The 50,725-nt window shown below is 41.4% G+C and overlaps 2 protein-coding genes across 3 annotated transcripts; both read right to left on the bottom strand.

Annotated features, from left to right (window-relative positions):
- Positions 1-18,992: 18,992 nt before the first annotated feature.
- On the bottom strand, positions 18,993-19,922 carry LOC131018459 (uncharacterized). The gene has a single exon (XM_057947179.1). The coding sequence runs from the start codon at positions 19,920-19,922 to the stop codon at positions 18,993-18,995; it is 930 nt and encodes a 309-aa protein (XP_057803162.1).
- Positions 19,923-23,553: 3,631 nt separating this feature from the next.
- LOC131017862 (uncharacterized) lies at positions 23,554-26,458 on the bottom strand. Of its 2 annotated transcripts, XR_009099883.1 has the most exons (9): positions 25,967-26,458; positions 25,783-25,893; positions 25,257-25,377; positions 25,091-25,162; positions 24,936-25,001; positions 24,764-24,835; positions 24,387-24,436; positions 23,860-23,914; positions 23,554-23,748 (listed from the first exon to the last, which is right to left on the bottom strand). XR_009099883.1 is itself a non-coding variant. In XM_057946609.1 (3 exons), the coding sequence occupies exons 1-3, from the start codon at positions 26,222-26,224 to the stop codon at positions 25,474-25,476; spliced, it is 429 nt and encodes a 142-aa protein (XP_057802592.1). In that variant the 5' UTR covers positions 26,225-26,458; the 3' UTR covers positions 25,458-25,473. The 2 variants fall into 2 exon arrangements, 1 of the variants encoding a protein (XP_057802592.1); XM_057946609.1 differs by lacking the exons at positions 23,554-23,748; positions 23,860-23,914; positions 24,387-24,436; ... (2 more) ...; positions 25,091-25,162; positions 25,257-25,377 and adding an exon at positions 25,458-25,533.
- Between the last annotated feature and the right edge of the window lie 24,267 nt (positions 26,459-50,725).

Genomic DNA, 50,725 nt, shown 5'->3' with positions numbered 1-50,725 from the left:
CAGCGACATCAAGTCTCCAGTGCAGCGGAATCAATCGCCAGAGAAATCACCATTTCTCTGGAGCCAGAGAAATCACCATTTCTCTGGAGTCAGCGAAATTAAGAAGCCAGTGTAGCGAAGTCATCACCAGAGGAGTCAATAGTCAAAGCAGCCAAGTGAGAGTCAGAGCAGATAAATAAGTCAGAGCAGAGGGGAGAAAGTCCATTACAGCGGAATCGAGAAGCCAGAGAAATCACCATTCCTCTGGCGATAGCAGAGAAATCATCCATTCCTCTGGCGTGACCCGTTTCTCTGACGACATCCGTTCCTCTGGCGAGAGCTGCGAATTTGGCATGAGTAGGAGTATTTTTCGGAGCGCGCATCCAGCTGGAGAGTTGCCTTATTTTATACGATTCTATTACCTTTAGAATTCTACTTTGCATGGCAACTTCCATGGTGATCCGAAGGAAATCTGAAAACTATAAATAGGTCCTCTTTTGACCTATTCAAGAACACCGAACCCGAACTTTCATATTTTCAGTTTTATAGCTTTAGAATTTTATTGCTTTTCTTGTTTTCAAGGCTTGGATCAAGATTGAAGATTCAAGCTGCTACAATCGTTTTTATTCGGTTTTTATACAATTTGTTTTTATAATTGCTTTCTTCTTAATTATGTTTAAGTTTTATTTCAACATGTCTGGCTAGTTTCCTTTAGCTGGTTCTAGGGTTTGTAAATAGTTGATTGAATTTATGTGATTTATTTGTTAATACCTTTGTGCCTTCCAGTTTATGATTCATAATTCTTGGTGCTTAATTTCTTGTGAATTATCTGATCAATAGTTTGCATGTTTAGCTATTCGGTTTGAGACCTAGCGGAGATAACTGTTTAGCGGATTCAGGAATGTATGATATGATTTTAACTTTGAGACCTAGCGGAGATAGGTGGATCATAGGGAGCTATTCTTAGGAACTATTGGGAGTTAGTAGATTTTCTTGAGACCTAACGGAGATAGAGAATTTACTAATCTACGATCGTTGCTGCTCTAGCGAGAGTAATTGATTAATTAAGTGATCTCTCATCATAACTGGATTAAATTGGTACATAGGATTAATAGATTAATTGCATAGATTTAGTTAATGAATTTACTACCCTAGGATCAGTTGTCTTTTATATTTGATATTTCCTACGTGATTTTAATTATTGTTATATTTACTTTTTAGTTTAAGTAAATCAATCTCTACTTTCGTTTGCCTGTCTACTGTTTTAGTCTGTTTAGGAGATAGCTAAAGTAGTTTCGTTGTGTCAGTCCCTGTGGATACGATACTTGGTTACCAATTTGTGCTACAATTGCACCGTGTTAGTTGCGGTAATTTATTGCTAATAATTTAGTGATCAACTTTTTGGCGCCGTTGCCGGGGAATGATTAGAAATTACTTTAATATTTCCGATAGGACTTTATAGTACTTCAGGCTTTTATTTGTTTTTATTTTTCTGTTCTAATTTTTTTAGTGTGGTTTTGTAGGGTGCGCATGAACACTAGATCTCACGGAAATCCTCTTTTTGAGTTGGACCCTGAAATCAACAAGACTTTGCGCAATCTTAAGAAGCAGCAGAATCAACTTGAGTCAGATACAATGGCTACTCCTGAACAAATTCAAATTCAAGCTCTGCAAGATCAATTGAAGAAGCTGATTGATGCCCAGGAGACGAGAGAGGCTCAGAAACAACCAGCCATCAATGAAGCGTTCATACCGCAGTATGTGTACCAGGAGCCTCCACGAGTGAACGTTAACAACTTTGAGCTAAAAACGGGTTTGATCACGATGGTCCAACAGAGTCAATATGGTGGACATGCGATCGAAGACCCTAATGCGCACCTGGTGCATTTCCTGGAGCTGTGTAGCACGGTGAAGATGAATGGTGTCCCCGATGACATTATCGGTCTTCGTCTTTTCCCTTTCTCACTGCGGGATAAGGCGAAGTCGTGGTATCATACGCTGCAGTTGGGAGATAATATCGTGTGGGAGGACTTAGCTCATGCGTTCCTACGCAAGTTTCATCCGCCTGGCCTTACATTTAAATTGAAGATGGACATCGTGCAATTTCAACAGCACGAGGGAGAAAAGCTAGTGGAAACTTGGGAGCGGTATCAGGAGAAGCTCAGAAAGTGCCCAGGCCATGGATTTGATGAGGACACGCTCGTGATAATGTTCTACAATGCCTGCGGGAAGCGTACAGGGATGCACATGGATACAGCTGCAGGTGGCCCCCTACTCCAGAAAAGCAGTTCTGACGCATGGAACATCATTGATAGTATGGCTTCTACGAGCTACCAATGGCCATATGAGCGAATACAATTTAAAAAGGTTGCAGCTGCGTCTAGTTCTGATCCTATTGCAGCAATGGTTACTCAACAAGCAGCGATGGCTACACAGCAGACAACAATGGCTACACAGCTGGCAGAGTTGACTACAAAACTTGGTGAGTTGAATGTTGGACGTCCTGAGCAAGCTGTAATAGATCCATCAGGCATGGAAGATGTCAATTATGTGAATGGCAGAAACTATGGGAATTTCCAGCGAGGACAGCCAGGAATGTATAACAGAGGTCAGCAATATCAGTAGGGCCAGCAGCAGTTCCAGCCAGGAGGACGCCCGCATCCGAATCTTTCTTATGGCAACCCAAATAATGTTGTGCAACCTCCACCAGGATTTTCTGTTTCTAGTGGGGGAGTCATCAATGAGCCAAAGAAAGATTCAATGAAGGACATGATGAAGCAGATGCTCATGAAGATGACTGGAATGGAGACAAATGTGGGAAATAAAATTTCTAACATAGAAAATAATTTCTCAGCACTTTCCAAGCATGTGCAGATGTTAGAAAATCAAGTTGGTCAGATTGCCAACCAAGCAGCTGCGCAGCACACACCAGGAAAGTTTCCTAGCAACACTGAGATCAATCCTAAAAATCAATGTAATGCGATTCATCTAAGGAGCGGGACTCAATACCAAAATCATACAGAGCAGCGAGATCAGCCAGAGCAGCGGGACGGCAAGAATGGAAAGGAAGAAAATGTAGAGATTATGGAGGAGGATGACCTGGAGACGATTGTGTGCGATTCACCGCCTACTTCTAAGGCATCGTCGAAAACCTCTGCTGTTAAGAAGCCTATTCCTACTCCTACGTTTCCCAAGCCAGAGTACAAGCCTGTAGCACCCTTCCCGAATAGCCTGGCAAAGCCGAAGATGGATCAGAAGTTAGCCAAGTTCATGGAGATGTTTTCAAAGCTTCACATCAACATTCCTTTACTCGATGCTTTGAGAGATATGCCAGGCTATGCCAAGTTCCTCAAGGATGCAGTCTCCAACAAGAGGAAGTTGGGGAAATATGAGACGATTAATCTTTCCGAGGAATGCAGTGCAGTGCTACAAAGGAAGCTACCATTGAAGCAAAAGGATCCTGGCAGCTTTACTATCGCTTGTGTGATTGGAGGGCAGAACTTCTCCCGCGTTCTTTGTGACTTAGGGGCAAGCATCAATTTGATGCCTCTCTCTATTTTCAACCGGTTGGAGATTGGAGATATCAAGCCTACCTCTATTGCATTGCAGATGGCAGATCGTTCCATCACATATCCCAAGGGAGTTGTGGAGGATGTTCTAGTGCAGGTGGAGCAGTTTATTTTTCATGCAGATTTCGTAGTCTTGGACATGCCGGAGGACAAGAATACTCCATTGATCTTAGGACGTCCGTTTCTAGCTACGGGACGTGCGTTGATAGATGTGCAAGAGGGAGATCTGACTTTCCGCGTCAATGATGAAAATATGACGTTATCCATTTATGATGCGATGAAGAAGCCAGCTGAGCCACAAATCGAGGATTGCAACTCAATTGAGTCTGTAGTAGATTCCCCTGCAGCCGTGAAGGATCCTTTGGAGGAGTGCATCACACAGTCATTATACCCTTATTCCAATCTAGACGAGGAGTGTGATGAGATCTTAGATTATATTGCAGAGCTGGAGGCCGTAGAGAGACATCCCATCGATCCTGTGCCTTACATGGATATTCACAAACCTGTTGATGGGGGAAGCAAGTCGGTGGAAAAAGAAAAAGAAAAAGAATTCCCTGGGCCAGCGGAATCAGCCAGGCCAGCAGAATCAGTCAGGCCAGCAGAATCAGCCAGGCCAGCGGAATCAGCCAGTCCAGCGGAATCATCCAGAGCTGCAGCCGCACCCAAAATTGAGCTGAAACCGCTTCCTGAGCATCTGAAGTACCAATTTTTGGGTGACAATGAAACTTTTCCTGTTATTGTTTCTGCCTATTTATCTCCGTTGGAGTTGGAAAAGTTGATGCGAGTTTTAAGGAAATACAAGTCTGCTATAGGATGGTCTATTTCTGACAAACATGGTTTTCGTACCTCAATTTCACATGATTTGTTGTCATTTTCCTTCATGTTTTGTTTGCCAATGCGTGTTTGTACCATAATGTTGAGTTTTATGAAGATTTGATGTCTTGGTGTAGTTTTGGAGTAATTTCAGGAAAAATCAAGGATTAATTGGAGGATTTTGAAGATATGAGATTGAAGTACGTCTCGAGAGGAATCCGTGAGCTCAAACGGCGACCAAATCTGAGTTCGGACGAGGGAAAACGGAGCAAAACGAGCGGACTGTGCAAAACGCCCAGTACCCCGCGGTCACCACCCGCGGCCGCGGGGTGGGACCGCGGGTCAGCTGTTCCCGACTCCAGGAGCCACCCGCGGTCACCACCCGCGGCCGCGGGGCGGGACCGCGGGTCCCCTGAGCATCCCCCACGTTTGAAGGCCGCGGACGCGGGCCGTGACCGCGGGAAAAGGGCGGGGCTTCCCCCAAGTGGGCCCCAGACGCGATTTTAGCCCCAAAACTCCATTTTTCCCTTCTTTTCTAACATCATTCACCACACACACCCACTTCATCTTCCCCAACACTCCATTTCCAAACCCTAGCCTCTATTCTCTACCATTTTTTCTCTCTTCCACACACAAGAACAACACCAAAATCAAAGAAAGAAGGGGAAGACTTGGAAAGGAGCTCATCAAGACTACATGATTGAAGATCAAGATTATAGGATTTGTCTATGAATCTCTATCTCTCTATATCTTTATTTATGTTTTCTTATGACTTGAGATTTGCTTTTATTATGAATATGCTTGGCTAAAATCTCTTATCTTAGGGATTAGATTAGATGGGTAATGGATTGATTTCTTTGTTCTATATATATCTTGATTGTGCTTATTGTTATCTTTTCAAGTCCTAGATTTATCTCTTGTATGATTGGTTGGCCACCTTTTGTGCATTTCTAATTTGTGATTTGAATCGGGAGAGGATAATTACAATAGATTAGGAGTTTGATACATATCATCTCAATAAACCGGGAGGTTGAGAGTTGGGTGAGGGCTTGTTGATCTTTTGTGCTCTTGGGAGTTATAGGTTAGAAATTGACCGGGGACGGCAATTATGGCCCGTAATATACTGTTTTATGTCATCCGGGAGGGGGCTAAAACTAGTGGGGAGATCGCCCTAGATAAGTAGGCCATATCAAGATTAATATTGCTTTAGATTGAAGTTCATTACGATCCATCGAAATCTAGTCCCTAGGATAACTTTCCTTCGAGTCATTCCCCAATTTATTAACTAAGTTTATCTTGTTGTTATTTTACTTTGCTTGCTTTAATTTAGCTTTGTTTAGTTATCAACACTTCTTGAAATTTGATTGTCTAAATAGATTGAAAACAACTTATTAATAATATTTAGAAGTTTAAATTCACCAATCCTTGTGGAATACGACCTTGCTTCCCTATGTTACAACTACCCGTATACTTGCGGCGTGGTGAAAATATTAGCGAACAAGTTTTTGGCGCTTATGAGAATTGAGCCTTTGATTGTCATACATTTACAATCTCATTTTGTTCTTGAGTGTAAATCATTTGAGCATGTGTGTTGATCTCTAGAACTTGCCATGAGTCCTCTCTTGAAAATAAAAGTAGATGTGTTGTTAATATTGAAGTGATTTAAGGCCATCCTTGTTAGCCACTTGACTTAAATTGTGTCCAAATTCTCATGCGATCCTAGTTTACCCTCTTTGTGCCTTATAGCCTTGCTTTGAATTAACCAATGATGGGTAGAACTTAGATTGTTAGTGGTTACTTTGATGAAAATGTATGGGAAATGATTGAAATTACTTGTCTAACTTTGATTGAGTGAAAATCACTAGTCCCCTATGAGCTCCAAAAGAAAAGAAAAGAAAAAGAAAAGCAAAAAGAAATGTTGAATAAAGGAAGTATAAAGGGGAGTGATTTGCCTTTTGAATCATGATCTTGATAAGTATTCATAGGGTGAAAAAGAAGAAATGTGGGGATATTGGTTATTGATTGATTTGAAAAGAACAATGGTGAGTATGACTTATTCAATTTGGGAATTATATATGAGTCACTTTGCCTATAAACACCTCACCTCACCAAAGAGCCCTCATTGCAACCTAAAGAAAAGCCCTTGTTGATCATTATTTATAACACATTGAAGTATAGAGAGTTAGGATAAATGGCAAGCTTATGGTATATTGCATACATTGTTTCAATTTGAGTGCAAACACGCTCAATCTAAACACTTGAGAGTTGAGTGCATCATTGAAACATCCACATTTGTGAGGATTCAAGCTTGGAGGCCATAATATTGAACTCTTCATCACTTGTGATTTCTTGGAATGCATTTCTACTTGTGATACACTTTTGAAAGATTTTTGAAATTGTTGAAGCCCTTGAAATGACACCAATTCATTCTCACATGTTTGTTATCTTTTATTTCTCTTCTCTTTGTTGTTTGGGGACAAACAACGTTTTAAGTTTGGGGGCTTGACAAACATGGTTTTCGTACCTCAATTTCACATGATTTGTTGTCATTTTCCTTCATGTTTTGTTTGCCAATGCGTGTTTGTACCATAATGTTGAGTTTTATGAAGATTTGATGTCTTGGTGTAGTTTTGGAGTAATTTCAGGAAAAATCAAGGATTAATTGGAGGATTTTGAAGATAAGAGATTGAAGTACGTCTCGAGAGGAATCCGTGAGCTCAAACGGCGACCAAATCCGAGTTCGGACGAGGGAAAACGGAGCAAAACGAGCGGACTGTGCAAAACGCCCAGTACCCCGCGGTCACCACCCGCGGCCGCGGGGTGGGACCGCGGGTCAGCTGTTCCCGACTCCAGGAGCCACCCGCGGTCACCACCCGCGGCCGCGGGGCGGGACCGCGGGTCCCCTGAGCATCCCCCACGTTTGAAGGCCGCGGACGCGGGCCGTGACCGCGGGAAAAGGGCGGGGCTTCCCCCAAGTGGGCCCCAGACGCGATTTTAGCCCCAAAACTCCATTTTCCCCTACTTTTCTAACATCATTCACCACACACACCCACTTCATCTTCCCCAACACTCCATTTCCAAACCCTAGCCTCTATTCTCTACCATTTTTTCTCTCTTCCACACACAAGAACAACACCAAAATGAAAGAAAGAAGGGGAAGACTTGGAAAGGAGCTCATCAAGACTACATGATTGAAGATCAAGATTATAGGATTTGTCTATGAATCTCTATCTCTCTATATCTTTATTTATGTTTTCTTATGACTTGAGATTTGCTTTTATTATGAATATGCTTGGCTAAAATCTCTTATCTTAGGGATTAGATTAGATGGATTTGTAATGGATTGATTTCTTTGTTCTATATATATCTTGATTGTGCTTATTGTTATCTTTTCAAGTCCTAGATTTATCTCTTGTATGATTGGTTGGCCACCTTTTGTGCATTTCTAATTTGTGATTTGAATCGGGAGAGGATAATTACAATAGATTAGGAGTTTGATACATATCATCTCAATAAACCGGGAGGTTGAGAGTTGGGTGAGGGCTTGTTGATCTTTTGTGCTCTTGGGAGTTATAGGTTAGAAATTGACCGGGGACGGCAATTATGGCCCGTAATCTACTGTTTTATGTCATCCGGGAGGGGGCTAAAACTAGTGGGGAGATCGCCCTAGATAAGTAGGCCATATTAAGATTAATATTGCTTTAGATTGAAGTTCATTACGATCCATCGAAATCTAGTCCCTAGGATAACTTTCCTTCGAGTCATTCCCCAATTTATTAACTAAGTTTATCTTGTTGTTATTTTACTTTGCTTGCTTTAATTTAGCTTTGTTTAGTTATCAACACTTCTTGAAATTTGATTGTCTAAATAGATTGAAAACAACTTATTAATAATATTTAGAAGTTTAAATTCACCAATCCTTGTGGAATACGACCTTGCTTCCCTATGTTACAACTACCCGTATACTTGCGGCGTGGTGAAAATATTAGCGAACAATTTCCGACATCAAAGGAATTAGTCATTCTATTTGTGTGCATCGTATTTTATTGGAGCAGGAATACAAGCCTAAGGTGCAGCCGCAGCGACGTTTGAATCCGGCGATGTAAGAAGTTGTGAGAAAGGAGGTGCTCAAGTGGTTGGATGCAGGAATCATTTATGCCATCTCTGATAGTGAGTGGGTGAGCCCGACGCAAGTTGTCTCTAAGAAGGGAGGCATGACTGTGGTTAAGGATGAGAGAGATGAGCTCATAGCTACGAGGCTGGTCACAGGATGGCGCGTGCGCATTGATTACCGAGCGTTGAATGCAGCCACACGTAAGGATCACTTTCCTTTGCCATTTATTGATCAGATGCTTGACCGTTTGGCAGGATATGAGTACTACTGTTTCTTGGATGGGTACTCGGGCTACAATCAAATCATGATAGCCCCGGAGGATCAGCATAAGACCGCATTTACTTGTCCCTATGGCATCTTTGCTTTTAGGAGGATTTCTTTTGGTCTTTGCAACGCTCCTGCCACTTTCCAGCGCTGCATGATGGCGATTTTCCATGGGTTGATTGAAAATATCATGGAGGTATTTATGGACGATTTCTCTGTCTTTGGCTCCTCCTTTGATAATTGTCTGGACAATCTTGCTCAAGTGTTGCAGCGTTGTGAGGAGACGGCACTCGTGCTCAATTGGGAAAAGTGCCACTTCATGGTTCGTGAGGGCATTGTTTTGGGGCATAGGGTCTCTGCCCAAGGTTTGGAGGTGGATCGTGCTAAGATCGTGGCCATTGAAAATCAGTGCGGAGCTTTCTTGGGCATGCAGGATTTTATAGGCACTTCATCAAAGACTTCTCCAAGCTGTCCAAGCCACTTTGTGCTTTACTAGAGAATGATGTGAAGTTTGCCTTCACCGATGAATGTCGCGTTTCCTTTGAGAAGTTGAAAGCCGCGCTGATCTCAACACCAATGTTGATCACGCCGGATTGGAGTGCTCCGTTTGAGTTGATGTGCGATGCTAGCGATTGGGCCGTGGGAGCTGTGTTGGGGCAAAAGAGAGATAAGTTATTCAAAGTAATTTACTACACTAGTAAAACGTTGGATTTTGCTCAGAGGAATTACACAACCACGGAGAAGGAGCTGCTAGCTGTGGTGTATGCTTTTGATAAGTTTCGTTCTTATTTGATTGGAACTCATTCAATTGTCTACACTGATCATGCCGCCATCCGCTACTTGTTCACGAAGAAGGACTCCGAACCCCGATTGATTCGTTGGATCTTATTGCTGCAAGAGTTTGATATGGAGATCCGTGATCGAAAGGGATGTGAGAATGTGGTAGCTGACCACTTGTCTCATTTGGAGAATCCGATCGAGGGGGATGATCCGAAGATGGCCATCAATGAGTCTTTTCCCGATGAGCATATTTGGGCAGTGCTATTTAAGGATCCTTGGTATGCAAAGTATAGCAATTACTTGGTTATTGGAACTCTTCCCGAGGGGTTGTCGCACTATCAAAAGAAGAAGTTCCTCCATGATGTCAAGTTTTATTATTGGGAGGATCCTTACTTATACCGGAGGTGCGCCGATAGCTTTATTCGGCGATGTGTTAGAGAGCATGAATGGCCAAAGATCATTGAAGAGTGCCATAGCTCACCTAGTGGAGGCCACTTTGCTGCCAACCGCACTTCCATGAAGGTAAATCATAGTGGATTCTATTGGCCTTCAATTTTCGCAGATTGCTGACGAAGCTGTCGTTTGAGCTTTGTGCAAATAAATAATCATGTGCCCACAACTAGACTAGCTAGCGGTAAGTCCAGAGTCGAATCCACAGGGAACTGAGCAGTAATTTCTCCTGTAAAGGGTGTCACTAAAAAGGTTTTGTTTTCCGCGGTGTTCTGACCAAAACGTGGTTATGGGCAGAACGGGTATCCAATCTAAACTGAAATAACAAAACAATTTTGACTTGGGTTCGAATCACTAAACATGAATTGACACTCGATCATTGGTGCAAAGATTAATTACTATATTCACATACCAGTGGTTATAGGCATAAGAATGGTTGTGCCCCTATTGTCACTCATCACGCACACAACAAACCCCCTGCCCAATCTATCCTTTCAGTTTATGATTCCTTAGAAGGGTCAGCTAATGGAAATCAACTACCCCGGACAACATCCACGCTCTCTGCGATGGCCTATCGCTAGTTGTGCTTTGCCCAGAATGCTTTAAGAACTAAATAGACCCACTTGACTCTTACGTCGATATTTCACAACAGTCACGGCTCCAACACCAGTTGTACTATTTTAGAGGTCGATGGCAACTCGCCTTTTACCCAAAGTATTACTTGTGGCCAGAACTCCCTAGTTAACTAGTGATCAGTTAATTAACCAAGTTGTTACAACCTTTTTGGAATCAAACCTAGTGTATCGGGAATATGATGATATAGTTGTTATGCCCAAATTGGACCTCTTGAGTTTATTCATTCATGCTTAAATCATCTTACCCCAAATCAGAATATAAACTTAGCCAACCATAACGTAAATAACACAAGCAAAAGACATAAAAGAAAACATAACTGGAATTGAAATGACTTAAATGAAAATGAAAGTACCTACGGCCGAAAGTGCCGTGTAAATCATAAAATGCAAAGTACTAGAATTTTGCCCACAGCCTGGGCTAGCTCTAACTCTCAAAATAATGCACGACAGGACGGAATTTCAGCCCCCTTGGCTTGTGAAGCTCTTCGGGTATTTATAGGAGTCATTAGGGTTTGAAGGCCCAGCCCATGACCTGCGGCCGGATCCATGCAAGCATGGAGATGCGTATCCTTTTTCAGACCTAATCTTCATGAAGATATATTTCCTTTTGGATAAGGCTGTGGTTTGGCCTTATCGGTCTCTTTTGGATAGCTACCGCCTTCCGCCTTTCTCGGACTCCCACTTGCACTTCTTCTTCACCCGTCTGTCGTGCCTCTGTCTTCTCTTTCCTTCCTTCCTTCTCTCGCCTGCCAGCTCTCGTGCGGTACTTCTGAGCATAAGGGAAAATCTTGCTTCCACAATCCCTTTGCTTCTGGCACATACCTCTTTCACGAGAGGTGACAGCGCTTTCGACCCCTGGAATGCTCGGAGGATTCCTCTGCTCGGCTGATTCCGCTGCTCGGAGGATTTCTCTGATCGGGTGACTTCTCTCCTCTGTCGCCAGAGGAATCACCTCCCTGCTGATGTCAGAGGAATCACCTCCCCACTGGGGTTTGATTTCTCTGGTAAAGCTGTCTCTGCTGCTCTGGTAATGTGAATCCTCTGGCAGCTTCACTCCACTGGCGGCTTTTATTCCTCTGACCTTTTCGAACCCTCTGGTACTCCGTTTCTCTGGCATTTTGGCCTCGTCCCCGCAAGTTGGTTCCTGCCATTGAACTATGCCCTCCCAGGCGACCAAACCACACAAACACACGGAAAAAGACTCGATCTAGACTTAAAACAAAAAAAAAAAAACAGAGCACAAACCTGGGCTCATCACACGCACACACTTTAAACACGATTGTCCTCAAGCGTGCATGCATGAATTTGCCCAGGAAACAGACACGAACGAAAAAAAAACACACAAAACATAAAAGAAAACGAAAACACACAGCATACTATACTCTCTCAGTCCAACAGTAAAATGAAGATCAAAAGAAACAAGTAGCTGGATTAAACAATCAAAATTGCCATCAGTTGAGTCAAGATCGGGTTGTGGGCATAAGGATGTTCCACCCATTTCACTCTTTCTCTCTAGTGTTTAGGCTCGTGTTTACACTCCGGACATCTTGATTGGGTTCTGACCATAAGCTTGCCTATCTTCTAGTATCTTCCCCTTTAGTCAAAGTCCTAGGTGCATCTCATTAGGTCTTTCATGGGTTGTAATGTGGCTTAAGGCATAAGGTGAGGATTTTTGGTACGAGGCTAAGGTCATACTGAACTTCATTCTGGGCAACTGACTTCCAAAATTCTTTTGATCCTTGCCTATTCTTACGGGCCTAAGCACATTCTTCCCTTTATTCTTCCTCTTTTTTTTTTCTTTTTCTCTTTCCTTTTCTTTTTATTTCTTTTTCTCTTTCTGGACTTTTCTCTGTTTTGGGATTTAGATTTCCCATTTTGCATTTTCTTTGCACTAGTCATGCCCATAGGATCCATTACACTATCTCCCTTTCCTTCTGCCCTTAAGTTCAGTTTTGACCGGGACGGCTCAAATCTAGGCAAATTTTATAAGTGAATTCAAAAGAATTATTAAGCTCAAAAGGGTTGCAAGTGATAAATGTAGGGTTGGTCAGTTTGGCTCAGTGGGCTAAAGAAAGAATTTGCCTAAATCATTCAACACTCCTAGACCATGTACACAGGGTTCGACCAAGAATTAAGGCAAGTTCTAACATCACCCTTAATCAAGATGTCAAAATTCACACAATGAAAGAAAGAATTGTTTTGGCATAAAGTAACAATTTAAAAGCTCAAATCCTCACAAGGTATGCCCAATTCCCTATCCATCATCCTCAACTACACCCGGGTCTCGATTATCCTATTCTCAATCCTATCCAGCCTATCTCCTTCCTCTTCCGACTCTGGCTCCTCCACCTTCTCTTTCCCCTTTTCCTCAACGGGTCCTTGGGCTTCAGCTGCTGAAGATTCCCTCTCATCTGGATTGATAAATCTGGGAATACCCCGATCCATTCTGACATCCTTCATGCGGATCAGGGCTTCAATGTTCAACTTCTCAGGCTCAATTCTGGTGTTCCTCTCCTCAATCTCAATCTCATTCATCTCGGCGAAAGCGGTGGTGAATTGAATGCAGGAAAGCCTCTGATTTGGCTTGCTGATTATGGAATCGATGTGCTCAATCAGAAAGGCCCCAAAGTTGAGCCTCACCCCGCTGTGCATTGCCCAAAGGATAAAGAGATCCTTCTTGGACATAGCATTTCCGCTGTCGATTTTGCCGAGAAGGGAGTAAGAGAGAATGCGATGACAAACTCTTAGGGATGAATCGTGAATCCTGTGCCCCTTAACCTTCTGAGTTCTGAACTGGCCTCCATCTCTTATCTCTGCCCACATTTCATCCCATTTCTGTGCAGTGAATGTGGGGATTCCTCTCTTCGCCTCTTTGTAGTCCTTCTTCTGCAGATCCTTAAGCTTAATCATCCCAAGATTTTGGTTGAGCTCATTTACGGACATGTCTCTGATCTCCCCATTCATGGAGAAACTCATGCCCAAGGGACCGCAAGTTTGATTGATGTCCACCTGTACTGATTCAAATACTTCTCTCACCACCTCCTCGTAAGCGTGCCCTGGCCAATCCAAGAATGCCTTCCATCCGATGTTGTTGAAATACTCCTTTACCTTGTCCACTATGCCCAGGGGTTTTAGTGCGTCCATATCCGGAACCTTGGGCACAACAATCCCTCTCTCCGCCATCTTCTTACTCCTCGGTGTAGATGCCGGTTCTCCCTTTATCATTCGGATTGGGTTTGGGTCTAGCACCTTCTTCCTCCTTTTTGCTGGAGTTTCTTCTTGCTCCTCGCCGGAATCTCCCTGTTCTTCGCTCTCCGCCACCGAACCAGATGGTTCGTTTCTTTCAGTGGATGATTCTTCGGCTGACGTGGCCGATTTCTCGACTGCCGGCTTCTTCCTCTTCTGGACAGCTGTGGTGCGCCTTTTCTTGGACGGCTCTCCCTTGCTTTCCTTCACTTTGTCCGGTGTCGCTTTGCTCTCTCCTTCAACTACATGCTGGTCTCCGTCGCCGAGAGTAGGGACGTCGATTTCCGCCGTGAGTTGCTCGATTGCATGTTCGTCTACCGGCGAGGGGCTCTCGGTTAGCGCTAGGGTTTTGGATGAGGGAGTAGGTGTGGTTTCCATCGGAAGTGGTTCTTTGTGTGGGGCTTTCTTCGGTACTTTTGGTTTTGACGGTGAGGGGTTTTCTCCGGTAAGATCGATTTTTGTTCCGTCGGGTATTCCTCTCAGTTTGTTTTTGGGTCTGGTGGATACCATGGTGGCTGATGGTGGTTTTGGTATTCGAAAGGTCGGAAAGATGGTGGTGATTATGGGAAGTTGGCTAGTTAAGGAAATGACATCGAGGTAGGGGTTTTTAGGGTTTTTGGGGGATATAAGGGCTGACAACTGTCACTTGATGTGACGTGCGTCTGGTGGTTTCTGCCGCATTCTGCCCGAGAGCCCCCTTTTGCCCTTGGATCATTGCTTCTCCAATCGACTGTCCTTTTGCCCATAACTCCTTCCCTGTTCCTGCAAAACACATTCACACTTCCGCAAAGGCGGGAAACTAAAAACTCGCCCATAGCTGTGGGCATAACCGGGCTTTTGGGCAAACAAAAATGAAAAATGAAACAAACTAAAAGAAAAGAAAACTAAACGGAAATACCAGGTTACCTCCTGGCCAGTGCCCTATTTATCGTCCTGGGCATGACGTGATTCCTTCCTGTTACTCCAAGGTGCTTGTGGCTGGGTTAAGATCCAGTTCTTCCCCAGCTTCGGGTTTATGCCCATAATAGGCTTTCAACCTTTGTCCATTCACTTTGAACACTTTCCCAGACTTTGGGTTCCCAATCTCCACGGCTCCATTTGGGAATTGGGCCTTCACCACGAATGGGCCGGTCCACTTGGTACTAAGCTTCCCTTGTGCAAACTTGAACCGTGTCTGGTACAGCAGGACCTCTTGCCCATGGCTGAATTGCTTGCTGGTGATCAAGGCATCATGGCTCTTTTTCATTCTTTCTTTGTAGAGAACAGCATTGTCGTATGCCTCCCTCCTGATTTCTTCGAGTTCTTGGATCTCTAACTTCCTTGCCTGCCCTGCGTTTTCCCAGTCATAGTTTACTTTGTTCACTGCCCAGAATGCCTTGTGCTCCAATTCCACCGGTAAATGACACCTCTAGCCATACACCATTCGATATGGTGACATGCCGAATGGAGTTTTGTATGCAGTCCGATATGCCCATAAGGCATCTTCCAGCTTGAGACTCCAGTCCTTCCCTGTTGGGCCAACGGTCTTTCGCAAAATCGTTTTGATTATGCGATTTGAGAGCTCGGCCTGTCCATTGGCTTGTGGGTGATAGGCTGTCGAGACTCGATGTTGAACTCCATACTTTTTGCACAGGTTTTCGACCGAGAAATTGCAGAAGTGGGATCCTTGGTCGCTGATGATTGCTCTAGGCACACCAAACCTGCAAAAGATGTTAGTCTTCAAGAAATTCACCACTACCTTTGAATCATTCGTTGGGGATGCTTTCGCCTCCACCCATTTGGAGACATAATCCACCAACAGTAGGATGTACAAGTTTCCTCTCGAGCTGGGATGGGGCCCCATGAAATCCATTCCCCAAATGTCAAAGATTTCCACGGGCATAATGGGCATCATGGGCATTTCATTCCTCCTTGTGATGTTCCCTTCTCGCTGGCATTGTGGGCAACTCTTGCAAATGGTGTAGCTGTCCTTAAAGATAGTTGGCCAATAAAACCCACACTCCAGAACTTTTGCTGCTGTCCTCTTATGCCCAAAGTGTCCCCCACACTCCTTCGAATGACAGAATTCTAGGATGCTTCCTTGCTCCTCTTGTGGGACACATCTCCGAAGCACTTGATCCCCGCATTGCTTCCACATGTATGGTTCGTCCCAAATGTATTCTCTGCTATCTTTGGCCAATTTCTTCTTCTGGGCATAAGTGTACCCAGGGGGTACATACCCAGAGCAAAGATAATTGCTCAAATCAGCGTACCACGGATCTTCTCTTCTTTCTTGGGCATATAACAATTGTTCATCCGGGAACGTCTCCTTGATTGGTTCTCCTTCTTCCTTCCTCACGATCCTACTGAGATGATCGGCCACTTGGTTCTGTGCTCCAACTTTGTCCTTTATCTCCACGTCGAACTCTTGTAGTAGCAGAACCCATCGAATCAGCCTGGGCTTAGATTCCTTCTTGGCCAGAAGGTACTTCAGAGCCGCATGATCGGTGTAGACTGTGGTCTTTCCTCCAAGCAGGTAAGATCTGAATTTTTCAAAGGCGAACACCACTGCCAACATCTCCTTCTCTGTCGTGGAATAATTGACTTGAGCTCCATTCAGTGTCTTTGAGGCATAATAGATGACGTGACTCTCCTTTCCCCGCTTTTGCCCAAGAACTGCCCCTATGGCATATCCACTGGCGTCGCACATTACCTCAAAAGGCATTCCCCAGTCAGGGGGTTGTATTATGGGTGCGGAGATTAGATTGTTCTTCAAGATCTGGAATGCCTCCTTGCAATCCTCATCAAAATTCCACTCCACTTCATTTTGTAGCAGCCTTGTCATAGGTTGGGCAATTTTTGCAAAATCCTTCACGAATCTCCGGTAGAATCCAGCATGCCCAAGGAATCCTCGTAGCTGCTTAATGTTCGTTGGTTATGGTAGCTTGGCAATGATTTCAATTTTTGCTTTGTCCACCTCTATTCCTCTGCCTGATATCACATGTCCGAGCACAATTCCTTCTCTGACCATGAAGTGGCACTTCTCATAGTTCAACACCAAGCTCTTGTCCACGCATCTTTGCAGCACCTTCTCCAGATTGGCTAAGCATAAGTCGAAGGTTTGCCCATACACCGTGAAATCATCCATGAAGACTTCGATGTAATTCTCAAGGAGATCTGAGAATATGCTCATCATGCATCTTTGGAATGTGCCTGGGGCGTTCCAAAGCCCAAATGGCATCCTCCGGTAGGCAAACATCCCAAAGGGGCAAGTGAACGTCGTTTTTCCTTGGTCCTCCTCCGCGACCCAAATCTGCATGTAACCTGAGTATCCATCTAGAAATCAAAAATATTGATTCCCCGCAAGTCTTTCCAGCATCTCATCGATGAAAGGCAGAGGGAAGTGATCCTTCCTTGTGTTCTGGTTGAGCTTGCGGTAATCGATACACACCCTCCAGCCGGTCTGCAGTCTTGTAGCAATCAATTCTCAGAATTCATTCTCCACCACTTGTATGCCTGACTTCTTAGGAACAACGTGCACTGGGCTTACCCACCTGCTATCGGATACTGGGTATATTATGCCCAAATCCAATAGTTTGAGTATTTCTTTCATCACCACTTCCTTCATGGCTGGATTCAGTTTCCTTTGGGGGTCTCTGACTGGAACTGTATCTTCCTCTAGCAATATGCGGTGCTTGCATACGGTGGGGGTTATGCCCTTAATATCGGCTAGGGTCCATCCAATTGCTTCCTTGTACTTTCCCATAGTCATCTTAACTCTGTTCTCGTCTTCGAGTGTCAACTCTGAGTTGATGATCACAGGCAAAGTGTCATCCTCGCCCAAGAAGATATACTTGAGGTGTTTGAGCAGAGACTTCAGCTCGAGCTTGGGTGCTCTTTGGATCGAAGGCACCAGTCGGTCTTCTTCCTTTATGGTAGGGATTTTCAGAGCCTCCGTGTAGTTGACTTCTTTGCTCCACTCATTAAGTACTTTCACCGCCTCTTGCAATTGCTCCTGTTGCAAGTCCTCCTCTGTTATGGCATTCAGGATTATTACGTCATATGGCTCCTTGAATGCTGTTCTGGGCAAAACTTCCTCAACAACTTTCTCGATCATGTCAACACTTCTCACCATTTCTATATCGGCTGGATGTTTCATGGCATTGTATATGTCGAAGGTCACCGTTTCCCCTTCAAACTGACATGTTAACTTCCCCGTATCACAATCTATGCGAGTCCTGGCAGTCTTTAGAAATGGTCTGCCCAAAAGCATTACAGGATCTCGTGCTTTTGACTTTCCCATGTTGAGAATGTAAAAATCCGCTGGGAAGATGAGTTCCTCCACTTTGACCAGCACGTCTTCCAATATCCCCTCTGGGTAGACACTTGATCGATCTGCCAGTTGGATTACCACTCGGGTGGGCTTCAGCGGTCCTATCTCCAGGTCCTGGTACATGGATAAGGGCATAACGTTGATGGATGCCCCCAAATCAAGCATCGCCTTCTCCACTTTCATTGTTCCTATCACACAAGGAATGTAGAACATCCCAGGATCTCCACATTTTATCGGCATATCTCTTTGTAAGACCGCGGATACCGATTCTCCCACTTGAAATTTCGCATCATCAGTGTATTTGACTTTCCTAGTGCAGAGTTCTTTGAGAAATTTCGCACATCTAGGCATAGAGCGTAATGCAACCAGAAGGGGCATATTGACTTCCACCTTCTTGAAGATTTTGACCAGCTCGGTTAATTCTTCTTTTTCTTATTACTTGGCTGCTCTGTTTGGAAAAGAAAGTATGGGTTCGGTCTTGCTAGATTTCTCTTTTCCCTTCCCAATCGTCTTCAGCTTTGCCTCTTTCTCTCTGGCAAATTCTTCCTCATCTGCTGATCCCATTCCGACTTGCTCGTTAATCTCTGATTCTTGTCGTTTTTTCTCTGTCACCACTTCGGGTAGTTCCTTTTCTCCTCTGAGCGTCATGGCATTTACCTTCTTCACCTCCACTTGGGACGGGAGTGTCCCTTGTTTGCTTTCAAGTCTGGCAACTGCTTGGGCAAGATGTGATAGTTGGGAGTTCACATTCTGCATTCTTCCTCTTGTCTCCATTATGAATTTTTTGGTCTCACTCTGGAACTTTACTTGTTGCTGAGCCATTTGATGCACTAGCTCTGACAAGGAAGATCTTCTTGCTTGTTGAGGTTGTTGCGAGTATTGTGGTGGTTACTTGTTTGCCCTTGGTTTGGCCCCAAATAGTGGTTGTTGCCGTACCTAAGGTTCTCATGCTGCCTCCATCCTTGATTGTTATACTGCTGTCTATAGGGCTCAAAAGGTTTCTGGTCCTGTCCTCCATTGTTCCCTCCTGACTGTTGCCCAATGGCATTAAGCTCTTCATCTTCGAAAAGTTGTGGACATTCATCGGTTGCATGTGAAGTTGCCATGCAGAGTTGGCATGCCTTCACAGGCTTCCGAATGTTGTGGATTCCCTGATTGGATGCTCCTTGGTTCGTCATAAACTTCTCGAACATGTTGCACAGCTTATCCAACTTTTCGTCTTGGGCAGAGGTGGCTGGCGTCAGAGGGTTCCTGACTATAGTTCCTTCCTCATCTCTCGATTCCTCTGCCATGTCGGCTATGAGTTTGAAAGCCTCCGCTGCGGATTTGTTTAAGATCGATCCTCCACATGCAGCGTGTAACCATTGCCTATCTTGCCTCCGGAGTCCTCCCACAAAATACCGAATAAGATCATGATCCGGTATTTGGTGTTGTGGGCATTTGGCCAGCATCTGCTTGAACCTTCCCCAGTACTCGTATAAAACTTCTGCTGATCCCATCTTTATATTGCTTATTCGAGTCCTCAGATTCTGGATCCGGGCAGCTGGAAAGTATCGCTCCAAAAACTTGCTTTGTAGCTCCTGCCAGGTTCGAATGCTTCCTTCGGGTAAATCATACAACCACTCCCTCGCTCCCTCTAACAGAGAGAACGGAAAAGTAAGGAGTCGGATGTATTCACCAAGTGCTTGGCTAGCGGTGCGCACCGTTCCACATGTCATCTCAAAGTCTTGGAGATGTCTTTGAGGGTCCTCTCCGGGCATATCACTGTATTTGGGCAAAATCTGGATGAGAGTATGCTTCAGCTCCTAGTTTCCAGTGATCTCCGGTAGTACTATGGCTGAGGGTCGGAGGTTCAGGTTGCTTGGAAACATCATGTCTCGGAGAGTTTTGTTGGCGTTATCATTCTGCCCTTCTGGATTTTCTGCCATCTCTTTCTCCGCTGCTCTCTGTCTCTCTGTTTCTAATTGTCTCTCTCTGGTCTGTGCCTCTTGTTCTGCCCTGCGTCTAGCAGCGTTGTTCTCTCGAGCAATTCTTTCGATATCCTCGTGGAACAAAAGATCTTCGTTACCTGCACTCCTGGTACGACGCATACACAAACGTGATGGCAAAACTCACACAAAATTTACAAAAGAAATTACTAGCGCTCTCAGTTCCCCGGCAACGGCGCCAATTTGACGAAGCTGTCGTTTGAGCTTTGTGCAAATAAATAATCATGTGCCCACAACTAGACTAGCTAGCGGTAAGTCCAGAGTCGAATCCACAGGGAACTGAGCAGTAATTTCTCCTGTAAAGGGTGTCACTAAAAAGGTTTTGTTTTCCGCGGTGTTCTGACCAAAACGTGGTTATGGGCAGAACGGGTATCCAATCTAAACTGAAATAACAAAACAATTCTGACTTGGGTTCGAATCACTAAACATGAATTGACACTCGATCATTGGTGCAAAGATTAATTACTATATTCACATACCAGTGGTTATAGGCATAAGAATGGTTGTGCCCCTATTGTCACTCGTCACGCACACAACAAACCCCCTGCCCAATCTATCCTTTCAGTTTATGATTCCTTAGAAGGGTCAGCTAATGGAAATCAACTACCCCGGACAACATCCACGCTCTCTGCGATGGCCTATCGCTAGTTGTGCTTTGCCCAGAATGCTTTAAGAACTAAATAGACCCACTTGACTCTTACGTCGATATTTCACAACAGTCACGGCTCCAACACCAGTTGTACTATTTTAGAGGTCGATGGCAACTCGCCTTTTACCCAAAGTATTACTTGTGGCCAGAACTCCCTAGTTAACTAGTGATCAGTTAATTAACCAAGTTGTTACAACCTTTTTGGAATCAAACCTAGTGTATCGGGAATATGATGATATAGTTGTTATGCCCAAATTGGACCTCTTGAGTTTATTCATTCATGCTTAAATCATCTTACCCCAAATCAGAATATAAACTTAGCCAACCATAACGTAAATAACACAAGCAAAAGACATAAAAGAAAACATAACTGGAATTGAAATGACTTAAATGAAAATGAAAGTACCTACGGCCGAAAGTGCCGTGTAAATCATAAAATGCAAAGTACTAGAATTTTGCCCACAGCCTGGGCTAGCTCTAACTCTCAAAATAATGCACGACAGGACGGAATTTCAGCCCCCTTGGCTTGTGAAGCTCTTCGGGTATTTATAGGAGTCATTAGGGTTTGAAGGCCCAGCCCATGACCTGCGGCCGGATCCATGCAAGCATGGAGATGCGTATCCTTTTTCATACCTAATCTTCATGAAGATATGTTTCCTTTTGGATAAGGCTGTGGTTTGGCCTTATCGGTCTCTTTTGGATAGCTACCGCCTTCCGCCTTTCTCGGACTCCCACTTGCACTTCTTCTTCACCCGTCTGTCGTGCCTCTGTCTTTTCTTTCCTTCCTTCCTTCTCTCGCCTGCCAGCTCTCGTGCGGTACTTCTGAGCATAAGGGAAAATCTTGCTTCCACAATCCCTTTGCTTCTGGCACATACCTCTTTCACGAGAGGTGACAGCGCTTTCGACCCCTGGAATGCTCGGAGGATTCCTCTGCTCGGCTGACTCCGCTGCTCGGAGAATTTCTCTGATCGGGTGACTTCTCTCCTCTATCGCCAGAGGAATCACCTCCCTGCTGATGTCAGAGAAATCACCTCCCCACTGGGGTTTGATTTCTCTGGTAAAGCTGTCTCTGCTGCTCTGGTAATGTGAATCCTCTGGCAGCTTCACTCCGCTGGCGGCTTTTATTCCTCTGACCTTTTCGAACCCTCTGGCACTCTGTTTTTCTGGCATTTTGGCCTCTTCCCTGTGATAAACATGCATTTTTACCTCTTGGTATGTCATTTTTGATGGTTAGTTATGTGGTTTTTGTGTGTTTGATGGTTTATTTTGAGCTTATATTGGTTTTTGGTCAAGAACTTGTCACTTCACTACTAGAAAAACGCTCATAGATAACGGATTTTATCCGTTATCTATGAGCAAAAAAAGCGTTGTGTATAGTGGTGTTATCTATTATAGGTGTCATACACAACGGTTTAAAAACCGTTATCTATGAAGGGAAAAGATAACAGTACAACCACACATACATAACGGTTATGAAACCGTTATCTATGAAGGGAATAGATAACAGTACAACCACACATACATAACGGTTTTCGACTGTTATGTATTATAATTTATCCGTTATCTATTCCATAATATATATTTTTTCATATTATAGTTAACAGTTTTTTATACTTTTTATAACGGTTTTAACCGTTATCTTTGATAGAATACATAACGGTTTTTCACCGTTATGTATTAAGATTTTTCCGTTATGTATTAATTTTTTTTTTATTTTTTTTATCATAGTTAACAGTTTTTTGCACTTTTTATAACGGTTTTAACCGTTATCTTTGATAGAATACATAACGGTTTTTTGCACTCTTTATAACGGTTTTTTTGCACTTTTTATAACGATTTTTGCACTTTTTATAACGATTTTAACCGTTATCTTTGATTAGAATACATAACGCTTTTTTGCACTTTTTATAACAGTTTTTTGCACTTTTTATAATTGTAGTATATTTTTAAATTTTGCACTTTTTATAAAACGACAAAATGATAAAATCAACAATAACAATATTATATATCATTCAAAATATTCATACATTATTATACAAATGAACCAAATATCAAGTATACATCATCATTGCATATTCCTATTCAAAATTGAAAATACCAACTACCTTATAGCTAAAATAAAAATCTATCATACAATATTTCTAGCACCAAATCCTCAAGAACTAGTTAGTCAACCTGCTATGATTCTCTGGTTGTCTTTTGACCTCAAAATAATTGTAAAATGATACCCACAGCTTGACCAATTTCCGACATCAAGCATGAAAGTCCTCCTATCACTTTCTCATCTCCACTCTTAGGAGCTTTGCTGACTTTGTTGCCTGTGTTCATAAAATAAATGTCAAATGGAAGCATGTGAAATCAAAATAGGTTTAAAGTCACACAAGGATCATTGTATTTGTATACGAAATGAATGCAAATATCTCACCAGATTTGGTGGTGAATGTGCGACGGTATGTGTTGACATACTTCCTAACATCATCTTCCTTGTTAAGGTTGAAGAGCTTGCGGATCTTTGAAGCCCTCTTTGGACCTCTCATCCTTGGTTTCTCAGTATCAGTGAGACCAGGAAGATCAGACAAAAGAAGAAGCAAATTTAGGATCTATCTGTGAATTGGCATTTTAATTAACTACGAGAAGGAAAAGAAGAAGAGGAAAACAAAGCAAAGATAGGGAAAAAGAACAGACTGAAACAAGTAGAGTACTACTATAAACAAACCATCCGAACTGAGAAAAAGACAAGCTAATTATGGCTCACAAAATACACAAAATTTCATTGTCTGATACTCCACAAGAACAACTAAAGCAGCGCAGCAACACAAAGTTTTGTGCCATATTATAGAATGAAAAACCTCTTTGGAGACAATGCAGAGCTTCCCATCAGCCACTCCATGCTCAACAAAAGTCCGAGCAGCATAACCAACTGAATTTCCACCACCTACTATAACATATCTACAACCACAAATACAAACAGACATAAAAGAGTGATTAACGCAAATTCACCTCCAAAAACAAATATATAACATTAGTTAGATGTAATAACCAAAAGGCGGCAGTAATTACTCCCGATTCTCGTTCACTGAAGCTAACTGGGGGCACCAGAATTGGGAAGTTATTTCTTGGCCAACCATGAAAAAGTACCTTTCAGTATCTTTGCAATGATCTGTATTACCACTACCAGGAACCAAAAGAAACACAAAGAACAATAACAAAAGGCCAAGCCTAATAAATTTGGTGGAGAGAGGGATGATAAGAAACCAGAGTAATAGAGCATCATGAAACCAAACAAGTATGCTTCAGAAAAATATATTAGATAGTTTACCTGTTTGATAGAGTTCTAGTATGCTAAATAAGAACTAACACCAATTCCAACCTCACCCTTCTCAATATATTAAATTGTTCCAAATTATTCAATAAAAGAGATTGATAAGCAGATTACCAAATACCAACCTCTCAGCATGCAAGCGATAAAGTTGCAAAGAAAATGAGTGGAAAGTGCTAATAGTGAGTATTAGCACTAAAAGCAATGGTATAAAATGTAGGAAGAGGATATAAAACTAAAACTAAAAGCAAGAGGACATAAAACTCACCTTGAAGCTTATCTCTTTATCAATCTCTCTATCACCGTGTACTTTCAAACCTAAAACAACATAAATGTAAAGATTAGGGCACTTAAGCTCCAAAAATTAAAATGAAGGAATGAAACCTTAGATAAGAAGATGAAACAGAATGAGGAATGAGCCATACCCTAAAAGTTTGAGAAATATCCTACCTTAACATAGAATCGTATCTAATCAAATTTGAACCAGAATAACCTTAAATTTCTTATAATTTGAGATGACCAAGCAACATCGACTTACAATCTTAATTAAGATCTTAATAAAACACGGAGTAAAACACGGTCAGTAATCATACAGAAGACTTGGAATTCTCAGTACCACATCCTATTAAACATAGAGCTACTTACAGATGTTGGAGGTGTTTCATCTTCTCTATCGAGTATGGAAAGCTCTGACTAAATTTGTTCTCAGCGAAGTTTCTGATATGCATTGAAGAGAACCAAAACAGTTATTATTGTATAACTTTTGAAGCAAATGGTCTTAGTTCTTACACGAACAAGCCTATGTCGAGTATCTTACAGGTGCGTGAGGTTGGGAGGTAAACTGTAGGGGATTGATCCCTCAATGTCATTTGAACTAAGGTCCCTAAAAAATGATTTTCACACAATTAAAAAGAGGTCACAACAATGCACGATGATGAATGAAGAACACAGAAATTGACAGAATTTTCTTACAATTTCTTCAGACTCTTGAGATTTGAGAGCTCAAATCCAATGCTTCCTGTCAGCCCCAGCCCATGAAGTTTACTGAAAAAAAAGAACACAAATAAGAAGTCAGAGTCACTATAATAGTCAATCTGTAAGAAGAATCTATATCATCATATCGATAATGAAGAACTACAGGTCGATAATTGATGATCCGATGCATTGAACTCCAGTCCAGGGTGGTTCTGCACAAGGGTCTCCACTCTCTTCTTTCCAATGCTCCAGCTGCATCGGCTTGTTAAGTGACCTGTACAACACTGCATAACACGAGCTCGTTTATCAGTTTCCTTTTTTTTTTTTAAGAAGAAGCAAAACAAGCTAGAATATAGCTGTGAACCAGTGCTGCTCCTATTCTAAACCATCAGCAACAGCAGCAGATTTGTTATTCCAACACTTCTTCTGCTTCGAACAACCTAATTAGCATGCACAGTTTCAGCCCTAACTTTGGGGAAACAAACAGATGAGATGAATTTAAGCAACTTCTTTTCAGAAAGCAGTGTTCAATATTCTCAATTCAGAATAACCAAGAACAAAAAGATGAGATGAACTGAAACAAGAAAAAAAAACTAGCGAAAATTCAAGCCATAAATCCCTAAAATTCGAGTCCAAAATGCCCTAAAATTTGCTACCTAATGCACTCTTCAATTTCATTTAGTTGTTACCTGAAGAATGAGGGCGACTGTTGTCGGAGTCAGAGGCTGGAGGCAGGTGCCAGGGGTAGTGGTGGTGCGATTGGAGCGGTGGTGGGCGCTGAGCCGACGATGGAGGTTGCTCTGCCCAAATTCAAAAATTACGCAAAGATAGAAATACATATAGAAAATGGAGAGAGAGAGAGAGAGAGTATACCGTGGTGGTGGAAGCGAGAGAGGGGTGATGGGGATGGGGGGCGACGCCAGGCTGGAGAAGGTGGCGGCTAGCGGCTGCTCGCCGGAGACAAAGGCGGCGCAGAGAGGAGGTAGAGAGAGGGAGAAGGGGCAAAACTCTTGTTCGACGCCCAATTATCAACCTCATCTGCTCTCGATTGCAAATTAGAGAATTAGGGCTTTCCCCCTTTCCTGCCTCGATTATGTGGAGTTGAGAAGAGAACCGGCCGTAGAACACCATCGGCTCGCCGATCCTCGGACCACCAGCAACGATGGGCGGGCTCTAGGTCGCGTAGCTCGCCGGTCTTCCTGAGATGGCGACGGCTGGGTTGTTTCGAACAGAGAAGAACTAGGGCTCAACCAATCGAATAGAGAAGAACTAGGGCGCGGGGCAGCAGCGAGGGTGGGCGGCGACGGGCCGGTGCAGGGCAGCGGCGCCGGCGGCGGAGTTGAGAGGGGAGAGAGGGAGTCGAGAGACAGGGAGGAGACAGGATTGGATTCAGCGCGGGATTGGAGAAAATTTTTAAAGAGATTGGGGGAAATTTTGAAGAGAAATAAGGATTTGTCTTTTTCTTTTTTTCACTTTTAATATTCAATTTTTGGTATTTAGATTTCTAATTTAGATTTTTAATAAAAAATGTTATGATTTTTTTATTTTTCAAAGTCTATATCTAGGAATAAATTCAGATTTTAGGATAAACAATTTATATGTTATTTTTTAATATAATATAATATAATTTTAAAAAAATTAATAAAAAAAAATTAATAAAAAAAAATTATACACAACAGTTTTTAGATACGCTCAAAGATAACGGTTCCAAAACCGTTGTAAATGACTCTTATACATAACGGTTCTTTAACGTTATGAATAAACCGTTATAAAAGATGGTCATAGATAACGGTTACATAACGGTTTTGTAAACCGTTATGTATGCAACTAATAGATAACGCAAAAACATAACGGTTTTTCAAAAACCGTTATCTATGGATATAGACAACAGTACATAGATAACGGATTTTTTCAAAACCGTTATCTATTCCTAAAAGTGCGCTCATAGATAACGGTTTTTGAAAAAAACCGTTATCTATGTACTGTTATGTATGTAAACTTTTGTAGTAGTGCTTGCTTGTGTTTGAACGTATTTTTCAGACCTAAAGAAGCAGAATTTGGAAGTTTTAGCTGAAATACAAGTTGTAATTCATCTCGAGAGGAGTTCGTGAGCGCAAACGGTTCATAAATCGGAGTTCGGACTAGGGAGAATGAGCCAAAACAAAATCCCTACGCAAGGCCGCACGAGGTCGCGCGGTCCAGGCGCGCGGCCGCGCGACCGAGCCGCACGACGGAGCAGGAGTTGCTGGAACACCGCGCGGGCCAGGCGCGCGGCCGCGCGAGGAGACCGCGCGAGCTCGCATGGGCTGTCCATGCGGCCGCGCGAGCTGGCCGCGCGAGACGCCGAGTTCCGCCCAGTTTTTCCGATTTTTCACTAAAAGCGCGTTTTTGGAGTATTTTCGGGCTTAGACGACCTAGGGCATATAAATACCACCCAATAGCTTATTCCAAACATCTTTTATGATATTCTGACTTTTCCTGAGAGCTGTGAGACACGGAGCAAGAGCAAAACTGAAGAATCTCGACTTCTCTACGGTTTTTCATTGTTTAATGTTCATTAGTTTTGTTGAGATTGTGATTGTTAGTCATATGTCTATGTGTGGCTAAATCCCTTTTTCCCAGGGTTTAGGGAGTAAACATGATTCAAATTTCTGACTGTTGATTTAATTAATTGAGATTTATATTCCTTTCTATGTTCTTGTTATAATTGTTTGCTTTATTGTTTGATCACCAATTTAGCATAATCATATGTTTTAATTTGAGATCGGAAGATGATAATTATAACCTGAACTAAGAACATAGAACACAATTATTTTAATTCTAAAGGGAATTAATAATTGTGAAGGCTTTAATCCTAGGAACTTTTAGGAGTTACATGTTAGAAGTGTGATCCAGGGATGGTAACCTTGCATGTAATCAACGATTTGTATGCCACGGGAGTGGGTATGAATTAACTTTGAGATTGCCTTAGGAATTATCTCATTAATTGAATCAAACGCGTTAGTTAGGAGAATCTGTTGAAACCTTTGCCTTGGGAAACTTTCTTTCATCTGTTACTTCGCATTTTCACAGCTTGATTTCTTTTCAGTGTTTTTTTATTTTAATTTGAATTTGTTTTCCAAAAATCAAACCTTTAAGATTCGTTTTTCCAGATAGAGTAAAGTGATTAAGAATAGGCATTGATAACCATTAGTCCCTGTGGATTCGACCTTGTCACTGCTATACACAATTGCACCCGTACACTTGCGGCGTGTTAATAAAATAGCGAACAAGTTTTTGGCGCTGTTGCCGGGGACTGATTTTTATCAGTACTATTCTGTTAATTGTTTGATACTACTCTGGATTTTTTTTTTCTGTTATTTATTTTTTTTCCTGCGGTTCTGATTCTTGCGTTGGAGTTTTCTAGGTAGTGCATGAACACGCGATCTCAGAAGCTTCCTCTTGAAGATTTTGATCCTGAGATTGAAGCTACGCTCCGCCGCAAGAACAGCCAAGCAAAGCAAGATAATTTGGATTCTATGGCCACTGCGGAAGAAGTCCGTGCGTTGAGAGAGCAGTTGCAGGCGGTGTTGGATGCTCAGAAAAATGCTGCTGAGCAGAAACAGCCGCCTATTGATGAGGCATTTACTCCACTGTACCAGTACCAAGAGCCGCCCAGAGTCAACGCGAATAACTTCGAGCTAAGGACTGGGCTGATTACCATGGTGCAGAAAAACCAGTATGGAGGTAAAGCCGTGGAGGACCCAAATGCGCATCTGGCGCAATTCTTGGAGTTGTGCAGCACTGTCAAGATGAACGGAGTCCCAGATGACATCATACGACTCCGCCTTTTTCCATTCTCACTCCGGGATAAGGCAAAGTCATGGTATCAAACTTTGCAGCTGGGAGCTAATCCTGTATGGGGGGATTTGGCGGATCTTTTCCTGCGGAAGTTCCATCCTCCCGGGCTCACATTGCAGCTAAAGATGGAGATTCTCCAATTCCAACAGTTCGATGGAGAGACACTAGCAGAGATATGGGAGAGATACCAGGAGAAGTTGAGGAAGTGCCCGTCCCATGGCTTCGATGAGGGGACTCTGGTGGTCATGTTCTATAACGCTTGTGGGGAGCGCACCAGGATATTCATGGATACAGCTGCAGGGGGCTCATTGCTCAAAAAGGGGAGTTCTGAAGCTATGGAGATCATTGAAAGCATGGCCACCACGAGCTATCAATGGCCATCCGAGAGAGTTCACTTGAAGAAAGTTGCTGCTACCTCCAGTTCGGACCCTATGGCGTTGATCTTGACTCAGCTGACAGAGATGAACTCGAAGATCAATGCCATGACTGTTGGCAATCCTGAGCCGGCTGTGGAGATCCCAACAGGCGTAGAAGACGCCAACTACATCAATGGCAGAAACTATGGGAACTATCAGCATGGACAACAGGGTGGATACATTAGGGGACAACAGTTTCATCATGGAGGGCGTCCACATCCCAATTTGGCTTATGGGAATCCGAATAACGCGCTTCAGGCTCCACTGGGATTCTCTGTGACCAATGGAGTCATCAATGATGAAAAGAAGCCTAATTTGGAAGAGCTGATGATGAAGTTCATCTCCAAGGCAGATGAGAGGATGGAAAAGCTGGAGTCCAATGTCGTTGCTGTAGGGACTCAAATGAAGATGTTCGAGACCCAATTGGGTCAAATAGCCACAGCCGTCAACAAACTCCAACAGTCGGGCAACCTCATAAACAATGCCAAGGTGAATACAAAGGAGCAGTGCATGGCCATCGGATTAAAGAGTGAAGTCACCTCAGATTGCAGCCATGGATCTCGTGAGATGGAGAAACCAGAGCTATCGTGGAAAGTCTAGGAGGAAGGTCAACGACTTCCACCTCATCTGCGTCCTCCTGGGTGGATGCCGTTTCCCCAGCGTCATTTTAAGATGGTTGATCTACCGAGCGGGACTACACAGGAAGGGGCCATGACGGCAAAAGAGGAGAGCGCACGGCTAATTGAGGAAAAAGCTGAGGAGGTCACTGTTGAGGTTTCTGGCAGAAAGAAGGATGAAAAGCAAAAAGCTACTTCGCCAGCAACTGTGGCCATTCCTCTCCCTAAGCGCCATAAGAAAGAGAGGGTAAAGGAGCAGTTCTCCAAGTTCTTAGAGATCTTCAGGAAAGTGCACATTAATATTCCATTGGTGGAAGCACTGCAGGAGATGCCGCAGTATGTTAGATTCCTGAAGGACATTATCTCGAGGAAGAGGAGGCTGGGAGAGTTTGAGACGGTGAATCTCAATGAAGAATGCAGCGCAATCTTGCAGAGGAAGTTGCCGGCAAAGGTCAAAGATCCGGGCAGCTTCACACTTTCCTGCATTATTGGAGGCCAGCATTTCGGAAGGTCACTCTGCGACCTGGGGGCGAGCATAAATCTTATGCCTCTATCTGTTTTTCAGCAGCTGGAAATTGGAGAGTTAAAGCCGACATTAATGAGGCTGCAGATGGCGGACAGGTCGGTCACCTACCCTCGTGGAATTGTGGAGAACGTACTCGTGAAGGTGGGGGATTTTATTTTCCCTGCAAATTTTGTGGTTCTAGACATTGAGGATGAGAACAAAATTCCGCTGATTTTGGGGCGCCCGTTCCTTGCAACGGGAAGAGCTTTGATTGATGTGGAGAAAGGAGAGCTCACATTGCGAGTTCATGATGAGAGCCGAACTTTCCATGTCTATGAACCATGCCACATCCACAAAGATGAAGCGCCAAAGAAAGCCAAAGATCCGGGCAAGGTAAGTGTTGATGTTTTTAATACATTTGATGCGGATCCTTTTTCTTGGCAGGAGAAAGGTGATCGGAAGTTTAAAGGAGGAGTGTTGGCTGGCAAGAGTGGAGCAGGGAGCAGCTGCCTGCTGCACTGCTTGTACCAGCCTCCTTGATGAGTTTGCTGTTCTGTCGAGCTAACGACGTTAAAAATAGCGTTTATTGGGAGGCAACCCAATTTCTGGTTAGTTTGTTCATTTTCGTTTGTTTGTTTGTTTGTTTTCGTGCCCCACAAATCCTTTTCAAACTTATTCTCCTTGGTGGTGAATAAGTTTGGGGGGATGTGTCTTTGTGGGTGCACTGTTTGCTTTGGTTGTTCTTGTTTGTTTTGTCGTTGAGTTTGTTTCAGTCTTGCTTTGGTAGTTTCTCTATGATGTTACCTTGATGATGATATGAGTAGTGTATAGTTTGGTTGGATAAGTGGTTCATGATGATTTCTGTTTAAAACTTGTGAAATTGCATGCGTTTGTGTTGATATCGTTGTGATTGAGCATGAATGATGAATGATAAGCATGGTCTCTATGTGTTTGCAATCAATGAAATAAGCTGTGAGAATTTGAGCCTTGACTGTCACCATGTTTACAGTCTTATTTCTTATTCTTGAGTGATTGTTCGAGCATGCATGTTTCTCACTAGAACTTGTCTTGGTTTCTCCCTCGAGGTCACATAGTGTGCTTAATAATTTTGAGATGATAGAAGGCCGTCTTTGCTAACCTATATATCCCATCTTTGTCCTATTACTATATATGATCCTAGTTCGCCCCTTTGAGCCTTTTATTTTTCCATATTCTTTGATTTAGCTATGGGTGGGAGCTTGGAGACTTTTTGATAGGAGATAGTTGGTTTGTGGAGATGTGTGTTTATGGATTATGAACTTTGATCTTGATTGAAAATCCTAGTACCCTACAAGTCGTTGAAAAGAAAAAAAAAAAGAAAAAAAAAAGAGAAAAAGAAAAGAAAAGAAAATTGAGAAAATTGAAAACAAAATTGGTACATAGGATGCATTAGAAAGTCATAATGTCTTGAGAAATATTTGTTGTGTTGTGATGGATTATACATTGAAAAATTTGGTTTTGTGGAAGGTGGATGATAGAAATGAGTAAGAATGCTATAAGGTTGGTGAGTGTGCTACATTAAGCTGTATCTTTTAGTCACTTAGCCAAATGTATCCTACCATACCAAAGAGCCTACATTACAATCCTCAATAAAGACCTTTTTGATCTTGGTTATAGGAGCACACATGTAGTGGTGGAGAGGTGAGACGATTGACAAGCTTATGGTTGAGTACTTGTTTTGCTTGAACTGAGCGTATACACGTCCTTGTTAATTGATACACTTGAGAGTTAAGAGTTCTTATATTCTTTATCTTTTTGGTGAGGATTGCAATTCAGTGAGACCATAATTTGAGTTTGTCATGAGTGTGATATCTTGATGATAAGAGATACAAATGCATGTCGTTATTTTTGTTGACAAATCTGAAGCCACAATGTTATCCACTTTTCCCTACGCTCTTGTTGATTCATTCTTGGTTCATCTTTGTTTTGTCCGAGGATGGACAATAGTTCAAGTTTGGGGGGTTGATAAACATGCATTTTTACCTCTTGGTATGTCATTTTTTATGGTTAGTTATGAGGTTTTTGTGTGTTTGATGGTTTATTTTGAGCTTATATTGGTTTTTGGTCAAGAACTTGTCACTTGCTTGTGTTTCAACGTATTTTTCAGAAATAAAGAAGCAGAATTTGGAAGTTTTGGCTGAAATACAAGTTGTAGTTCATCTTGAGAGGAGTTCGTGAGCGCAAACGGTTCATAAATCCGAATTCGTACGAGGGAGAACGAGCCAAAACAAAATCACTGCGCAAGGCCGCACGAGGTCGCGCGGTCCAGGCGCGCGGCCGCGCGACCGAGCCGCACGACGGAGCAGGAGTTGCTGGAACACCGCGCGGGCCAGGCGCGCGGCTGCGCGAGGAGACCGCGCGAGCTCGCGCGGGCTGGCCATGCGGCCGCGCGAGATGGCCGCGCGAGACGCAGAGTTCCGCCCAGTTTTTCCGATTTTTCACTAAAAGCGCATTTTTGGAGTATTTTCAGGCTTAGACGACCTAGGGCATATAAATACAACCCAATAGCTTATTCCAAACATCTTTTATGATATTCTGACTTTTCCTGAGAGCTGTGAGACACGGAGCAAGAGCAAGACTGAAGAATCTCGACTTCTCTACGGTTTTTCATTGTTTAATGTTCATTAGTTTTGTTGAGATTGTGATTGTTAGTCATATGCCTATGTGTGGCTAAATCCCTTTTTCCCAGGGTTTAGGGAGTAAACATTATTCAAATTTCTGACTGTTGATTTAATTAATTGAGATTTATATTCCTTTCTATGTTCTTGTTATAATTGTTTGCTTTATTGTTTGATCACCAATTTAGCATAATCATAGGTTTTAATTTGAGACCGGGAGATGATAATTATAACCTGAACTAAGAACATAGAACACATTTATTTTAATTCTAAAGGGAATTAATAATTGTGAAGGCTTTAATCCTAGGAACTTTTAGGAGTTACATGTTAGAAGTGTGATCCAGGGATGGTAACCTTGCATGTAATCAACGATTTGTATGCCACGGGAGTGGGTATGAATTAACTTTGAGATTGCCTTAGGAATTATCTCATTAATTGAATCAAACGCGTTAGTTAGGAGAATCTGTTGAAACCTTTGCCTTGGGAAACTTTCTTTCTTCTGTTACTTCGCATTTTCACAACTTGATTTCTTTTCAGTGTTTTTTTTATTTTAATTTGAATTTGTTTTCCAAAAATCAAACCTTTAAGATTCGTTTTTCCAGATAGAGTAAAGTGATTAAGAATAGGCATTGATAACCATTAGTCCCTGTGGATTCGACCTTGTCACTGCTATACACAATTGCACCCGTACACTTGCGGCGTGTTAATAAAATAGCGAACACCCCGCAAGTTGGTTCCTGCCATTGAACTATGCCCTCCCAGGCGACCAAACCACACAAACGCACGGAAAAAGACTCGATCTAGACTTAAAACAAACACAAAAACAGAGCACAAACCTGGGCTCATCAATTGCCATGCTTTCGTGAAGTCTTGTGATCGATGCCAGCGCATGGGCAACATTAACAAGCGGGATGAGATGCCACAGAACATCATTGTCGAGGTAGAGCTATTTGATGTTTGGGGAATTGACTTCATGGGTCCTTTCCCTACGTCTTGTGGTTTTTCCTATATTTTGCTTGCGGTGGAATATGTTTCTAGATGGGTGGAGGCGATTCCCACTGCCACCAACGATTCCAAGGTAGTCTTTAAATTCTTGCAAAAGAATATTTTGACTCGGTTCGGAGCACCGAGAGCGTTGCTTATTGATGGGGGGTCGCACTTCAACAACAAGTTACTAGCAAGTGTATTGGCGAAGTATGGAGTAAAGCACAAGGTGACGACTCCATATCATCCTCAAGCTAATGGACAAGCAGAGTTGGCAAATCGAGATATCAAACAAATTTTGGAGAAGAGCGTCGCCAACAAGAAAGATTGGGCAAAGCACTTGGATGATGCTCTTTGGGCGTATCGCACTGCCTACAATACTCTAATTGGTATGTCTCCCTATCAACTTATCTTCGGCAAGTCATGTCATTTACCTGTTGAGATTGAGCACAAGGCATATTGGGCGACGAGGAGAATCAATTTGGAGTTCAAGGAGGCTGGTCATACAAGGCGTGATTTATTGACGGAGTTAGATGAATAGAGGAATGAGGCCTATGAGAGTTCCCGCATCTACAAAGAGAGGGCCAAGAAATTCCATGATTTGAGCATCCGCACCAAGGAAATCAAGCCAGGAGATGAGGTACTTTTATACAATTCGAAATTACGTTTGTTTCCTGGCAAGCTGCAATCAAGATGGACAAGGCCATATGTGGTGCATAAGAGCAATTGGAATGGGACGTATGAGTTGTTTGCCGCTGATGGCACTACCTTCACTGTTAATGGTCATCGTCTCAAACCATACTTCAAGTCAAACATGGATCGTGATCTTGAAGTTGTCAAATTTAATGACCCATGAGTTAGAGGTATCGTCGAGCTCTAGACGTTAAATTAAGCACTTGTTGGGAGGTAACCCAACCGTTTTTGTTTTGTTTTTCCTTTCTTTCAGTTTCGTTTTGCTTCGTTTTGTTTCTTTTTGTTTCTTTGTTTTGTTTGGGTTTTTAGTGCGGTGTTGAGCTTGGAAGTTGAGAGAACTCGCGCTTTGTTCATGCCACCGCCGTGGGCATGTGTTTCTCTGTTAGGTTTCTGGAGGTCTTCATGTCCAGCGCAGCCACTCTCTACTCTGCCCAAGGCCACAAACCTCTTCACCACCTCTCACGATGGTTCAGCTTTTCATTGCCGATAATCAGGGACGTTTTCTACACTTTTCATATTTCTTTTATGCCCTGAGGACATGGCATGCTTTAAGTGTGGGGGAGTGGTGTTTTGTTGCTTATATTTTTCAAAATTGGGCGAAATTGATTTTTTTCTATGCTTAGTTTTTTGTCTCAAATCTGGCTAATTTTTATGAATTTGTGGAAGAGAAGATGGTTTTCAATGTGCATTTCGGGTTTGTGTTTGTTTGGTGGTTATTCTTGTTTTACTTTTGATATATGTTTCTTGATTATGCAAAGAATTATGAATTTTGTTGCAACACTTTTGTAAGTTAGTAAAACGTGATTTGTCCGGTAGATGCTAGAAGGAGTGTTGTCATTGTGATTGCCTACGATCGTATCTTATCTGTGAAAAAGTTGGACGAATTGCCAACTCTGAAATTGACAGCTCTGAAACATCTGGCCTGTTCTGAAATGTGATAGCTCTGAGTCTCTGCTCCTCTAGTCTAACTATGAGCATGGGAAACCACGTGAAAAGACTATGGATTACATCCAAATGGTTTTATTTCATGAATTATGGCTCAACTGTCGAAATCTCAAGCACACAAAGTGTGAAAATTGGTGATATTGATTATAAAGGTGATCACATTAGGGAATTCACTTATAGCGGAGAATTGGGTCTGATCGAATTACTTGCATTACTCTTTTGTTGCTTCTTAAACTTTGAGTTTGTTAGGTCCGGGGGGTCTCGAATAGGTGTATGGGGGGGGGAAAATACACCTATAGGCTATTTTTACAACAATCTACTGAGCTCAATCAGAGGAATCTCAGTCATAGATTAAAACGAAGCTTTACACGCAAACAAGGACTCCTGTTTTACTGAAATCAGTTTTGACCAACAGGGTTGACGACTGATACTGAACGCTCTTCAGTAATGAGTTATCAGTTAAGTTGCTGGAACTTAACTGATTCAAGTAAGGGCTTCAGTCGTGTTTGCTAAGATAGAGATGATATCACTCTTCCTTACTATCAGAGGATAGTTCAGTCAGATTAATATCATACGCAGCGGAAATTAAACTTAGTTTCGAAACAGACTTGGTGGAGCAGATAGTTGGATTAAGGTTTCTCTTTGCTGTTAGTCAGTATTCAGTTTTATCAATAGAAATAGCACAAGTAAGAATGTAAAACTGAAAGCTGTAAATAACACAGAGACTTTTACGTGGTTCGGAAAAACCCTTTCCTACATCCACGGCTGGTTGATCAGACCAACAATCCACTCCGCAAGTGCTTCAATGGTGCACTGCAAACCGTACCCGTGTGTTTGCCCGGTGCACACAACCGTAAACTGAAGATAACCCCTCTTCAGCACCCACACACCTCGCGTAGGATTTCCCTGCTAAGCAAACCTCGTGCTCAGACTTTTCACTCAGAGTTCAGAGTATCTTCCTGAACTCCGAACCACTCAAACACTCTTATGGGGGAGAGGTTTAAACGAGTGCCAACTATACTTACAAAGAACAAGTTCTTTGAAGCAAGTTTGACCATTGGCTTCTGGGTAAACAGATATATGCCTAGGGTCTAAGAGAATGTATGTAATCAGCAGTGACTGATTTTGGCTTTGGAATTCTCTTCTTCGATTCAAGCTTTGGGGCGGTTAAGCTTTAGGCTGAGTAGCAATTTCGGCAGAGCTTCAGCTTATGTCGTTGAATCGGTGAAGATTGAAGTGATCCTCGAGCGTTATTTGTTGGAGAACTCTTGAATAGATCCGTTGGGGTAAATCGTCCTCAAGATTTCTTCCGTTGGAGAGCAATTCAAATTTGGGCTGAGGCTTCAATCTTCGAGGTTCCTTGTCTGTGTGGAAACGGCTCTCTTTGATGGACAGGAGATGTGACATCACTGAAAAGTAATGTCACAGCCCGCAATCCCTAAGGATGGTTTAACCGGGGTTATGACTCGGGAAGGGGATTAAGAAGCGGGGAAAGAAAGGGGCATTTACTTAACAATCAAACATTTTACGAAAAGAGACATTTATTATATAACACTAGGATCATAACTGATCACTTGGGCAAAATCAAGACATTCGTTCAGGAAAGCCCGTCGAAGTGGATTACTCAACAAAAGAGTATCATACTTAAAATAAAACATTATCATAATCAGAGTATCTTTCAGCGGAAATACGTGTGAGTTATACATATGAAGATGTATACTCAAGGTTACATTATTGTTCTATGTCAAAAGGTACATCCGCTCAACTCCACTCCATTCCATCACCCGCTCAACCTGCACATTAGGGAAAACAACATGCAGGGCTGAGTAAAAATACTCAGTGAACATATGCCGGAAATATAACATTTTATATCATTTATTGTACTGCCAACAGTAACACACATGGTTTTACTTGAAGGACCTGTGCTTACTAAACATTTTCTTTCATTTCATAAAGTTGGATGCGCATCCCATTTTCAGTCTATATGATCCATATCTGTTCCTTTCACACGCCGGGAAGGAGGCCTCCTTCCACGGACGCCAAGACCGGTCGCAAGCGACACACAGTCTCCATGAGTGTACACGTTAACCCTTACTAGCAAACCTTCGTCTAGCGTAGGGTCCGAATTCGATTTCCTTTATAGTTGGCGAACCAACACAGATAGGATACATACATAAAACATAAACATTTTTGGCAGACAATCATTTCATAAACATTTACATTTCCTTTCATAAGAACCATTCATCAATTAATCATTTCCATAAATATTTCATTTCGTAAGAACCATTCATCATTTGAAATAACACAGTTATATCACGTCATTCATTTCATTTCGTATAAGAGGCCTGTATGCAGGGGATCTCTATATACGTGTTTTAAGAAAGCCCACCTTATTCGTTCCCACAACGGGCGTAGAGTTACTTCCCTTTTTAGCTATCACTTCCCGCCTGGACCTTTATTGACGAAGAATCGATAAGTTCGAGAAGAAGTCGTGAAAGACAGGAAGATTGATCTCTAAACTAAACTATCTTCTTTAATGATTTTAGGGTTCTAGCATCCATATTAATCTTGTCTCATTCAAAACCTTAAACTCAAAACATTTTATCACATAACTATCATTTAGGTTCGAACTATTTATTCGAACATCAACATGCGCATTAATCATAACTCGTTCTATTTACGTCATCAAGTCAAATATTCCATCTTTTAACAACAAATCAAACAATATTACATAAACAAATTATGTCATCATAGATCATTCTTTCTCATACTTAAAATAATTTAATCATTTTCAAATAATCCATATTAATAAGTCATTTGAAAAGAATTAATTTAAATAAGAGTTTAACTCAAAATATTTTATTTTAAAGTCCATTTATAAATACTTGAATTAAAGGAACTCTATTTATTTAATTAATTTAAAGGTTAATATATAATTAAATTAATCAAGCTCAATTTAAATTAATAATTAAGAGCTCAAATAATTTAAATGGATATATAAGCCCAAATTAATTAGATAAATTAAGTCCATCATATTTTTCTTTGAATAAGGCCCAAACATTTAAATCTAAGCCCATCAATTAATTAAATAAGGGCCCAAACACTTAACAAAATCGGCCCAAGTCTCGGCCCAACAACAAGTAATAAAATTGGCCCAAGTCTCGGCCCAACAACAAGCCCAACAACAAGTAATAAAATTGGCCCAAGTCTCGGCCCAACAACAAGCCTAACAAGCCAACCCTATCCCCTTCTCTTCCTCCCTTCATCAAACGCAAACACACAAACACACACACAAGGAAGCTGCGCCTCTCTCTCCCTCGGACGTCTGCCCGGCGCCGCCGCCTCCGCCGCCGCCTCCGCCGCCGTCGCCGCCGACGAGCGGCGCCCTGCTCTCCCTCGGCATCTCTCGTCTCCCTCTCTTCTCCTCTATCTCTCTCGCTCTCTCGGCCGCTATCGTTCATCTCTCTCTCTCAAGAATGACGGAACAAGGCGGCAGACACCACCACTGCGATGCGCCGCCGCCTGGTCCTCATCTCCGGCCACACGGCCGCCATCTCCATCTCCCTCGTCTCAATCTCTCTCTGGGCCGACGTACGACGTAAAACGCCGCCGCCTTCCCCTCTTTCGGCCGGTCCAGCAGCCCTAATGACTACCGCCGCCGTCGTCCTTGTCTCCCTCCGATTTCCGGCGAAGCCGCAGCCGCAGCCGCCGACAACCCAGGTAAACCCTATCTTCTATCATTTTCCCCTTCTTTCCTTTTTTAAACTTGAAGCTAAAAACTCTCTCTTCTTCCCCTTCTTGGCAGATCGGAACCACGGCAGGTTCACCGCCGCCGCTCCGTCGCCGGCGACGAGCCACCGCGGCTGCCGCCTCCCTCTGATCTCGACTCACACACACACAGCAGGGTCAGCCCCCCCTTAAAAGGTTTCAAGCCTCAAATTCAGTCGAACACTTAGCACATAGGATTTGAGCAAAAATCAAATACTGTAAATTTCAGTTCATACGTTAATACATGTAAATTTTTCTTTTGGATCATTCTCGTTTGGTGGTTCTCTGATATATTGGATAAAATGGGAATACCTTGAATAGGTGTGGTGGAAGATATTTATTTCTGCAGATTTTGTTTATCACTAAGATTAGAAACGTCAGTTGTGAAAAAAATAAATTGAAAGAGATGAATATCCTCATTCTATTACCTTAACTTGCTGTGTGAAATTGAGACTGCAGAATTTAGAAATGGTGAAGTGGTGAGGTTTGGGTGAAGAATGGTGTAGGTTATAAAAGAAAAATGGGGTGGTGAGGATCGTGAAAATTCTTCAGCTTTAGTATGAACATGGACTTTCTCTTCAGCTTGATAAGTATGAATATGGACTTTCTTCAGCATGCTTGTGGAATTTTTGTCTCGTAAATCTTGCTGATGAAAATGGTTTGTAGTAGTTGAATATGGTGGTGTGAAAATGGTGAAGTGGTGGGGTTGGCTTTAAAGAAGAAATAATTAAATAAACTTTTGAGCCCAATTCAATAATTATGTAGTCCGAAACTTACGTTAATACATATAAGCCAAATTCCTCATTTGAAGTATAAAATCTAATTGAGCTTGCCATTTAAATAAATTAAATAATCGCATAGGCTCACTTTAACAATCAATTAAAAGATCTATAATTAACACTTCAATGTTAAATAATCGTTAATAAATTAATGGACTCAAAATATATTTTGAGTGTCACTCATTGAAAATAAAATAAAAATAAATCATCATGTATATAAATCATCAAATTCATATAAGTCTGTATTTTATTAATGGATGCCGAACCCTAATTATCATAATAAATCCTTAAATAAGTCATTAGAAGAATTAAATCCTCAATTAAAAGTCGGGTCATTACATACTATCCCCCTTAAAAGAAATTTCGTCCCGAAATTTGTACCTCAGAAAATAACTCTGAGTACTTCACTTTCTTGTTAGACCGTAGTCTATTCTTGACCATGATGTATTCATAGGTCCCTTACTATTGGTATCGACTTAGTCCTTAGTACCTGAACTTCCCGATCTAAGATAGATTCGGATCTTCCTTCGTAACTCAAATATTGACTAATAACAATGTTGTTCTTATGGATCATATACTTTGAATCGTAAACATACTTCCTTATTCGCGACACATGGGATACATTACGCATATTCTCAAAGCTTTAGCACTAACGCCAAACAGTAAGTTATTGGGCCTATCCTTTCTACAATCTCGTATGAGCCTATAAAACGGGGTTTAGGTTTACCCTTCACATTGAGTCCAATGATTTCTCTTGATGGAGAAACTTTTATGGAAATTATCTCTCCATTTTCACATCATAGGTCAATTCGTCATTTGTCAACATATGACTCTGTCAATCATGGCCCCTATTTTATTCACTATCAAATTTTGACGGATGATTTCAATCGTCTAGCCATTTCATCCCAACAAAGTGGTGATCTATATTTCCTAAGGTATAACGCCTCATTTGCCAACCTATCGATAGTCGATTGATAACTGGTATTATATGTCTCACAAAGAGTGGCAAAAACATGTTCTCAGCTTTCACCCCGGTTTAGCTCGGTCGTCTTCAACATACCTTATTAGTAATTTCTATGTCGTTTAAGCGGAACTATAATGACTAATATCTCTAAAGCATTCTTAAGGCAACTTAAACAGTTTGTAAGGAGACCAACCATTTCGAGCATGTAGGCAGTCAGCTTAAAACGTTGTTTTAAACTTTTATTCATTCATCGAAGGAATCTCGAGTCATGTGGGCATTGACTGCCCCCTTTCGTGACAACCTTTGCTTAAGTCTGATGGATTCAAAAAATCCATCTCGACAACGAAATTCATTGGTTCGTTAAGGGCTCGGTTTGTCCCAAACATGACATTAAGCTTGACTTTATGAGCTCGAAGACTCAAAGTAACGATATGATATGTTGTAAAACCTTCACTTGCTAGCACGCAAGACATATTTCAACAAATGAGGTTACATCTCGTTTCATTTCTCCTAACTAGAATTTTTCTAGATCTTAATATATCTTAGTACTTCCTGGTGACAGTATATGGGTGCCATGGCTTTATCTTATTCTTAAGTTCATTGTCATGGAGATGCATATCTTCCCTTCAAAGAAGATAGCATTATCTGATTCGTCGTTGTAATTCTTGAAATTTCTTATCCTTATTCTTACTCGTAACTTCTCATCCTTCCTTCGTGCTCCTACCACAATTTTCCTCAAGCTGGGTGGTTTAATCACTTCTATCATCATCTTATCATATCTTAGACGAGGCCTTCCGGCTCACTGTATCATCTACTACATTGGTCTTGTCCATGTGATGGTTAATACCAAAATCATAATCCTTTACGGGTTCAACCCATCCTCTTTGTCTCATCAGCTACTACAAATTCCTTATCAGGTTTTAGAATCTCTAGCACTACAATTCAAAATCATCAAAACTCTTTATCAGTAAACTATCATTTATACTCGACACCAATTGTTCGAGTGTCAGATACCAACATTTATGTGCGTTATTCATAACTCTCACACTCACTCCATTTAGACTCATAATCGATATCAAACTCAAAATAATAAATTATATCTTAACCATTTATCATGCTCATAGTTCTCGATTAAATCTCGGACTTTGTAATTAAATACTAAATTCCAACTATAATTAATTATCATGCTTCTCTAATTTATTTATCTCGTTTAAACTAATAAATCTAATCCATGCTAATTTCTCATACTTAGCCATTTTATATGCATTTCTCATGCAATTCAAAAAAAACTCAATAACTTACTAATCATGCTCATCTCATAAATACTCAAATAATTCATATAGTCTTACTAACATAGCATTAACTCATATGCATTGCTAGTTCACTTACATGACTTCACATACTCCACATATCTCAACTTAATAAATCATCGAATAGTTAGAAAATTTGTATTTGATGGAAATAAATTCCAAAAATTTAAATACAAATATTTTTAATTATTCTAAACACATTGGCATGCTCAAAATAACTCAATTAAAATTGAGCATCGCTCGTCTCTGGCCTTATGACTCACGGCCTTCATCAAATTTGAACCTTGGTGTTCAAATTAATCTAAGTAAATTATACGTGCAATATTTAATAAATATAAACTCAAATCATTCAATATGTTCCAGAAAATGCCACTTCCTTGAGCAAAACTCACACCTACTGATTTGGCATAAATTTGTTCACCCAATAGTACTTGTGTACATGGTCCCTAAATGTTCCTTATGTTCATCTTCATTCTTGAAGTCATTAAGACAAACTTATCCAGGTGAAGGTAGAATACTCTATCAATGATGCCCATAAATATATCTGGGCATTTGTTAGCCTGAATGGCACAACTACAAACTTGTAGTGGTCATAACCCGTTCTAAAATTTGTCTTGAGTATACTTTCTTGTATGACTTTTAGCTAATGATACTCGATCCTAAAATCGATCTTGGAAAAACACACTTGCATCCTTGAGTTGGTCGAACAATTCATCTACCCTCGGTAAAGGATATTCATTCATGAGTATTAGTTTGTTCCACGCTCTATTGTCTGTGCGCCTTTTTAAAGTACCATACTTCTTCATAACATACAAAATATGCGCTCCTGATGGGAATGCACTAGACATGATCAAACTTAGGTCTAGTCATTTTCTGCAATTGGATCTTTAGGTTCTCCGACTCCTTTGGAGTCATCTTGTTCGATGCTTTTGATACACGTATCGATCTTGGTACTAGGTCGATGGTAAATTCTACTTGTCTATTGGGTGGCAGTCTTGGTAAGTTTTCCGGATAATCATAATGGAACTCACGTATAACTTCTATGTCCTCAACTGTCCTTTCGGTTCTAGCTCCTCCGTTTAGGTATACAAGGAAAGCTTTGTAATGTTTCTTATTTATCACCTTTATGGCTTGTATGTATGAAATAACTGGTATCCGCTCCTTATACTAATCTCGTGAAAACTTAAAGCGTCTATTCCTGGAGGTTTGAAGGAGATTTCCCATTCATTGCATAAATCATAGCATATAGTTCTCAGCTAACCAGTCCATTCTTAGGGTTACATCTACGTTCCATATTGGTATAACATCAAGTTATTCGCTACCACCTTAAGTGATTCTACATTCAATTAAAGGTTCATATAACTACGCGTTACTATCGTTGTCCCTTCTACGGGTGAAAAGTTTTTTCATATCTTGACCACTTTGTTCAGTTTGAATTTGTGTCGGTTGATCCTCGAGCATAACTACCTTAGCGTCTAGAGTTTTGCTGAGCAATTCAAAGTACGTAAACTCATCGTGGTTGGCGAGTGCCATTCTTATCTCATACTTTAGGCCAGGGCGAAACTTCTTCGGGATCTTTTCATTGGTGTCCACCTATTGTGGGGTATAACGGACATGCCACAACAAATGTGGTCATACTAGGTCATAGATATCCTGTTTTGCTTTAGATTGAACATTTTTCGTTTCTCTCCTCCTATCGCAGATATTGAAAAAAAAATATATATGTAATATGTGTCCGTCTTATAGTCTTACTAAGACAAGTTTGCTAACATTCTTGAGTCATTGCTTTTCTTTTGGCCTCCCACCAAAATCTGTAGATCTAGTCAACTGGAACGCAACACATGAAGTCGTTTTTTTTTTTTTTGTGCGGTACAAAAAAAATCAAAGGTTCTCTTCATCGTCTTAATCTAGAGTTTACCCTCAACTGGATTCTTGGTTTCATAGCTATAACAAGCTTTACTCGAGAAAAAGTTCATCCATCTTTTGTAATGGTTCATTTTTATCCCCATCTCGTTTCTAGCTTCTCATCTACCAGACATTCTATTTTTCAAAGAAAAACGATCATCAATACATTCCTTTTCTCATATCACATGCGTAACACTTTTCCATGATTCCATCGTGAAATCAGCATAGACAAAATAACTCAAGTCCTTATTCTCAAACCTTACGGTTTGTACTATAAATTGCTAACAAAATGTATGGTTGATAATAATCATAGGAGAAGAACTAATGTCAACTAATTTTAGACACAAACTGATGGACAGTTAACCAAGCTATAGTTTGGGTGACTTACTAAGTCAATATACTAACACTTCTTAGTCGTATACCTCAAAAGAATCTACTAGGGCAACTCAAAAGTTGTAAAAACTCAAATCTCAAATGATATCAGAATAAAGTGTTGCAGAAAATTTGTTCAAGAGACTCAAATAAATAACCAGAGGGTAGAAAGGAGTAACTACCAGGTCGAACAAAATGACCTAGAGTGAGAACCCATCTGATTTTTAAACTGAAGTTGAAATACAGGGGTTTATAAACCCAAAAGACGTCTACTGAGATTTGGATCATGTGGACTGGCCAGGTCCAACAAAATCACTTCCCAGTTACACGGGAAACATCATCCCGGACTTTGGTAATTATGGGTCTTCTAAATTCTCATCATACTTACATAACAAAACTTAAGTTCGTAACAGTAAGCTAATAGCTCAAACTTAGGATCATTTGTTCTAGACTCATATTCTGAATATTCAACATTCTTTACATAAGTAGACATATTACAACATAGTAATGTAACAGTCAAACCATATTCTTTCTACAACTCATCATGAAACGAAGTCAATTTGATATTCTGTCATGTGTGAACTTTCGAACGTAGAGACTATGCTTAAAACCCTCGTGGTGTAACGTCCATCTTGAAGTTGTCTCATGCCACCTTTCGTTGACTTACTTTCAACGTGGCACGTATCTTTTCAGTATATCTTTGAGTTTCAACGAAACTACAGTCTCCCGAAGGAAACCAAAACACTCGAGGTGTTCAATCATTTTTCTCATTCAACATATCAAGCATCTAGAATATAGGAATATCCTATTGATCCATCAATCTATGTTCTTTTCCAATTATGATCATGTAACTCATAGCAATCTATGTTCCTTGAAAAACGTGTCCATGTCCTTTCATTCGTACAATCGTATCAACATAATATGCACAAATTGTGCCATAAAAAAGGTAAAGCATCAACATATCATTCATAACATGCGTTTCACAATCACATCCTTGCAACTGTTTAAAACCATAACATTTATTAAAAGATTGAAACCACAGTTACCTTTTTCCTGATTGAGCGTGATGCAATGGAGCGTTGAGCGGTGTCATAAGATTCATTTAAGTCAAATGACTCGATCTAGACTTGGCTTTTGAAGGAAAATTTTTGGGCCAGAGCAAACGAACTGCTCTGATACCACTCTGTCACAGCCCGCAATCCCTAAGGATGGTTTAACCGGGGTTATGACTCGGGAAGGGGATTAAGAAGCGGGGAAAGAAAGGGGCATTTACTTAACAATCAAACATTTTACGAAAAGAGACATTTATTATATAACACTAGGATCATAACTGATCACTTGGGCAAAATCAAGACATTCGTTCAGGAAGGCCCGTCGAAGTGGATTACTCAACAAAAGAGTATCATACTTAAAATAAAACATTATCATAATCAGAGTATCTTTCAGCGGAAATACGTGTGAGTTATACATATGAAGATGTATACTCAAGGTTACATTATTGTTCTATGTCAAAAGGTACATCCGCTCAACTCCACTCCATTCCATCACCCTCTCAACCTGCACATTAGGGAAAACAACATGCAGGGCTGAGTAAAAATACTCAGTGAACATATGCCGGAAATATAACATTTTATATCATTTATTGTACTGCCAACAGTAACACACAGGGTTTTACTTGAAGGACCTGTGCTTACTAAACATTTTCTTTCATTTCATAAAGTTGGATGCGCATCCCATTTTCAGTCTATATGATCCATATCTGTTCCTTTCACACGCCGGGAAGGAGGCCTCCTTCCACGGACGCCAAGACCGGTCGCAAGCGACACACAGTCTCCATGAGTGTACACGTTAACCCTTACTAGCAAACCTTCGTCTAGCGTAGGGTCCGAATTCGATTTCCTTTATAGTTGGCGAACCAACACAGATAGGATACATACATAAAACATAAATATTTTTGGCAGACAATCATTTCATAAACATTTACCTTTCCTTTCATAAGAACCATTCATCAATTAATCATTTCCATAAATATTTCATTTCGTAAGAACCATTCATCATTTGAAATAACACAGTTATATCACGTCATTCATTTCATTTCGTATAAGAGGCCTGTATGCAGGGGATCTCTATATACGTGTTTTAAGAAAGCCCACCTTATTCGTTCCCACAACGGGCGTAGAGTTACTTCCCTTTTTAGCTATCACTTCCCGCCTGGACCTTTATTGACGAAGAATCGATAAGTTCGAGAAGAAGTCGTGAAAGACAGGAAGATTGATCTCTAAACTAAACTATCTTCTTTAATGATTTTAGGGTTCTAGCATCCATATTAATCTTGTCTCATTCAAAACCTTAAACTCAAAACATTTTATCACATAACTATCATTTAGGTTCGAACTATTTATTCGAACATCAACATGCGCATTAATCATAACTCGTTCTATTTACGTCATCAAGTCAAATATTCTATCTTTTAACAACAAATCAAACAATATTACATAAACAAATTATGTCATCATAGATCATTCTTTCTCATACTTAAAATAATTTAATCATTTTCAAATAATCCATATTAATAAGTCATTTGAAAAGAATTAATTTAAATAAGAGTTTAACTCAAAATATTTTATTTTAAAGTCCATTTATAAATACTTGAATTAAAGGAACTCTATTTATTTAATTAATTTAAAGGTTAATATATAATTAAATTAATCAAGCTCAATTTAAATTAATAATTAAGAGCTCAAATAATTTAAATGGATATATAAGCCCAAATTAATTAGATAAATTAAGTCCATCATATTTTTCTTTGAATAAGGCCCAAACATTTAAATCTAAGCCCATCAATTAATTAAATAAGGGCCCAAACACTTAACAAAATCGGCCCAAGTCTCGGCCCAACAACAAGTAATAAAATTGGCCCAAGTCTCGGCCCAACAACAAGTAATAAAATTGGCCCAAGTCTCGGCCCAACAACAAGCCCAACAAGCCAACCCTATCCCCTTCTCTTCCTCCCTTCATCAAACGCAAACACACAAACACACACACAAGGAAGCTGCGCCTCTCTCTCCCTCGGACGTCTGCCCGGCGCCGCCGCCTCCGCCGCCGCCGTCGCCGCCGACGAGCGGCGCCCTGCTCTCCCTCGGCATCTCTCGTCTCCCTCTCTTCTCCTCTATCTCTCTCGCTCTCTCGGCCGCTATCGTTCATCTCTCTCTCTCAAGAATGACGGAACAAGGCGGCAGACACCACCACTGCGATGCGCCGCCGCCTGGTCCTCATCTCCGGCCACACGGCCGCCATCTCCATCTCCCTCGTCTCAATCTCTCTCTGGGCCGACGTACGACGTAAAACACCACCGCCTTCCCCTCTTTCGGCCGGTCCAGCAGCCCTAATGACTACCACCGCCGTCGTCCTTGTCTCCCTCCGATTTCCGGCGAAGCCGCAGCCGCCGACAACCCAGGTAAACCCTATCTTCTATCATTTTCCCCTTCTTTCCTTTTTTAAACTTGAAGCTAAAAACCCTCTCTTCTTCCCCTTCTTGGCAGATCGGAACCACGGCAGGTTCACCGCCGCCGCTCCGTCGCCGGCGACGAGCCACCGCGGCTGCCGCCTCCCTCTGATCTCGACTCACACACACACAGCAGGGTCAGCCCCCCCCTTCAAAGGTTTCAAGCCTCAAATTCAGTCGAACACTTAGCACATAGGATTTGAGCAAAAATCAAATACTGTAAATTTCAGTTCATACGTTAATACATGTAAATTTTTCTTTTGGATCATTCTCGTTTGGTGGTTCTCTGATATATTGGATAAAATGGGAATACCTTGAATAGGTGTGGTGGAAGATATTTATTTCTGCAGATTTTGTTTATCACTAAGATTAGAAACGTCAGTTGTGAAAAAAATAAATTGAAAGAGATGAATATCCTCATTCTATTACCTTAACTTGCTGTGTGAAATTGAGACTGCAGAATTTAGAAATGGTGAAGTGGTGAGGTTTGGGTGAAGAATGGTGTAGGTTATAAAAGAAAAATGGGGGTGGTGAGGATCGTGAAAATTCTTCAGCTTTAGTATGAACATGGACTTTCTCTTCAGCTTGATAAGTATGAATATGGACTTTCTTCAGCATGCTTGTGGAATTTTTGTCTCGTAAATCTTGCTGATGAAAATGGTTTGTAGTAGTTGAATATGGTGGTGTGAAAATGGTGAAGTGGTGGGGTTGGCTTTAAAGAAGAAATAATTAAATAAACTTTTGAGCCCAATTCAATAATTATGTAGTCCGAAACTTACGTTAATACATATAAGCCAAATTCCTCATTTGAAGTATAAAATCTAATTGAGCTTGCCATTTAAATAAATTAAATAATCGCATAGGCTCACTTTAACAATCAATTAAAAGATCTATAATTAACACTTCAATGTTAAATAATCGTTAATAAATTAATGGACTCAAAATATATTTTGAGTGTCACTCATTGAAAATAAAATAAAAATAAATCATCATGTATATAAATCATCAAATTCATATAAGTCTGTATTTTATTAATGGATGCCGAACCCTAATTATCATAATAAATCCTTAAATAAGTCATTAGAAGAATTAAATCCTCAATTAAAAGTCGGGTCATTACAAGTAACCAAACTAGAAACGAACTCTAACACTTGAGTTCAAAAACGATTCTAGTCTATTACATATAAGTCCTATGAATTTTGGTATCATCAAAACAAGGGTTAGGATATTCCACAAGGTTCCCAATAATTTCCCCCTTTTTGATGATGCCAAAACCACACAGCAGTTCTAGACAGCAAAAAGACTGAACTCACAGTACAAGTTCTAAACAAGGGGTGAAAACAGTTCCCCTTAACAATAGAACCTAAACAACTTGTAATTAGAGCAAGAACAAAAACAGTTCTAAAAACAGAACTAAAAGAAGACAGAAAAACCATAATTAGAGCCTGGACAAAGAGTCATTGTCTTCAGGTTGAGATCAATAAGAAGTTCATTTCATTAATAAAGACTGATAAGCCATCAGTCGAGGTACAGGGCAAGACTTACATTAGAGTAAAAAGAAAAACAAAAACATCATGGGAAACCCATGGACTCCAGTAGTCTGCTTGGCTGCGCCTTGAACTTCTTGATCTTCATCTTCTGTCTTCATGTTCCGAAGCTTGTTCCACTCTCACTTGTTTTCCGTTGAATTGAGGTCTCGTCTGAAGCATCATCCTTCTGGTGATCCATAGCTATCCCATCTACAGTCAAGAAATAGGGATAGGAGTAACCTTCTCAAAAGGTTGCTCACTGACTCTGACTTTCCCAACTTTCCCCCTTTTTGGCAACATCAAAAAGAGAGATGACCATGGAAGCTGAAATCAAATGAGATTTCAACTCCAATTCTCAAGTTGTGGTGACAACTTGAGAAGAGGAGAAGTCCCGAATATGCAGAAGGAGAAGGATGTCAGGAGTGGGTGGAGAAGGATGAAAAAGAGAGGATGGAGAAGGCGGGGAGACAGAGGAATGGAGAAGAGCAGTGTGAAGGAAAGGAAAGTATGCATAGCATCGTTAGAGATAATCATGAGATGCAACTATACATACAATCCGGAGAGTGAGGAGACAGACGAGGAGAGAAGAATTATAGGAGTGCGAGAGGAGGGGAGAAGAAACGAAGGAAATGCATGGCGAGGCGTTGATGAAAGAAAAGGATCAAAATGCGCCTTGTCATACATGGGAGAGAAGAAGATGTGAAGATGGAGAATCGAATCAGTGGTAGTCGTGAGGACTAGCACTGTCGATTTTGCGCCGGATGGCAATGAGCTTCTGCGCATTGCTGTTGCACCACATGGAGGCTTCACCAAAAGGCGAGAAGCTTCCTGAGAATCAGGTGA

This window comes from Salvia miltiorrhiza, chromosome 3 (genome assembly GCF_028751815.1).
Source record: "Salvia miltiorrhiza cultivar Shanhuang (shh) chromosome 3, IMPLAD_Smil_shh, whole genome shotgun sequence".
Classification (NCBI taxonomy): domain Eukaryota; kingdom Viridiplantae; phylum Streptophyta; class Magnoliopsida; order Lamiales; family Lamiaceae; genus Salvia; species Salvia miltiorrhiza.
The sequence above is the reverse complement of the archived record's forward strand: the minus strand, read 5'-3'. Positions and strand labels throughout refer to the sequence as shown.

Coding starts and splice junctions, on each gene's coding strand:
- LOC131018459 (XM_057947179.1), bottom strand. CDS start 19,922: ATGCCCGGAGAGGACCCTCAAAGACATCTCCAAGACTTTGAGATGACA.
- LOC131017862 (XM_057946609.1), bottom strand. CDS start 26,224: ATGGTGTTCTACGGCCGGTTCTCTTCTCAACTCCACATAATCGAGGCA. Junction 25,894..25,966: donor CTCTCGCTTCCACCACCACG/GTATACTCTCTC, acceptor GAATTTGGGCAG/AGCAACCTCCATCGTCGGCT. Junction 25,534..25,782: donor CAGTCGCCCTCATTCTTCAG/GTAACAACTAAA, acceptor CATGCTAATTAG/GTTGTTCGAAGCAGAAGAAG.